This window comes from Dendropsophus ebraccatus, chromosome 12 (assembly GCF_027789765.1).
Source record: "Dendropsophus ebraccatus isolate aDenEbr1 chromosome 12, aDenEbr1.pat, whole genome shotgun sequence".
Taxonomy (NCBI): domain Eukaryota; kingdom Metazoa; phylum Chordata; class Amphibia; order Anura; family Hylidae; genus Dendropsophus; species Dendropsophus ebraccatus.
The window spans coordinates 35,582,493-35,654,581 of record NC_091465.1 but is presented as its reverse complement, the minus strand read 5'-3'; the positions used below and the strand labels follow the sequence as shown (position 1 = coordinate 35,654,581).

General features: G+C 42.7%; 2 protein-coding genes across 3 annotated transcripts in view; one reads left to right on the top strand and one right to left on the bottom strand.

Moving 5' to 3' along the window:
• The window catches only part of ZW10 (zw10 kinetochore protein), a 20,418-nt gene extending 13,954 nt beyond the window's left edge, over positions 1 to 6,464 (top strand). For both annotated transcript variants that reach the window (XM_069947786.1, XM_069947785.1), the window contains exons 11-16: positions 1,213 to 1,284; positions 2,390 to 2,559; positions 2,833 to 2,963; positions 4,062 to 4,193; positions 5,741 to 5,943; positions 6,258 to 6,464. In XM_069947786.1, coding sequence (XP_069803887.1) covers positions 1,213 to 1,284; positions 2,390 to 2,559; positions 2,833 to 2,963; positions 4,062 to 4,193; positions 5,741 to 5,943; positions 6,258 to 6,378 — 829 coding nt within the window. In that variant the 3' untranslated portion in view covers positions 6,379 to 6,464. The remainder of the gene's footprint in view (positions 1 to 1,212; positions 1,285 to 2,389; positions 2,560 to 2,832; positions 2,964 to 4,061; positions 4,194 to 5,740; positions 5,944 to 6,257) is intronic.
• A 28,546-nt stretch (positions 6,465 to 35,010) lies between these two features.
• TMPRSS5 (transmembrane serine protease 5) lies at positions 35,011 to 71,119 on the bottom strand. Its single transcript, XM_069947597.1, has 12 exons — positions 71,064 to 71,119; positions 66,392 to 66,490; positions 56,426 to 56,542; positions 54,560 to 54,695; positions 53,179 to 53,292; positions 52,478 to 52,521; positions 50,350 to 50,512; positions 46,906 to 47,087; positions 43,509 to 43,607; positions 37,307 to 37,449; positions 35,279 to 35,431; positions 35,011 to 35,180 (listed from the first exon to the last, which is right to left on the bottom strand). Exons 2-12 carry the CDS (start codon positions 66,453 to 66,455, stop codon positions 35,172 to 35,174), a joined length of 1,224 nt encoding a protein of 407 aa, XP_069803698.1. The 5' UTR covers positions 66,456 to 66,490; positions 71,064 to 71,119; the 3' UTR covers positions 35,011 to 35,171.
• Between the last annotated feature and the right edge of the window lie 970 nt (positions 71,120 to 72,089).

Sequence of the window (72,089 nt, the reverse complement as noted above, 5' to 3'; positions counted from 1 at the left end):
ATGTTACAGGATAGAAGGGTTGAGCATGCTGAATCCTTTGTTCTCAGTGTCGTACTCCTGCTTTATCATTCAGAGCCGCGTGTACATGTGTAAGGGGTTTTGTAGGATAACTATTATGTCACCAGACACCTGATCTGTCAGTGACATTTCAGAAGTTAGGATCAGTGCTAAAATCCCTGATGATTACTAAAACTAAAGGGCAGAGGAGCCCAGATGAGCGATGTATCTCTTAGTCTCTGCCCGCTGTCCAGAGCCAAGCAGATGTAAAGGGGTACAGCACTTGGCTCAGCTCTTCTGTCCTCTTATTTTAACAGATGACGGGGGTCTCCGCACCTGAACCCCCAACAATTTAAATGTTCTGACATGTCTCTATGACAAGTCGGAAGTTTGTCACCTGTAACGCAAAGCTTGTCGAGATATGTGTACAATACTCTATCAAACAGGAGATATTGGGCACATAATGTACCCAGTAAATGGCCCCTGAAGTGGCCATCTTGCTGGAAGAAGTGCTCCTTATTCTAATGCCTCCCATTCTAGCAGTCAGGGCTGTAGGAAAGTTAGAGACATCATCTTTCTCTTCTCTGAATAAAGGTAATGCAGTTAACCATGGCGCTGACAATCTACTGTAGCTGGCAGTCCCCTAGTGAGCATCCCCTATTTAGTGGATGGCCGCCATTTAATGGCAAATATTTGCTGTTATTTTAAAACAACGGCTGTTATATTGAAATAATGGCCGTTATTTACTGTTATATGGCGGCCATCCACTCAATTTCACCATTGTGTGAGAAGATCCTTTCTGTGCTTTTAATCCACTCCTGGTTTTGGTTGCAATATGAGGACCACAATACTGACTGAAATATACGTAGTGTGAACCCAGCCAGAAGCTGTATCCATGTTCCAGACACCCTAGGGCTGCATCCTACTACTTCAACCACCTGTATTCAGATGCCGAGACTTTCGGGTTCAGACAAAGTGGAGCATGCTCGAATTACACTTCTCTCTAACACCAGGTCGCTTCCACCAGATATTGTCTGACAGAATTCATGAGAGGGGTCCATTACAGCCCCATAAGGCTGGGGCTTCTTTAGTTGGTTTCGCTTTTCTGGGTTTATTATAGTTAAAATTCCTAGCTTTCTCCTTTTCTGTATGGTTTATTTTTTCTTTGTAGTTTTTTAATTTAATTTTTTTATCACTGCTTCCCCTTCTTTTCAGTGCCATCCAGCTGTTCTACACTGTCAGAAACATTTTCCATCTGTTCTATGATGTTGTCCCAACGTATCACAAGTGAGTGTTCTCGCATCCTCATAAAGCTCATGCATTCAGTTATTAGTGTAAAATCTGTACTATTCCTACGCCAGAAGCTGGAGATCATGCCGTTATCTGTAGATACTGTTATCCATTTATTACGGGGGCGTACCCTACCCCCTGTGCCAAATTCGTTATACTAGCTTAGATTATATCTTCCCATTGATTTCAGTTATTGGAGTCTGCACATTAGCTGTGGACGCTCCTGATCCATCGAGTACATGTACTAGTCATGTTTACCAGACACTTTGTATGAACCCTGACCACTCGGTGTATTACAGTCCCACCAGGAGTAGACAAAGCTTATTAGTTGTTTCCTGATGAGACGGCGGTGCGCTCAGTGCTGCTCCACCAGTAATAGGGCACTTATTTCTCCCCATTGGTTTTCATTATAAACCACTAATTATTACCCATGGTATATGGAGCAGCACCTCCACACGTTCTTCTGTCTGAACTCGGAAGTCAGTTTAGCTTAAAGGCAAGAGACTTAGAGATCCTATAATTTCTTTATTTGCTGTGTTATTTAGTAAGAGATTGACTATAGAATGTATTAGGTGACATTGTCCTCTCCTTGCTGCAGCCTCTGTGTGGACTCACAGCTACTGGATCCACAGCGGATTTTACGCTGCGGATTCGCAGCGGAATCTGCTGTGGATCCAGTGCCATTCATCCCTATGATAGCACATACTCACAGTGGGATTGACATCCTGCTGTGAGTATGTGAGTTAACCCCCCCCCCCCTGCTGCCGAGAGCATACATTACCTGCTCGGCGACGCGGCTGCATGTGAGGCTCCTATTTTCGGTCTCGCTTAGCCAATCAGTGCACGGCAGCGAGTATTGCGCTATCATATGGATGAATGGCACTGGATCCACAGCAGATTTCGGATCCGGTAGGTGTGAAGGCACCCTTACTCCTCTTGCTCGCTCTCCCCTTCTCTCACACTCCCCCTCGCTGCCTCCCTTCCTCACCTCTCACTCTCTCTTGATTTCTTCTCTCTCTGTCTCTCCCCATAACAATGCATTTAATTGTCCGCACAGGCAATTGGGTGCATATTTTGTAACACATTTGTTCTTTCTTTACAGAGAAAACCTACAGAAACTTCCTCAGCTCTCTGCCATCCACCACAACAACTGCATGTACATTGCGCACCACCTCCTAACACTCGGGCACCAGTTTCGGTATCATCTCCCTTCTCCGCTCAGTGACGGAGCGGCCACTTTTGTAGACATGGTTCCTGGATTTAGACGGCTAGGTAGGTTGAATAGTGTGATTTTTTTTTTTTTTTTTTATTTTGTTTTTTTGTGGATTTTAAGTGTTTTTTTGTCTGTAGTTTATTGTAATGTACCAACATTATGATTCTACATTCACCAAAAAATTCTTTAAAGGAAGCTTGAGATTGTCATAAACAATGCTTTTAGTCCTGCAACTAAAATGTCCAGATTGTACTTAGGGCACTCTATACATAACTTCTGAAGCGGATGTTTTACAGTTGCCTAAAATATCTTTTTCTTTGTTGTTTTAAAAGGCACAGAGACTTTTCTGGCACAAATGCGGCTGCAGAAAGGAGAACTTCTTGACAGGTTATCCAGTGCACGGTCCTTTATTAACATGGAGGATGAAGACAATTATACAGCTGGGCACAAAGCAATTCGGCAGGTATGCAAGCTGCAAAAATAAGTATGAAAACACTTACCATAAGGTTTGGTTATATGGGAAAAGCCTGTGTGGTTTTTGATGCAGTATTCACACTGGTTTCCACATCACTGCTCCACTTGACTTAAATGGGAGACTGGGAACTGTGCAAAAAAAAAAAAAAAAAACTACATTCTACACAATTACGGTTTGAAGCTTCTGTTGAACTGAATGGAAGCTTCAGGGCTGACCACAGCAGCAATGACGATTATAGAAACTAGGGAGACTATGGGATGTCTTGATGTTTTTCAGGCAACCATTGGGCTGCATCCAACTTCTTCAGCCACAGGTAGTCAAATGCTGTACACTCAGGTTCGGATTATTTCGAGTGAAACCTATGAACAGGGAAAATTTTTCCAGGGATGTTCTGTGACCTGTGTGGTTTGTCTCCTCAGTCTGACATCGCTGCTGCAGGCTGGGGGTCTGTGTAAGGAGAAGCTTACATTAACCCTTTACAAGCAGCTGTGTGCTAGTCTGGCAGATTAATCCCTCAAAAAATCAGCCCCCTCACAGCTAGAATCCCACCACATTTGGATCTGTCTCTGCCAAAAGGAACACTCTTGTCTGTGTGTTATGAATCTTTGTTGGGGCTGGGATTCGTGCTGATAAAAAAAAGGGTACCATGCAACTGCAGACAGTTGTGGATGCACATCCGTAGTCCTGTCTGTACTCGCGGTTATGGAGAGGGCTATGGGTGTGTAAATTGGCCCTTAGTTAGAGGGCCTTTTCCCCCATAGATATTGGAGGGTCTGCCATAAGAGTCTAATGAAAAATACTTCTAGAAGCCATGAATATCTTCTGATGGGATTCCCCATCTTCTGTCGAACCTGGTGTGGCAGTCACTGACTACTACTTCCAGACAAGGAATTAATGGAGAGCTAGTAGAACCTTGTTTCTTATTAATTTCTATATTTATTTCCATTTCATTTGGGACCCCTGTCCTGAAAATAGGTGCGTATCCCTGCTTTGCATCCCTCATCATCATAACAGGAATGTTTCAACGTGGTTTGTATTGCCAAATTAACTTACAGCCAAAACGAATGTCATATCTTTCTTTTGTAGGTTATTCATCAGCTGAGTCGTCTAGGTAAAGTGTGGCAGGACGTGCTTCCTGTAGGAATTTACTGCAAAGCCATGGGGACGTTACTAAACACGGCCATCACTGAGATGATCAACAAAATAACTGCACTGGAGGTAAGACTAGTATAGGTGTCCAGACACAGCGCCTTCCTAGCTCTACTCTACCTGCAAGTTTGGGGGACATAACACCTGCATCCCTAGATAATACCTGTGCTTCTACCAAAAGCTGCTGAAAACAATGTGATCTCACCCCTGTGAGGTGCACAGAGAGGGGAGAGGAGAACTCAGCTGCACACTTCACCCTATTGTAGCAAACTTTTGGGCCTGAAGACATGGACACTGATCGATCAAGACTTTTGACATTTTAAAGTGACAGGTATATTTTGAGGGATATTTCTGTTTAGAAAACTTTTATGGCATATCCACAAGCTATAGTTCAAATAAAAAAAAAACAGTAGGGGCACTCACTGATGAAGATGCTGGGGCAGATTTCTTTTATTTAATAATGCATGGATGTACACTGGGCGGACGCCAGGCAGGTGCAGGTTGCAAGCTTATTTCGCCCAACTGTGCTTCAACAGACCCCTCCCCCTGGTCCCACCCTAGCACCTGCAACTACATGACTCTCTAACACTCATATTGGCTGCTGGCCAGTGGTGGGAGCTGCATCTTTTAGACATTTATGGCATATCATGTCGATCTGCCGTAAATGATTCAGTAATAAAACACACCTTAAAGGTAGCTTCACACGCACCTTAATCGTTGCGGATCAGCAGTTTTGATCTAAATAACTGAAGACTGCATCAAATCTGCACCATCAAATCTGCTGCCGATCCTGTACATCTGAACGCACGCTAAGGGGGGAATACAACAAGTCTGGCATGCTAGTTTTTTTTTTTTTTTTTGCTGTAAATGTTGCATGTGTTTGCACAAGCCTTATTTTGCCTATTTGTGACTTTCTTACACCAGTTTTCAGATGTAGTCATTGTTACATTCTCCCAAGGTATTTTTAAGATCAGTGTTTGTCGTCAGTGACCAGAAAAGTCTTCAGATCCAGAGGTTTAAAACTTGTTCTGATCACTTCTTTCTGACGCAGGTGCCTGGCACAGAGAGCTTTGATAAACTTGACATGCAGTGCACCCATGTTGTAAGGAAAAATGGTTTATTTCACTGATGGCAAGCAATTTACTATTTGTATTTTATTTTACTGTTTTTATTGTGCATTGATTTGTCTTTGTACGTACATTCAGATCGGGGCTGTACATATACTGATTCTGTATACAGTAGAATGTATTCACATTGCAGCTCAAAAACTCTTGCAATTCCACATGCCAAAAAAATTGCTGGCCTCCAAATCTTCATGGTTTGTTACCCATAGGTTATAAATTAGATTTAGAAATCTGTCCCTCCCTTTGCTTTTAGGAGAGCAGCATCACTAGACTGACCACTTATCCCTCTCCTCCATGGCGATAAACGGACGTGCTTAGGGGTCCAAGCTTCCATGTTGTCCACTATCTAATGCATATGACAAAGTGCTAGTAAAATAAACTCTAAACAAAAGCAAAAGTCAAATTTTCTGAACATGAGAAATTTCAAAAGACAAAGGCTGAAATAGGAACCACACATTTTTATATTGTGACCATTCTTATTTTTTTTTGTAGGACATTTCCACAGAAGATGGAGAGCGGCTGTATACACTGTGCAGGACAATGATCGAAGAAGGACCCCTGGTCTTCACTCCCCTTCCAGAAGAAGGAAAAAACAAGAAGTTTCAGGAGGAGGTGCCCATCTATGTGCAGAAGTGGATGAAATTCAAAGAACTCATGATCATCCTGCAGGCAAATCTACAGGAGATAGTTGACAGGTGGGTCAGACTCTTCAACTCTCTTCATTTTTAATCTGATTTACCATTATAGTTTTTATCAAGGCTATAATGTAGATAGCAGGTATTTGGGATAGGACAGCGATATTGGGTTATTGCGGTCTGATGCCAAGAAATCTACAGCGCTCTGCCCGGTAAGTAATGAAGGGGTCGCTGTGGCCACCAAGTAGTTGCAGGTCCCATCTGTCAGATAAATACCAGAAAAGTTTCCGGAAGGGGATCCCAAACCCCCTTTGCTGTGATGCAGTTTTATTCTTCATAGCTGTTCTCTGGCTCATGTGTTTTTTTCCTTACAGGTGGGCAGATGGTAAAGGACCCCTGGCCACAGAGTTCTCCCCTAATGAAGTGAAGAGTTTGATCAGAGCTTTATTTCAAAACACAGAGAGAAGAGCAGCAGCTTTGGCCAAAATTAAATAACCCGCTTTACCTTGTATGCTGTCTGTAATATTCTGTACATATTTCTCTTTGAGAACACCAGTAAATACCTTCTTAAGAACTTTTAACTTTTTGAGACTTTTTCTTTTTTTTGCAAATCTGTTAATAGGGTGACGAGGACAAAGTTTTTAGAAAGTAGCAGTGAAACTTGAGTATCTATTTTATTTATCTTAAAATAAATTGCTGACCCCCTGTGCAACCTCGACCTTTACATTTCATAGGAGTACCAAAAAAAATGACATTATATCGTATTTACTTATGTAGCACCAACATATCCACTGTGCTAACACATATACAAGATATGCCGAACTCCACCATACAACAGACTACCTATACTGTTCTAATATATGGGGAATAAATATTGGAATGATAAAGAACTTGGGTTCTAGTTACAACTATACACCGATAAAAAGACAACTGAACCTCTAATGTATTACAACACATATAAATGTTATTGTTAAAAATATGACATAGTAGTAGTTCATGGTAATTAAATCAATAAGCAATGAACCAGGGCTGAATAGAATGTTAAAAACAGCAAACATACACGAGAGGACTGCTGCAGGTGGACACAGTGAATAAATAAATAGATAAATAAATTACATTAGTAAGGACACAGTAAAAGTATAAGAAAGATCATGCATCATAAAGGACTTAAAGTGCTATGTGATGAAAAAGATCATAGTATTACAAAACCAAGTCCATAATATACAGACCTAGAAATGTACAATAGTACTGAACAAAGTATAGTACATCAGTGATGTGAAGTCCAAGTGTCCACCGGCTGCCCCCACGCCGAAGCACGTTTCGGCGTAGTTTTCAAGGGGTCCATAGTGCTGCACAAATGGAAATTAGGGCATAAATTGACAGCTTAGTGTTGCAATTCCCCTTGTGTTTCTCCAGTTTGACATGGTCCACTCACTGTTGTGGGTGTCTGTCAGTGTTTTAAGCGACCCTGCTGTGACTTGGTAAAAACATTAGACATGTCCTAGAGACATGTCAAGTTTTGATCAGTTGGGGTCTCTGTGTTTAGACCCCCACAATTATTAGAAAGGATTGGGAGAATTGTGCATGCTGGGATCTTCGTCTTGCTGCACTAGATGGGCCTATCATAGCTATCCGGGCATGGAAGCATACAGTATATCCACAGGCTTCTCCCAGGTCTCTAACAATTAATGGGGGTCCGAACACCTACGGTACTCATGTCAGTTATTTTTTTTCTCTTAAATGAGTATTGCTTATCAAATGCAGAATCAATATTTCTTATAGACCACCAATATTTATCCAAAGGCATGTCAAGAGAGGTTTTATAGGGTTATCCAGCGTTAGAAAAACACGGACACTTTCTTCCAGAGACAGCACCACTCTTGTCTATAGTTCAGGTGTGGTTTGCATTTAAGCTCCATTTACTTCAATGGAACTGAGTTGCCAAACCTACACCCGAACTGGAGACAAGAGTCACGCTGTCTCTGGAAGAAAGTGGCCATGTTTTTCTAACACTGGATGACCCATTTAAGCAAGCCTTCTCCAAGCTTTATTAGTCCCATATAAGAATGTGCATAACCTTAAAAAGGATTGGAAACCCCAGGAAACAGACGTGAAGATTTTGCCCTGGAACCAGGGGCCCTCTAAAATAAGGAATAAGTATAGGCTTATGCATTATCACTAGTATTATTTTGGCAGATTCATTGTAATAGACCCAGCATATCAAGCTGCGTGAAAAGTATTTAAACAAATGCTGATAAATGAGATTGGTGCTCACAACCATCCTGCAGTTGACTTCTTTAAAAGGACCCTTTGTAGAAGGAATTCAAAGTCTCTTATATTGGAAGGCAAAAAGTGCAGTGCTAGTAATGGGCATTAGAGATGAGCGTTACTTGAGTCCAATCATTTGGCATTTGATCATTGGTGGCTGAAGGAGTTGGATGCAGCCCTAAGGAGTACTAGACATCATAGATACAACCCTTTGTACGGCTGCATCCAACATCTTTAGCCACTGGTATTTAAATGCATGCTCAGGTATGCTCAAGTAGCACTCATCTCTAATGGGCATGTATTAGGGAGTTATCCCTAATGCAATTTCTTTAAAGGGGACATCCAGCGGAAAAAAAAAATCTTTAAAAACAGCTGGTTTCAGAAAGTTATATAGATTTGTAATTTACTTTTTAAAAATCTCAAGGCTTCCCATACTTATCAGCTGCTGTATGTCCTGCAGGAAATGGTGTTTCCTTTCCAGTCAGACAGAGGTGGCAGCAGAGAGCACTGTGTCAGAGACAGGAACTGTCCAGAGCAGTGGTTTTCTGTTTTAATATATTTTATTGATTTTTTTTTTCAAATAGTATTTTGCAATCAAAAGCAATTTTTTTTGCAAACAAGAATACAACATATATAACACTTTGTATAGATAAGGTGTAAAGAAAAACAAATGAGATTAAACAAGAGGTTTTCTACTGCTACTGGATTTGCTACTGCTCTGGACAGTTCCTGTCTCGGCCAGAGATGTCAGCAGAGAGCAATGTGTCAGTCTGAAAAGAAAACATTTGCTGTAGGACATACAGCAGCTGATAGGTATGGGAAGACTTGAGATTTTAAAATAGAAGTAAATTACAATTCTATACAAGTTACTGAAACCAGTTGATTTGAAAAAAAAAAAAGATTTTCACTGGAGTACCCCTAAAGGCATATAACAAATATAATTATCGTAAGAAACCCAATGTCTGCCTCCATTCTTGTGTAGCAATGACAACAACTCGGCGGAGTTCAAACTATTTTCCACCGCTGGAAACTTTTTCTCATTCCTTTAATGCTTTATAGCTAGAGTTAATGGAGAATTAAAGAGTTTTTCACGTTGCACAGTCCACTAGCTTCTCCCTCTCTATTCGGATAGCTTGCTTGTCTAATAAAAGCAGAGTGATTATCATACCTGTGATTGCACCACTTCTTACAAGACGTTTTATGGCCGGATTCAATTATTCAGTTCTCACTTCAGGTAGCGGCAGGTCTGCTAGACGCTGCTCAGAATCGTATTTTACAAAGATAAAGCACGGAAAGTAATGAGAGGTTTCGGGAAATTTTTTTTTTTTTTTTTTTTTAAGGTGCTTGGTTCCTAAAATTAACTTGGTCATTTAGCGGAGAAGAAAGTCTGTGAGATGATATCCAGACCTGTTTATAGGAGTCTGTCTTTATAGCTTATTACTGGCCTGCAATGGCTGATGCAAGTCATTTCACACACCGAGACTTTGCATACTTGTAATTACAGCCAGGAGGGACTAGACATTGAAATCTTGGGAAGAATTATTTCTTCTCCAGATTAACCCTTAGTCCACAGGATAGGTGATGACTATCTGGTGATCATACAGCTGGTGGGACCCATGCCAGTCCTGAGAATGGGGGTCCTTGCCCAGACCCCCTCACTCAAATGAATGGAGCAGAAGTGTGTTTGTGTATTTATTGTGTGTGTGTATATGTATATACACACATAAACACACACTAACTAATAGAAGCATTGAATGGAGCAGTGGCCCATATATATATATATATATATATATATATATATATATATATATATATTATAATATGAGCCACTGCTCCATTCACTGCTTCCATTAGTTGGACTTCCAAATGTAGTTCTATACATCCCTTGGCTATCATCCTTTAGAGCAGGGATGGGGAACCTTCGGCCCTCCAACTGTTGCAAAACTTCAATTCCGATCGTGTTGACAGCCAAAGCAGAGTAAATGGAGCAGCGGCCAAGAAAGTGCATTGTTGCTCCATTCACCTCTCTCCTCGTTGATTGATGTCCCAGCGGTTGTATCCCCACCAATCAGCTGGTCAACATGTACCTGAATAACTCCTTCAAAACCTAACTGCACTAAGCTCTTGAGTGTACATGAGAAGTTGCAATATATATATATATATATTTTCTTTCCTCTCTAGGCTACATCTCTAATTTCCAGTTACCTCTAAGCTATTAGACAGAGTTTAGCCTCCATGATGTTTCATGTACACTGTACACACCCAAAGTACATGTTGTTCCACTATATTTTAATAATTCATCCAAAGAAACAAAAAGGAGCATGGAAAACATTATAGAGCAGTACTGAGCAGTGCAAGCTGAAAATCCAGCACTAGAGTAAGAAAGTTTACAGAGGGCTTGTTTTTGTGACCGTTTTAGAAATAAATTCATGTCCCTAACTGCTGTTAGGCCAAGGAGACACATGGTACCTTTCATGTATCCAGCTGTGCTTGCAGAACATTTTATATTTCAGTGCCAAGTGGTTTTGCACCTAGCAATATCATTTTATGATTCCTTTTTTAAGATTTTTTTTTTAGATTTTTTAGAGATGCCGGGGCTCAGCATCGCAATCTGTAGATCTGGTCTGCTGCAGACCAGTGTAATACAGCAATGATCTGATCGATCATTCCTGTATTAGGTATACTGCAGTGATCTCTATGGGAGATCACTGCAGTAATACTGAAAGTCCCCCAGGGGAACTAAAAGTTAAAGTGAACTGTGGGAAAAAAAAGTGTTTATATTTATAAAAAAAAATCCCCTCCCCTAATTAGTTTGAATCACCCCCCTTTTCCCATTTTATAAATAAAAATAAACAAACATTTGGTATCACCGCATGTGTAATCACTTGAACTATTAAATTATCACATCCCTGATCTCGCACGGTAAACGGCGTAAGTGCAAAAACCGTCCAAATTGCAAAATTGCGCATTTTTTGTCACATCAAATCCAGAATAATTGTAATAAAGTTGATCAAAAAGTCGCATATGCGCAATCAAGGTACCGATAGAAAGAACACAGCATGAAGCAAAAAATGACACCTGACACAGCCCCATAGACCAAAGGATAAAAGCGCTATAAGCCTGGGAATGGAGCGATTTTAAGGGACGTATATTTGTTAACAATGGTTTGAATTTTTTACAGGCCATCAGATACAATAAAGTTATACATGTTATATATTGTTGTAATCGCTACGACATAAGAAACATATATAACAAGTCGGTTTTTACCCCAGGGCGAACGGCGTAAAAACAAAAACTCTCCAAATAAAGTTTTTTCACCACATATTCATTTTTTTTTCTGGTTTCACAGTGTACTTTTAAGAACAAATTCAGCCTGTCATTGCAAAGTACAATTAGTGGCGCAAAAAAATGGGCTCATGTGGGTTTCTAGGTGACAAAATGCAAGTGTTATGGCCTTTTAAGCACAAGGAGGAAAAAACGAAAACACAAAAATGAAAATTAGCCCACTCCTGAAGGGGTTAAGTATATATGTACTAAAAAATGGACTTGGTCAGAAATGTCGGATTGCTTCAAAACTCAGCATGTAGTTATGTCTTAGGCCTTAGGTGGTGTGGTCTGTGTATTGCCACAAGAGGGCATAAGACTGCGTCGTCTTCACGTCATTGACTGCTAAACATCCATCTATAGTGAGATATTTTTCCCAGTTGACAGAATTTGTGTGTGGTGTCGAGTTGGACTTTAACGGAAGGGAATGTGGTGTCACAGTGCCCATTCCATGCCCTGCTATTGACAACCACCCACTGTTACCTTTTATTTGCAGTGATGACTTGAACGGCAAATCCAGGTTCTGTTTAGGATCTGGAGTCAGTTGGGGTGGAGTATGGAGGCTGCCTGGTGAGCGCTTCGGTTTTTCCTTTGTTGTGGAGCGTCACACTGGCCGAGCTGCTGGTGTAGTAATCTGGGGAGCCATTCCATAGGACAATAGGTCACCCCTAGTAGTTATATGAGAGACACTTCACGGGACGATTATCGTTTGGATAATCATTAACGATAAGCGATCTCAAATGGGTGCTATTGCGAACGACCTGAAATCTTTCACCAAATTACACGGAACGATGATCGTTACCCCTGATCGTTCTTGCGGTCGTCTTGTTCTTGCGGTCGTCTTGTCATTGCTATTGCGTTAGTCGCTACTGCGAATGACGTCTTATTCCATGTGAAAGATTTGCGACAAAGCAACGATAAAAATTGGTCCAGGTCTCATTAAGCGGTCAATGATTTCTCGTTCATCGTTTAATCGCTAACTGCTACTCAACCGAACGATTATCCCTTCGTTCCGAACAATTTAGGAATTATCTGAAGGTTAATCGTCCCGTGGAATAGGGCCCTAACAGCTCAGTGATATGTGCAAGACACCCTGCAGGCACTGTCTCCTATGGCCAGGCTTACAAGTGCTATCTGTCACCTGGATAATACTTACCCACACAGCAAGGCTTCACAGGAATGTCTCTTCTGAATTTTAACCGCACAATTTTAACCGCACAATTGCTGTTTTACTAAACAAACTTGTCCTTTCACTCTATGGCTATGTTCACACGCAGTATTTTTGCTCAGTATTTTGCAACCAAAACCAGAAGTAGATTGAGAACACAGAAAGGCTATGTTCACACACTCATGAAATTGAGTGGATGGCCGTCATTAAATGGCAAATAATTGCCTTTATTTCAAAACAACTTCCGTTATTTGCCATTAAAAGGCGGCCATCCACTCAATTTCAACCGTGTGTGAACAGAGCCTTTCTGTATTTTCAATCCACTCCTGGTTTTGGTTGCAAAAATACTGTGTGTGAACATAGCCTTATATTGTAATCACTATATCTTCATTACAGTCACACACTATGTTGTATATACTGAAGCTATAGCACAGTATTATATATACATAAGAGTGTGTTTCTGTATACTGCTTTATCAATATGAAGCTGGATTCATACAGTCAGATTTACTAAATGTATTTTTCGGCTTTTCTATTTCCATTTCTGACACCAAATACATCTCTACCAATGTAGCCTTAATGTATGTACATAAGAGACCACGTCTATGTTGTGCTTATTTTCATGTTCCAAATTCAATGTGTTTGTGCCATACTTTTTATTCAGTAATTTTTATAGTTGCTGTGTATAGGAGAATATGTAGCTGCTGTATATATATACATAGACTTGTAATTGCAGCAATGGTCACTAGAGGGAGCTGTTTGCTCAGGTAAGAAATTGTTACAAAACAAGGCAATGGGTGCACATTTTTTATACAATGTATTTTCACTCCAAATCTTTAATTCCTCTAGATTTACAAGTCGCTATTTAATTTTGTCAGTAAAATTTCTCTAGAATGGCAACTGAGGATAACCCAAGAGTAAAATCTATCACCCCTCCACTTATCCCCTACCTTCAGAAGTCCTTTAGCAGGTGAGAAGTCTATAGAGCAGAGGCTGAGCATGCACCATGCTTCTCCATTCACCTGGGGGACACTTGGGACACTGACCTCCAGTATAATAGAACTCTTAATGAGTGAAGGAACTAATAGTAAAGTCCCTGGTGGTCCAGGTCAGTTAAGGTTTACAGTATGTGCTCTGCTGTACCGCTGAGGGGCTTTCTGCTCATGCACAGCTAGACAGAAGACAGGTTTGCTTCCTGACAGCCTCCTGTTCATCAGTGGATTCTGGGCTATAGGCTGAAATAGAACAGCTGGCGTCTCCTGACAGGTCAGCATGAAACAATGGGGGAATTATACTAATGTATGGTAGAGCACCATATCTAAGTGATCCCCAACCTGTTGCAGACAAATCCCATCAGCTACAGACTGTTCAGGCATGATGAGAGTTGTAGTTCTGCAACAGCTGGAGTCTAAGGTTGAGGAATACTCCTATAGGTCATTATCTTTAGTGTTACACAGGATACACAAAAACTGAGAGATGTCTTCCTGGCTTCTCCATGCTTCCCGCAGTTACAGGTGCAACTTCAGAGCTGGTCTCTGAACTGACAGGCTGCTCAGCCAATCACTGGCTGGGACAGGACTGCCGCGGCCAGTGATTGGCTGAGCGGATTGTCACTTCAGAGACCGTCTCTCAAGTTTTACCAGAGACTGTAGGGAGCATGGAGAAGCCAGGAAGACACCGGCGAGCATGGAGAAGTAATGTATGAACTTTAATATTTTCTTTACACATCACTATTACACGAATCAATGCGCACTCGTTGGCTGATGATTTTAGGTCTGCACCTTAAAATATGATCAGCCAATGACCATTGTCATAAGCTGATTAGATGTCATGAGCGATGATCTGATTTTGTAGATTATCGCACCGAGTAATAGAGCCCTAAGATACAAGAGTCATAGACTGAGCCTGATAGTAATGAATGAATGTGCATACTATTTACCTTTGTTTTACTAGTCTTAGCTTCGCTGTCAAACCTGAGAGCTGTAAACTGTGTATGCAGCAGGACTCTAGAGCCTGAGAGCTGTGTATGCAGAGAGGACTCCAGAGCCTGAGAGATGAGTATGCAGGGAGGACTCCAGAGCCTGAGAGATGAGTATGCAGGCAGGACTCCAGAGCCTGAGAACTGTGTATGCAGCAGGACTCTAGAGCCTGAGAACTGTGTATGCAGCAGGACTCTAGAGCCTGAGAGCTGTGTATGCAGAGAGGACTCTAGAGCCTGAGAGATGAGTATGCAGGCAGGACTCTAGAGCCAGAGAGATGAGTATGCAGGCAGGACTCCAGAGCCTGAGAGCTGTGTATGCAGAGAGGACTCCAGAGCCTGAGAGATGAGTATGCAGGCAGGAATCCAGAGCCAGAAAACTGTGTATGCAGGCAGGACTCCAGAGCCTGAGAGCTATGTATGCAGGCAGGACTCCAGAGCCTGAGAACTGTGTATGCAGGCAGGACTCCAGAGCCTGAGAACTGTGTATGCAGCAGGACTCCAGAGCCTGAGAACTGTGTATGCAGGCAGGACTCCAGAGCCTGAGAACTGTGTATGCAGCAGGACTCCAGAGCCTGAGAACCGTGTATGCAGGCAGGACTCCAGAGCCTGAGAACTGTGTATGCAGGCAGAACTCCAGAGCCTGAGAACTGTGTATGCAGAAGGACTCCAGAGCCTGAGAACTGTGTATGCAGGCAGGACTCCAGAGCCTGAGAGCTATGTATGCAGGCAGGACTCCAGAGCCTGAGAACTGTGTATGCAGGCAGGACTCCAGAGCCTGAGAGCTATGTATGCAGGCAGGACTCCAGAGCCTGAGAACCGTGTATGCAGGCAGGACTCCAGAGCCTGAGAACTGTGTATGCAGGGAGGACTCCAGAGCCTGAGAACTGTGTATGCAGCAGGACCCCAGAGCCTAAGAATGGTATATGCAGGGAGGACTCCAGAGCCTGAGAGATGAGTATGCAGGCAGGAATCCAGAGTCAGAAAACTGTGTATGCAGGCAGGACTCCAGAGCCTGAGAGCTATGTATGCAGGCAGGAATCCAGAGCCAGAAAACTGTGTATGCAGGCAGGACTCCAGAGCCTGAGAGATGAGTATGCAGGCAGGAATCCAGAGTCAGAAAACTGTGTATGCAGGCAGGACTCCAGAGCCTGAGAGATGAGTATGCAGGCAGGAATCCAGAGCCAGAAAACTGTGTATGCAGGCAGGACTCCAGAGCCTGAGAGCTATGTATGCAGGCAGGACTCCAGAGCCTGAGAACTGTGTATGCAGGCAGGACTCCAGAGCCTGAGAGCTGTGTATGCAGGCAGGACTCTAGAGCCTGAGAACTGTGTATGCAGGCAGGACTCCAGAGCCTGAGAACTGTGTATGCAGCAGGACTCCAGAGCCTGAGAACTGTGTATGCAGAAGGACTCCAGAGCCTGAGAACTGTGTATGCAGCAGGACCCCAGAGCCTAAGAATGGTATATGCAGGGAGGACTCCAGAGCCTGAGAGATGAGTATGCAGGCAGGAATCCAGAGTCAGAAAACTGTGTATGCAGGCAGGACTCCAGAGCCTGAGAGCTATGTATGCAGGCAGGACTCCAGAGCCTGAGAGCTATGTATGCAGGCAGGACTCCAGAGCCTGAGAACTGTGTATGGAGGCAGGACTCCAGAGCCTGAGAACTGTGTATGCAGGGAGGACTAGAGAGCCTGAGAACTGTGTATGCAGGGAGGACTACAGAGCCTGAGAGATGAGTATGCAGGCAGGACTCCAGAGCCTGAGAACTGTGTATGCAGGCAGGACTCCAGAGCCTGAGAACTGTGTATGCAGGCAGGACTCCAGAGCCTGAGAACTGTGTATGCAGGCAGGACTCCAGAGCCTGAGAACTGTGTATGCAGGCAGGACTCCAGAGCCTGAGAACTGTGTATGCAGGCAGGACTCCAGAGCCAGAGAACTGTATGCAGGCAGGACTCCAGAGCCTGAGAATGGTGTATGCAGGCAGGACTCTGGAGCCTGAGAGCTGTGTATGCAGGGAGGACTCCAGAGCCTGAGAGCTGTGTATGCAGGGAGGACTCCAGAGCCTGAGAGCTGTGTATGCAGGGAGACTCCAGAGCCTGCGACCTGTGTATGCAGGGAGGACTCCAGAGCCTGAGAACTGTGTATGTAGGCAGGACTGCAGAGCCTGAGAACTGTGTATGCAGCAAGACTCCAGAACCTATGAACAGTGTGTGCAGGCAGAACTCCAGAGCCTGAGAACTGTGTATGCAGGCAGGACTCCAGAGCCTAAGAGTGGTATATGCAGGCAGGAATACAGAGCCTGAGAACTGTGTATGCAGGCAGGAATCCAGAGTCAGAGAACTGTGTATGCAGGCAGGACTCCAGAGCCAGAGAACTGTGTATGCAGGGAGGACTCCAGAGCCTGAGAATGGTGTATGCAGGCAGGACTCTGGAGCCTGAGAATGGTGCATGTGGGCAGGACTCCAGAGCCAGAGAACTGTATGCAGGCAGGACGCCAGAGCCAGAGAACTGTATGCAGGCAGGACGCCAGAGCCAGAGAACTGTGTATGCCGGCAGGACTCCAGAACCTATGAACAGTGTATGAAGGCAGGACTCCAGAGCCTAAGAATGGTATATGCAGGGAGGACGGCAGAGCCTGAGAATTGTGTATGCAGGCAGGACTCCAGAGCCAGAGAACTGTGTATGCAGGGAGGACTCCAGAGCCTGAGAATGGTGCATGTGTGCAGGACTCCAGAGCATCAGCTCAACAATTTACTGTAAGTAACAGGTTGCATTTCTACATGCTAACAACCCTCTTCTCCCACAGCAGTCGATTGGCAGAAAGATCTGCATTTTTACTAGGGATGAGCGAATTTATAGTGCTAGCGAAGCGCTTTGCTATGCTCGGCCGCTGGCTTGTTAATTTGTTGCTTCAGTCCGGGTGGGTATTATGGGGAAGAGCATGGGGGGGGGGGGGATTATTACTATGGGGGCAGCACAGAGGAAATTATTACTATGGGGACAGCACAGGGGGGATTATTACTAAGGGGCAGAGCACAGGGGGGATTACTACTATGGGAACAGAGCACAGGGGGGATTGCTACTATGGGGACAGAGCACAGGGGGGATTACCACTATGGGGACAGAGCACAGGGGGGATTATAACTATGCCGGATGCAGCGTTATTACTATATGGGGGCACAGCAGGGGACATTATTACTATATGGAGGACACAGCAGGAGACATTATTTCTATATGGAGGACACAACAGGGGGTATTATCACTATATGGGGTACAGCAAGGGGCATTTGTACTATATGGGGGTACAGCAGGTGAACCTACATACAGGGGACAACCCACATACCTACTGACTTTACTGCTCATGACACAAAAAAGTGGAAGTTGTAAAAGTGCGGAGCCTGAGATGTTTGCCTGGCAGGTTCAGAAGAGACAAATTGTTGTGCCAGAAGGAGAGGAAAAGGAAAGTGATGCCTCAGAACAAAAAAGACGTCACCTGTGAGCCACTGAATGACTTTTGTTTGCCCCAAGTTGAAAAGGATGGAATAACACTGCTCTATGTCATAATACACACACTGCTTCTCCTTAGTAACAACTGCCCCCCCCCCCCCCCCCCAAGATTAGCAAGATTCGCCCTGTAGTTCAAAATGCCTAGAAACGGCCCTGTGAAGCACTTCACTAGCACTGTAAATTGACTCATCCCTCATCTTTACTTTACAGTAAAGAATAGGCTGTGTTATCTGTGCTATTACTTATTATTGTGGAAGAAAATTAAAGTTACACTCACTGACAAAAAAAATATTGCACCCAAATAGAAATGTCGGATTGCTGCAGAACTGGCCATGCAGGTATGTCTCCAGCACTTATGAAGTGATAACAGGTGTGGTCTGATTAGACATTGGGTCTCACCACAAGAGGGCGAAAGAGTGCTGCCCCCACTGCCCTTTAAAAATACACTTCAAGGCTCCTATTGGAGGAGACTGTTGACAGATGCCTGTATGACACACTCAAAGACATTTTGCCCAGATGACAGACTTTAAAGGGACACTGTCACTTTTTTTTTTTATTAAAAACTGTAACTATAAAAAATAAGTGGTTTAACTTTTTTTTTTTTTTTTTTTTTTTTTACATTTGGCATCACAGTTTTAAAACACTGTGTTGCCTGCATAGGGGGCTGCAATGTTTGCTAGCCTCTGTGTGTAGTGTCCTCTCACGACACTTACACATTCACTATACGGCTGATACAGTGCATTGAACCCAACGTCTGGCTCACTTGCACTGTATCTCATGAGCTGTGTGCTACGCATGTACAGAGACATGCGCAGCACACAGCCTCCTGATACTGCGTCCCCATGTTTGTGAAGCCCGCACCTTTTTGAAAGTAAAGGGGAATTTTATACTCGCCGCAAATTCTCTTTCCTGTAGTCCGAAGCAGCAGCACATAATAGGGGAAGATTCTATCTTCCTGCAATAATAGGACAGATGGTAACAAGCAATAAAGAGTTAATTGCCCCGCCTATAAGGCCCTATGCTGACCCAGCCTCCTTGTGTACTTCTAACGATCTAGGAAAACATAACCCAAAACACTCAAGGTATGCTGCATAAACTTTTATAGGGAGGGTTAGTTTGTGCTGCTGCTTCGGACTACAGGAAAGAGAATTTATGGCGAGTATAAAATTCCCCTTTCCCTTACGTCCTAAGCAGCAGCACATAATGGGGATATAGCAAGATCACATAAAGGGTGGGAGAATCATACAGCAGCCATGAGAACCGGTTTCCCAAGATTGGTTGCCCAGAGGTTCTAATGTCCAAAAGTATAAGAAGACCACAATGCAGTTCTGCATAACTGATCAATGAGAATGCACATCTCCTCCACCCAGGATGTAGACATTGCCCTTGTGGTAAGGGCCTTAATGGATTCAGGTACTTGGACTCTCACCTCTTGGTAACACACAGAGTCTGCCGTATCCATCTGGATAAAGTGGCTTTTGAGGACTTCCAATCACTGTTCCTTCCTGAAAAAGATACAGATAAAATCTTCTGACTTCTCTGGTTCTCACTAAATAAACTCTCAAGGCTCCGCCCACAACCATAGAGCGCAGGCTCAAGGCTCCGCCCACATCCAGAGAGTGCAGTTGTAACGCTTCCTCATTGGAGGAATTTAGGCAAAAACAGGTAACTCAATCTGCTGAGTAATGTTGGATAAGGAAGGAACCTTAAGGGTAAAAGACAAAGTCCTGAAGGATAACAAGATATGGTTCAGTGGCTCCTAATGTCTGAACACACTCCTGCGTTTAGCAGATGTAATAGCTACTAGGAAGCATACCTTGAGGGTCGGGTATTTTAATTCAACTAAAGATAAGAACTCAAAACGGAGCCGTGCAAGGTGATGAAGGACGAGTCCCGGATCCCACCTGGGAGTTGGATCCATTACAGTTGCTTTAATCCTCTGCGTAGCTTTAATAAATCTCTGTATTAGGGATTTATGGGACAGTCAGCTGCCTGGAAGAGCATAAAGAGCAAAGACATGTACTTTGACGGTCGCAGCTTCAGCCCATTCTCAAACCCATCCTGGAGAAATCGAAGGATCGCCTTGATAGACAGTGATATGGGAGAAGTCCAATTCTTCACACCAGGATAGACAATGTCCTTAACCCTCAGGGACGTTCTCTTTGTGGGTTCTGCTCTTAATAGCAGAATCATGTTTACCACCAATTCTAATAGCCTCAGCTCATCAGGCCTGTCAATCTTCAGGCCGTTAATCATAGGTGGTCCAGACCCAAACACAATCTGCCCTTCTGTGACAGTAAGTGAGGATTCTAGGGAAGTCTCCAAAATGTCCTTTTGGACACCTGCATCTGGAGAGAACAACCATGCCTTCTTGAGCTATTAGGAGTAATGAGGCATGATTCTGTCTTGTCCTTGCAAGACTACTACGGGTTGTCGTCCCTAGCAGTTTTAGGGAGTAAAAACCACGTATTCTGGCGTTATCCAAAATGGCCATTAGGTCCACGTAAGGGTCGCCATAATATCTGGTGATTTGCCAGACATAATCCGTCCTCATGGGGCAGTAGGTGAGGAATCTGGGGAAATCTCCAAAATGTCTCTTTGGACATATTCATCAGGAGAGGACAACAATTACCACAATGACCTCTTGGGCCAATCTGTGGCTCTCAGGATTAATGAGACTGATCCTGTATTGTCTTTTTACCAGACTTCTACTTATTGTTGTCCACAGTAGTTTTTAGGGAGTTAAAACCACACATCCTGGTTTTACCCGAAATGGCCATGGGACCAATGGGTCGCTGTAATATCTGGCGACTCAGTAGAACATCTCCTGGTCCAGAGACCATTCTTCTGTCAGGGTAATATAATGGCTTTAGCCTTTTACATTAAGGTATTGTGACTTCCCTTGTTGCTGGATAGATCTCTTGGTCCATGCAAAAAACAGCTTCTGCTTTTAACAGTAATGCTACTGATCACATGCAGCTCTTAAGGGGGGAACCTGCTAACTCCACTCCCTCCCTTAGCTAAAACGCTGCTGCAGGGAGTTTGTGCGGCCGCTCTGCATCTGCCGTTAGCTGCTTACAGGTCCCGTGATCAGCAGCCCGATGCAGACCGTCCCCGAAGTCTCATAGCTCCAGCCCCGCGGCACCTGCATCTCTCTCATCTACTGCTCAGTGGCCGGCAGTAACGGATGACGTCACACGTCCGCCGACGAGCAGTAGATGAGAGAGGTGCAGGCGCCGCGGGGCTGGAGCTGTGAGACTTCGGGGCCGGTCTGCATCGGGCTGCTGATGACGGGACCTGTAAGCAGCTAACGGCAGCGGACCAGAGAGGAACAGAGAGGACCTGCTGGATTCGAGGGGAGTATACTTTTGTTTTTTTACATGAATGGGGCCTATAACATGTGGCTACGGTTACAGAGGGGGTTCAATACAATGTGGGGGCTGTACAGGGGGAAAACGTCATGTGGAGGCTACAGAGGGACACATTTACTATGTGAGGGACAATGGGGGGGGGGATAATATGTTGGGGCTATACTATGTGGGGGGTGACTACACAGGGACCTATACTATGTGGGGGGCTACTTGGGGAAGTGGGGGATAATAAGGCTATACTATGTGGGGGCTGACTACACAGGGACCTATACTATGTGGGGGGCTACATCAGGGCGGGAATAATGTGTTGCCGCCATACTATGTGGGGGCTCACTACACCAGGACCTATACTATGTGCGGGGGCTACACGGGGGGGAAGGGGGTAATATGTTGCAGCTATACTATGTGAGGGCTGGCTACACAGGGACCTATACTATGTGGGGGTCTACATGGGGGGTAATATGTTGGGGTTATACTATGTGGGGGCTTGCTACACAGGGACCTATACTATGTGGGGGGCTACATGGGGGGGTAATATGTTGGGGCTATACTATGTGGGGGCTGGGTACACAGGGACCTATACTATGTGGGGGCTACAAAGGTAGGATATACTTTGCAGGGTACAAAGGGGAAAGGGCTATACTATGTGGGGGGGGGGCTATATTATGTAGGACTGCACAGGGCATCTATATTATGTGTGGGGGGCTATATTATTTAGGGGCTGCACATGGGGACCTGTGCTCAGTGGGACCTATGGTATATGGGGACTGCTGCTCAGGGGAGCTTACTATAGGGGAGCATTGAAGTTGCCTATATAATGACATAGCACAGAGGGTCTAATACTATATAGGCACACAGAGCTGCCTGACTACTATTTGGAGGCGCATATTGGCCTGACTGCTTATGCAGAAGCACAGAGGGGGCACTGTTACTGTGTAAAGCAATGGGGAATATAAGGTTATGATGAGGTATGAGGTTAGGATGATGCTGGAGCGTGGAGCCTAAAGTGTTTGTCTCGCAGATTCTGGGGAGACAAGTCATGGCTGAAAAAATCTTCATGATGGGCTGAGCCAGATGGAAAGAAAAGGAAAAAACACAACTTTATGACTACCAAAAAGGTCACTTATGATTCATGTAGGAAGACGCCTCCTGTAAGTCACTGGAAGTAACTGCACTATAATCACTTTTTGGGTGCATTTACACGTACAGGATCTGCAGCAGATTTGATGCTGGGTTCAGTCATTGAGTAACAATGATATCTGCAGCACGAAATCTGCTGCAGATCCTGTATGTGTGAACGTACTCTTAAGGTCTGTAGATCCTTTGTATAGCTGGATCTCTACCTCTAGGTGGTAACTGCTAGAGATGAGAGACCTTACAGTAAGTTTAGGTTCACATGAACCCAAATGCTCTGAACTTCATCTCTAGTCAATGCTGAGGTAGAATATTGCATTCTATATATTGATGGTATAAAGGGAATATTATTAATAGACAGTACAGCAGTATTATCCAGTCACTGTATGGTGATGGTATTATTTGTCCTGTGTATACTCATTTTATTGGTAATACTTGTGTTCGTGTAGTGGATTTTATTCAGTGACAGTATAGTGGTATTAGTCATGTTGTGATGATGGTAGTGGTCACAGTGTTGAGGTATTATCTGTTACTTGTTTACTGTAATAATGGTAGTATCAGTCTCTTTATAATACATTGGTCAGTAACAGTATGGCGGTAATATGTATAATGATGATATTCGCTTCCTGTATACTGGTGTTAGTTGGTAACTATAATAGCTATTTAGAGATATACAGTATTCTCATGCATAGAAAATTGTCTTACCAGTGCTAACATTATACAGGAAATGTGTAATATTATTTTTCATATCCTAAAAATTTCCCTATACTTACACCTCTTATCGCTGCTGTAGTCTGTTGTTGCATAATAGATAGGAGATATGGTATGTGGGCTTGAGGGGTGTGAGTGCCAGGGCTGATTTTTAGTCCCAGTCCGGCCCTGTGCAAGGGGATACATATGCCAACCTGCTTATTCAGTTCGTTGCTTGCAGACGTCATGAGACCTGACATACTCATCATTGGGTGAAGAGACACCAATTGGGGAGTTCTAGGAATCCTGACCCAGGAATGGTTACGGGTAGGTGAAAATATAGTACTGTAAGTTTTTGACAATTAACAATCACTCGTGCAGGAAGGAGACAATGGTGATCTTGGATTCTCTCCAGATGGTGACTACAGCCGACATAACATAGAGGAGTGTCCCATCTACTTACCTTCTTATCTTAGGATAGATATATGTCATCCCAGGCCCGGCAGGTAACCTTAGTGAATGTAAAGGGAGCTGAGGTGATTTCAGAAAGATGCAAAGGAATATGCAGTCTTCTCTGTAGCCAGGTATATGCAGGTGTATACAGTCTTCTCTGTAGCCAGGTATATGCAGGTGTATACAGTCTTCTCTGTAGCCAGGTACATGTAGATATGTGTCTCTCACAACTAGCATGGTTAGTCTCCTTTAGGAGGGGGAGCACAGAGCGTATGTTCTCCATATGGAACCTTCTTTGCTTAGAACTGTAGATCTATGGACGTTCACCAACAACTTACCTTCTTTGGATCGGAAACTGTCGAGAATATGGCATCATAAGGTAAACCCACGGTTGCTGCCAGAGAAGCTTTGTCACAAGCTTCTTTGTCCCCATCCACAAGACCTCTGAGATGGATAATCCCTTTTAGTGACGGATCCATAATTTCTTCCAGTACCTTCCATGCTGGAAACTTCTATAGAATGGGGAACAAGGGAGGATTTCCTTCTCCTTTTCAGACTGGGCAGAGATTGTACCTTTCTGTAAGGAATAGTCCTTCCTCAGAGTGTCCCCAATCCATTCAGGTGGATTCTCATGGTACATAGAGTATTATTAGAAAGAACATCCATCTCTGGCAAAGTCTAATGCTCCTCTCCAACCGTGGAGTGACACGCATACTCAGAAGTAAGCACTATAGCATCTTCTGTAATGGTTTACAATGAAGATACAATCTACAAACAAAAATTCCACTGCCATCTGGATGTGGAATCTTGCAGGATACACATACATAAGTGACTGAGCTTTCCCAAAGGTTTCCTCACCCTGGAACCTTGGACATTAGATTCCTGCATTAAGTGAGATAAAATGATAATAAAACTGCGCCAGGTAAAGAGGCAACAGACTGCTGTGTAGTGCAAGAAAACCAGATACCTCAGAGCAGCTGATACACAACTAGCAATTCTAAGGCTGTGTTCACACAATGTTCAATCATTGTTTCAATAGCAGAACTAATGTAAGACAGCTACCAGGTATACTCGGTACACAACTAGAAACTCTAAAGTTGTGATCATACCCTGCAATAGCTTCGTTTTACATTTTTAAAAATAGCAGTACTATACATGTAGCAACTCTAGGCGTGTGTACACACAATGCTGTTTCATAGCTTCAATGCAACATTAAATATCAGTAATCGTGCTAGAAAACCCCCCAGATGCACTCAATACACAACCAGGAGCTTTAGGGTTGTGTTCATACAATGCAGTCTCATAACTTCACTGCATCATACAAAAGCAGAGCTATAGATAACATGTAAGGTGCAATCTATACACCACTAGCAATCCTAGGGTTGTGTTCACACAACGAAGTTTCATAACTTTACTGCCTCATTCAATAGCAGTACTGAATGAAACATCTGGTGTAATAAAAAATAGCAACTCTAGGCTTGTGTTCACACAATGCATCTTTCCACAGCAGAGCTAGAGCAAGGAATCAGAGGTCAGGTGCAATAAATAGCAACTCTAGGCTTGTGTTCACACAATGCATCCTTCCACAGCAGAACTGGAGCAAGGAATCAATATTCACCTAGCAACTCTGGGCTTGTGTTCACACACTGCAGTCTCACAGCTTCACTGCATCCTTCAATCGCAGAACTAGAGCCAGGAATCACACTCAGGTGTAATGAATCACGCATCAGGTGTCACCAATACACACCTAGCAAATCTAGGTTTGTGTACACACAATGCAGTTTCATAGCTTCAATGCAACAAGAAAAAGCAGTGCCAGTGTAATGGTCCTTTTACACGGGACGATTATCGTTCGTTTTTGCACGATAACTGTCGAATTGGAACGATAATCGTACGTGTAAACGCTGCAAACGACGAGTGAGAAATCGTTCATTTTGATCTTTCAACATGTTCTTAAATCATCGTTGATCGTTCGCAAAAAATTCGCTGATCGTTCAGTGTAAACAGTCCTTCAACGATTTCCTCTAAGTGTGAGGACCCATACCGCATGATCACATAGCGGAACTGTCTCACAGAGCTCGCACAGGCAAAAAAATAAAAATAAATAAAACTATTATAAATCTCATGAAATTTATATCCATTTGCCTGCACACAGGCCTCCTGCAATACAGGTCAGGCTTCCAGGCAGAGAGCCTGCACAGGCACCATACAGCTCCTCACAAAAAAGGCAGTATGACTATGACTTACCTCCCTGAAGAGTGAGGACAGACACCAGGTGAGCGGCGTCCTGTCTGAGCAGCGCCATGGTTAGCAGCCACGTGCAGCCCGGCAGCGGATGGCGCCATAATACTTACTGACCAGATAAGAAAAATAAAATCTTTGCTCTGTACACAACAGAGCAGGATAGAAAACAAAATACATATACAAAAAAACTCTCCCTCTCCACACGACCATGTGGAAAAGAAGAATTATTGGAAGGAGAGCAGAGAAACACACATAGCCCTGCTCCCCGCTCTCCTCCTACCACCTGTCCCACAGAAGGACAGAAAAAAACACAAGGAGGCTGGGTCAGCATAGGGCCTTATAGGCGGGGCAATTAACTCTTTATTGCTTGTTACCATCTGTCCTATCATTGCAGGAAGATAGAATCTTCCCCTATTATGTGCTGCTGCTTAGGACGTAAGGGAAAGTGTGTTGCAGGCTCACAAACAATGTAACCAAACACCAGCTCCCCCTCACCCCCCCTGCGCCGCGGACGACGACCACCTCACCCATGACAGCAGGGAGAGCATCCAGCAGTGAAGATCCCCCTCTCCACCCCCTGCAGCAGCCGAGTCCGGAGCAGGAAGATCGGCGGGAGGAGAATGAGGAGAGGCAGAGAGTGACACAGAGCTCCATGGAGAGACTGTAAGGACCTGACAGCTCCCCGCCCCTCCCCCACCCTGCCTGACAATCTCACTGCTCCAAACCCCACTACTACAGCCTACAACAACTACCCCCAGCCCCACTGCTACAGCCTACTACTACCCCCAGCCTCCCAGCCCCACTGCTACAGCCTATAACTACTACCCCCAGCCCCATTGCTACAGCCCACAACAACTACCCCCAGCCCCACTGCTACAGCACACAACAACTACCCCCAGCCCCACTGCTACAGCCTATAACTACTACCCCCAGCCTCCCATCCCCACTGCTACAGCCTATAACTACTACCCCCAGCCTCCCAGCCCCACTGATACAGCCTATAACTACTACCCCCAGCCTCCCAGCCCCACTGCTACAGCCTACAACTACTTCCCCCAGCCTCCCAGCCCTACTGCTACAGCTGCTACAACTACTACCCCCAGCGTCCCAGCTCTACTTCTACAGCCTACAACTACTACTCCCAGCTCTACTGCTACAACTACTATACCCAGCCTCCCAGCCCTACTGCTGCTTCCACTACTACTACACCCAGCGCAACTACTACTGCTACCACTACACCCAGTCTACTGCTGCTAACACTACTACACCCAGCCTCCCACTACTACACCCAGCCTGCCACTATAACCAGACTGTGAACACCAGAGAGCAATAGCCTGTACTCTCCTGTATGTATGTATGTATGTATATATATATATATATATATATATATATATATACCTCCTACCTGTGTAATGTATATACACTGCTGACACCAGAGAGCAATAGCCTGTCCTAAATTGGAGGGGGGGGGCTAAAAGCAAATTTCGCACAGGGCGCCATCTACTCTAAGGCTGGTCTGAGGACCATGGGGCAGCGGCGGCTCTTGTACATATGATTTGGCTATTGCTGAAGCACTTTCCATGGCCCATACACCAAGAGAACAGAGATGAGACCTGAGGGTAGCAGAGGAGCGCCGGGAACAGCGGTCAGGAGACTAGAGAGTTCAGACATTTCCTGGTCAATGACAAGCTAAGAGTGTGCCTGTATGAAAGTGCATGTATGAGCTGCCTGTATGAGAGTGCATGTACGAGTGAGTGTGCATGTACGAGCTGCCTGTATGAGAGTGCATGTACAAGTGAGTGTGCATGTACGAGCTGCCTGTATGAGAGTGCATGTATGAGTGAGAGTGCATGTACGAGCTGCCTGTATGAGAGTGCATGTACGAGTGAGTGTGCATGTACGAGTTGCTTGTATGAGAGTGCATGTACGAGTGAGTGTGCATGTACGAGCTGCTTGTATGAGAGTTCAGGTACGAGCTGCCTGTATGAGTGTGCATGTACGAGCTGCTTGTATGAGAGTGCAGGTACGAGCTGCCTTTATGAGAGTGCATGTATGAGTGAGTATGCATGTACAAGCTGCCTGTATGAGAGTGCATGTACGAACTGCCTGTATGAGAGTGCATGTATGAGCTGCTTGTATGAGAGTGCATGTACGAGTGAGTATGCATGTACAAGCTACCTGTATGAGAGTGCATGTACGAGTGTGTGTGCATGTGCGAGCTGCCTGTATGAGAGTGCATGTACGAGTGAGTGTGCATGTACGAGCTGCTTGTATGAGAGTGCAGGTACAAGCTGCCTGTATGAGAGTGCATGCATGAGTGAGTGTGCATGTACGAGCTGCCTGTATGAGAGTGCATGTACGAATGAGTGTGCATGTACGAGCTGCTTGTATGAGAGTGCATGTACGAGCTGCCTGTATGAGAGTGCATGTATGAGTGAGTGTGCATGTACGAGCTGCCTGTATGAGAGTGCATGTACGAGTGAGTGTGCATGTATGAGCTGCTTGTATGAGAGTGCATGTACGAGCTGGCTGTATGAGAGTGCATGTATGAGTGAGAGTGCATGTACGAGCTGCCTGTATGAGAGTGCATGTACGAGCTGCCTGTAAGAGAGTGCATGTATGAGTGAGTATGCATGTACGAGCTGCCTTTATGAGAGTGCATGTACGAGTGGGTGTGCATGTACGAGCTACCTGTATGAGAGTGCATGTACGAGCTGCCTGTATGAGAGTGCATGCATGATTGAGTGTGCATGTATGAGCTGCCTGTATGAGAGTGCATGTATGAGTGAGTGTGCATGTACGAGCTGCTTGTATGAGAGTGCATGTACGAGCTGCCTGTATGAGAGTGCATGTACGAGTGAGTGTGCATGTACAAGCTGCTTGTATGAGAGTGCATGTACGAGCTGCCTGTATGAGAGTGCATGTATGAGCTGCCTGTATGAGAGTGCATGTACGTGCTGCCTGTATGAGAGTACATGTACGAGCTGCCTGTATGAGAGTGCATGTACGAGCTGCCTGTATGAGAGTGCATGTACGAGCTGCCTGTGGGAGAGTGCATGTACGAGCTGCCTGTGGGAGAGTGCATGTACGAGCTGCCTGTATGAGTGTACATTAAGGATGAGCAAATGTACAGTAGTAGCAAAATGCTTTGCTGTGCTCGGCCATCAGCCGGCTGCATTTGAGCTCCACTTCGGGTGTTAGGAAAAGCTGTATACAGTCCTGGGACAAGCTCCCCAGAGCTGTAACCAGATTTTCCAGACACTTGGAGCTGAGCTCAAATGCAGCCGACTGATGGCCGAGCATAGCAAAGCGTTTTGCTACTACTGTACATTTGCTCATCCCAAGTGGACAGGTATGAGCTGTCTGTATGAGTGTAACAACAATACTATGTGTATGTGGGGGATGGGCGGTGAGAAGTGCGGGAGGTATGTGTGGGCAGACGACCTGTATGTGGTTCTGCAGCAGGTTGAGGTGTATTAGGAGGTTCTGCAGCAGCGGAGGTATATTATGAAAGGCTAGGGACATGCTTGTTGTATCTTTACTGCTGTGCAGACAACAACAAAATGGCGCTGCCCAACAGTACACATAATAGCACCTTTCCCCTCTTTGTTTCCCTGTGAAAAGAGGAGGGAGGTGATGATGTCACAGAAGTTGAGCAGAGACTGCCCCTTTTTTTCAGCAGCCGGTTTCCAGGCTGCTTTTACCAGCATTTTCCTGCTGGAGCTCCCCCTGGTGGCTATCACTGGGAAATATGAAAAATTAGATTGTAAATTTTTCATATTTCCTTACATGTAAAAAAAAATGAAAAACACATATAAATTAACAAAAAAAAATAACAAATTCAGTTTTAACACTTTCAATTTTTTTTTTACTTTGCGACACATTCCCTTTAAGGCAGGATGCATCAATCATGCTAAGACTAAGAGAAGCAGACTGGTTGCTTCAATGAACTGCCAGCCATATAGGCCATTCTGACGGAGCTGTAGTGGTTACATGGGGCAATGCACATACAATGAACAGGCTCCAAACAGCCCAGACAGACCACCAGTACAGAGGACCAGCTGACAAGTATGGGCACCTCAATTGGAGGAATATTAAAGGAGTAGTTCATCCAAAAAAATTTTCTTTCAAATCAACTGGTGCCCGAAAGTGCCAAAATTTTGTAATTTACTTTTATTAAAAAATCTCAAGTCTTCCAGTACATATTAGCTGCTGTATGTTCTGCAGAAAGTGGTGTATTCTTTCCAGTCTGGGGAGCAAATGGAAATTTCCTACTGCTCTGGACAGTTCTTGACATGGACAGAGGTGGCAGCAGATAGCACTGTGTCAGACTGGAAAAAGTACAACACGTCTTACAGGACATACAGCAGCAGTTAAGTACTGGAAAACTTTAGATTTTTTAATAGAAGTAAATTACAAGTCTTTAGCACTTGCTGGGACCAGTTGATCTGACCATTTGACTAGTGAACAACCCCTTTAGCCAGTGATATCCGGAGGGGTGCACCACTATAGCGCTGTATAGTTGTCTAGTAAGACAGTGGTACAACTTGATGTTATATATATATTTAGTTCTAGTTGAGATTCCCTGATTTTACAGATATTTACTTATAATGTTAATGGAAAGTGTGCACCTAAGTACGTCATCTGTTATATGCTGATATATGTGCAAGTACAAGACTTGATAGTTATTTTTGTTTTTCCAGTTTTTTTCTCATGAACTATGAAGAACAAGGTCACTATAGTCCTGTCAGTGATGTCCATATAATTCCATATAACAGGTAGGTTACAAGGACACAAGGACAGGTGTGTAATGGCCTCATTCATCACTGACAGGTTGTAATCTCTGATAACAGGTCCCTGTCACAATGCTATACTTGGTATTAAATGTATCTTCCGTCCTGCAGACTACGATTTGAGTTAAAGTCTTGTGATGAATGATTTTTGTAAGATGGTATCCACACTATGAAGAATTTTGATACAGCCCTAGAGAGTCCAGGAAAAAAAATGGATAAAAATAGCTGTTTTTATGTTTTCCCAGACTCCCTAGGTGGCCATCCAGCTTTTGCAGCCACCAGTATTCAAATGCTAAATGATCGCTCTTGCGCATGCTTAACCACCTCCCGCTGCTGCAATGTAAATTAACGTCGCTGCAGCCTATGCTGGAGACTGCAGCAACGCTAATTTACGATACAGAATGACACAGGCACAGGAGCTGTGCCTGTGTCATCCGCAGAGGGTTCTGACTGTCATTGATAGCAGAGGACCCTCCGCAACTGTCAGCACTGGAGCCGCCGTCTGGTGCTGACAATTAACCCTATAGATACGCAGTCAGTATGACCACAGCTTCTATAGGGCTTCAGACAGAGAATTCTCCCTCTATAAAGGGAGAATTTTCTGTCCAGTTACCATGGGGCTCTGCAATGTGATTGCAGAGCCCCGATGGTAGCTATGGAAACTGGAAGCCTTAGGCTTCCGGTTTCCTGGCTACAGAGGATGGCAGGGAGTGGAGAAAGTTAAAGTGTCACTGTCGTAATTTTTTTTTTTGCAGAAATCAGGCCATTTTAAGAAATGTTGTATTTTGCAAATATGCCATTATCTGCATTCAAAAAGACTTTCCCCAGGTCTCCCCCTTTCTCCTCTCTTTCATTCACTGCTCATTATCAGGAAATCTTGACTCTCTTACATCATTCGGGCCCTGTGTAGGAGAGGGGATGGGGGAGGAGGGAGATTAGTCACCAGCAGAGAGCAGAGAACAAAAGATTTCACAGTGGGAGCTGTGTGAAAGCGGTATTCAGAGATCAGAGAGGTCGGTGCTGAATTCAGAGGAGATAGCCCGTTGATGTAGCTGTAAATTAAATCTTTGTTTTCCTGTTTTGGTGCCTCATCTCCCTCAACCCCTCCCCCTATTAACAGAACCATGAAGACGGGGGGGAGCTTCAAACTGCTTTTTCATTATAAAAATGCTTTTTTTGGCTAATAAACCCAATTACAAAGTTTCTAAAAATCACCTGTACTATTGATTTCTGCAAAATAAATGTAAACGACAGTGACACTTTAACCCCTAGACGACCCTGGAAGTAGGGTTACGTCATGGAAGTCTGTCCCCAGACGACCCTGGACGTAACCCTACGTCCTGGGTGTTTCTCCGGCTATGAAGCGCGCTCCGGAGCGGAGAGCGCTTCATAGCAGGTGGGGGCCGGCTGCAGTTAGCAGCCGGGACCTCACCGGTAATGACACGCTGCAGCGATCGCGCTGCCGCGTGTCCTTAACCCCTTAAACGCCGCGACCGTGGCGTTTAAGTGCAAGTGACAGGGGGAGTCCCCTGTCACTTACCGATCGGGACCCCCGCAGTGTGACTGCGGGGGTCCCGATTGTTGAAACGGACCGCCGGAGGTCTCTTACCTGCCTCCGTGCGGTCCGATCGGCGATCTGCTACACTGAGCCTGCACAGGCAGGCTCAATGAGCAGATCGCCGATAACACTGATCAATGCTGTGCCTATGGCATAGCATTCATCAGTGTAAAAATCCAAGTAGTGAATGTAGAAGTCCCCCAAAGGGACTTCAAATGTGTAAAAAAAACAAAAAAAAAACACTAACACACTACCCCAAAACCCCTCCCCCAATAAAAGTTGAAATCACCCCCTTTCCCATAATATAAATAAAACATATAAAAATAAATAAATAGATAAACATATAATATACCGTAGCGTGCGTAATTGTCCAATCTATTAAAATGTAACAAGCGTCATTGCGAACGGCGTACACGAAAAGAGGGGAAAAAGTGCGCAGATTACCGATTTTATGTTACATTATATATTAAAAGAAATCAATAAAAAGTGATGAAAACGTCCGATCTTCACAAATATGGTATTAATAAAAACTAGAGATCATGGCGGAAAAAATGACACCCCATACAGCCCCGTAGGTGAAAAAATAAAACCGTTATAAGCGTCACAATAGGCCCATTTTATTAATATTTAATTGCCAAAAAAAAGGATTTCATAAAAAAATATATATATAACATTAGAGAATCTGTGTAACCTGCACATGGTTGTGTTCGGACTGACCTATAGAATAATAGTGTCATGTCGCTGTTACCATATAGTGCATTACGTAGACACAGGAACCCCCCAAAAGTTACCATATTGCATTCTTTTTTACGATTTCACCTATTTATATCTTCATAAATAATATATTTGGGGTTCCGTCATACAAGTTATGGTAAAATGAATGACGCCATTACAAAGTCCAACTATTCCTGTAAAAAACAAGCACTTACATGGCCTGTAGATAGAAAACTGAGAGTGCTAGAGCTCTTAGAAGGGGAGGAGGGAAAAAACGAAAACACTAAGTTCAAAATTTGCGCGGTCCACTGGGTCATTTTGGGCCTGGTCCTCAAAGGGTTAAGGCCAACACACGGCCATGAGCTGTGCCCTCTCTCCCCTGCCGCTGTTACAAGCTTCTAGCAGCGGCAGGCGACAAAGGGGAGGGGGTTGAGATAGGGACTTTAGCTTCATTATGATCCCATAAGCTGAAGTCTTAAAAGGACCTGGGCATTGAGGCATCAATGGCCCATGGTCTTGAAAGGGTTAAATTGCACTCATCTCTAACAGCCATACTTTCTGTAATGGTGGGTCATGGTATTGCCATGTTGGTCTACTCAAGTGAATGGGGCAAAGCTGTAATACCTTGCACTGCTGCATACAAAAAGTATGGTGCAAGTACGAAACCGAGGTAAACATCGAAAAGGCCGCCTGACCCTCGAAAAAGCCCTCTAAATGTTTATTCTGTAGAATAGCCACAATACCCACCTGAGGAAAAATAAGCATCAAAAAGTGAGAAGGGAATGCAACTAAATGCCAGGACATGAAAACAAAATGGAGATGCACAAATGTTGCGGTGTCCTCTGTATGAAGCCAGATCACACATGTATTTCAGCTTCAGAGCCTCTGTTTGTTCTCAGCAGCTGTAAAACATTGTTCTTTAATAGAAAAAAAAGAGAAGTCTCCAGCGAGGATACAGCTGTCAAAACGACTTAAATAAGATTTATTATATCACTTCAATAAGACAGAGCAAAAAAACAGCAACTCATGACTGAGAGTAATTACAGGAGCAATCAATTATACTAATTACACAAAATCCACCACACCAATCATCCTAGAAATGAATGGGGAATTGGCTTTATCTCTGGATGTCGTTTCTAGAACGTCGGCAGAAACTCGACTATGATAGCAGAGCGTACTGTCCTCTTTAGATGTAGGGATCTTCCACCTCCGAGGTAACCGCTTCCTGACATTCCCCCATAATAGCGGACAGTGTGATGTAGCTGCTCATTAACCTGTAATTACAGACATCCTGCACCATATAGCACAGAAAACAATGGCGGCCGTCTATAAAACCTGTGTAGTATACGCTGTAGGCTTTAAAGGGCTTGTTCACCAATTATTTTTTTTTTCAAATCAACTGGTGTTAGAAAGTGCCAGATATTTGTTATTTACTTATTTAAAAAAGAAAATCTCCAGTCTTCCAGTACTCATCAGCTGCTGTGTGTCCTGCAGGAAATGGTGTATTTTTTTCCAGTCTGGAAAGAAAGAGATGTTTTCTTTAGAGATTTGCTACTGCTATGACCAGTTCTTGTCATGGACAAAGGTGGCAGCAGAGAGCACTGTGCCAGACAGGAAAGAATACACCACTTCCTGCAAGACATACAGCAGCTGATAAGTACTGGAAGACTGGATTTTTTTTTTATTGGAGGTAAATTACAAATCTCTGAGACTTTCTGTCACCAGTTGATTTGAAAGAAATTAAAAAAATGGCGAACTGCCCCTTTAAGGCTTAGTGTTCAGCAGTAATTTCAATGGCTAGTCTGACACTTTTGTTATATGACAAGCATAACATACTTTGGCATGGAGTCCTGTACTGGCACCAACCGTGAAAATAAGTGAACGGATTGGTACAATATCCACCTAGATTGTTGATGAGGAGAAATATGTGGATTTCATAGTAAGACGTATATAAGATGTCCTTTATACGGCTGCTTCCCAGTCACTGCCATGAGCTGGATAGATCGGCCATCATTGGTATATCATTGTGAAGGTGGATGGAAATGGGTTGCAATACCATCACATCTGTTGTCCACCAGTTCTGTCTCTAGTCTTCCTGAAAAAAAAAAAAAATTATAATCCTCCAGTATTTTTTTTTAGTTTTTGGAAGCCGAACACACTAAAAATGTGGAGGACTTTCCAAAAGACTATTACCTCAATAATCTTATGTATCCAGTCTAAAAAGGATCCAATCTTTGTATAAACGCCCGGACGGTTGGGCTCAGCACATCCCATTCCCCAGCTCACCACTCCAACGAGGCGCCAGGTATAGTCAGTCTGACAAACCAAGGGCCCTCCGCTGTCACCCTAGAGAGACAAAAACAAAACATTACCTCCACATTAAACAATGAGGGTCCATTTGTACCAACTAAAGTTTTGTAAAGTCTTCCAGCCTGTACAGTTACCACATATTGATTAAAGAGGAACTCCGGTTGAGGAAGATTTAAGCCACCCATAAACTAAGCTTGTTTGTAATAGGTTTATAAATCCTCACTATATAAATCATCTTTGTCATCTCTGTCTCGACTCCTCTTTTCTCCCCCGTTCTTCTGAGACAAGTCACATGATCTCAGTCTCTTCTGTTGCCAGGCAAGCTGTAACACCTCATCTCTTAGCCTGCCCACCACTGACATCACACAGTGATCTCCTGGCCAAGGGCGGGGAAACAACAGAATCTCCTGAGTAGTATAGGGTAAAGGACACACTGTTGTTTCATCCCTCTCTCTCTAATCTATCTATGTGGATGAATAGTAAACAAAGCAACGTAGCGGCACTTGCTTAGATGAAATCCAAATTGTGCATTTATTTCCAAAGGTGGCAAAAAATACAGTGGTACCTTGATTTAAAAATAACTTGGACTGAGAACGTTTTTGCAAGAAGAGCTCACAGTTTTCCAAAACTGTAACTTGGTTTAAGAGCATTGTTTTGGTGTAAGACCTCCCTATACTGGGTGAGAGGGGAGTGGGGAAGGGGCATGGTCTTCATAGCGGGATCTACAGCCCTGTACTCTGACCCAGGAAGTCTCCCTCACCTTCCAAATCATAGCAGATCCACTTCAGGCTGGGGCTTACATCAGAGGACAGGACTGTGGAGGTAATCTCTTTATAGCTGTAACCCCTCTCTCCCCGGAAAGAGAGTGCTTCTATAATGTGCCCACATCTGCCCTGCTCATTCCTTCAGTGTCTGTCCGCCCTTGTGTTTCTCATCCTCTCCATTACCGTACAGTAACTTATAATATCACATATTCAGCTGTTTCTGAATGTTTGTTTCATTTGTTTTACATGTTATTCAGAATAATAAATCATTATTTTTGGGGTGTAGAACCAATTGTCTGCATTTCAATTATATCTTAAGAGAATATTTGCTTTGGTATAAGAGCGGATTTGGATTACAAGCACGGTCCCGGAACGAATTATGCTCGTAATCCAAGGCACCACGTTACAATGTTTGAACCCTATCACAGCACCTTTTTAAGGGTTAAAACTTATTTTTTGTCACTTTTGGAAATGAACGCACCATTTGAATTTCATCTGAGGGAGTGCTGATACATTTCTTTGTTTGCTGTAAGATGGTGGGGACCATGATCGACTTCCTGGTTGCTGGCACCCCGGGTATATAATCTTACAATGCTGCTTTATTGTGGATTCCTATGTAGATGGATAGATAGGTATGGGTACCTGGCGAGTGGTTCTAAGGTACAATGCATACTGGGAGATGTAGTTTTCTGCAAAATGGATTATTTGTAAAAGTTTGAATCAGGGCCTAGGAGCAGCATAGACAAGTGGGAAAAATGTCAAACAATTGCTTTGTTAACACAGCCACAGTGAAGTAAGTCATATGGCATTATTCCCTGCTACTACTGATATTGGTCGTTTTGTTACTGTATAACAAACAATTGGTGGAGGATTGGTGAGTGCACCTATATGCTTTTTGTGCATTTTATTTATTTTTCTTTTATAGGGATTACCTAAGTTCCCCTTTAAATAGAGTGTTTATGGGAGGAGGTAAGACCGTAGCATAAATGTACAGTTGACCAGAACGTCTAGGGAACGTTTATTGGATTCTGGGTTTCTTGTAGGGTCAGTGGAGGAGTTTATTACTAATGTAAGTTTTATAATAACTTATGAAGTTAATAGATGTTGATGTATAAGCCGGTCACTACCATCAGTAACTATTCCATACCTGACATGCATCAACTTTCCCATCGAGGTAGCCAGCACAAAGCATTCTTGAAGTAATGTCGCCATTGTATATGCAGGAGCTATTGCATTTCTTAGTGCTAATGAGGGGCACCATGGCTTCCTTCAGACTTTGAGGCATGTGTGCTAAAGAGATGAAATATGCATGAATCTGATCCATAGTTGGCAGAATAACATCACAGCACCACAAATTGCTAGGGCTTAAGGCTGCATCTAACTTCTGCAGCCAATGCTAGTCATATGCCGCATGGTCAGGATTGGACAGACCCAAGTATGCTCGAGTTGTGCTCATTCCTATTCATATCTAAATGAGCCTGGTAAAAAGTAACTTAAGCTGTGATTAGTGGCTGTGGCCGAATTACACCCGCTGATAGACGAATCTAACCTGCTGATAGCTCCCTAGTGGGCACAGGGTGCTGAGGATAAAGGATTATCTCCTACCTTCATCCTTGGCCTGTTCCTGTGCTGTTAGTTGTGCCTGGTAATCCGCTAGGAGCACTAGGGGCATGGCTACTGCCCCTCCAAGCACCGATCCGGTCCCCCCATGATTATCAATGGAGAGGGCTGGCACTACGCCCCGGGGGCCACTAGGCTCCTAGCGGATTACCAGGCACAACTAACAGTATGGGAAGGGTGCCGAGGATGAAGGTAAGAGACACACCTTCATCCTTAGCGCCCCGTGTCCACTATGGAGCTATCAACAGGTTAGGTTTGTCTAACTTGCTGATAGTTCCCCTTTAATACATCTGAGCCATACTATAAATTTGTGGTTGTACTACTGTATATTCTCCGTCATGTTCAATAGGCAGCATAGCAGGTCAGTGACTACCACAGCAATACAAGCATAGAGTGGATATGGATTCATCCACACACTTCCGACAATAAGTAATGACAATACCAACACAGCACACTGTGGAATATGTAGGTGCTACAATATATATATATATATATATATATATATATATATATATATAATTCTAGGAACATTTCTAAAAGAGAGCCCTATCATCAGAGCGATTCTGAGAAAAATCATATGAATGACAGTAGGTGAAAGTATAAGACCACACTCAAACACATAATTTGAAAGCCAATAATGTTTGGTAGTATTACAGGAAGCAGCTTTTACTGTTATTCTAGCTAAGTGAATCACAATCTGGTTATTTTCGTCTTCTCTGGAAAGGTACCAATTGGGAGGGGATTTCATTTAGTAAGGGGTTAATTTGTTAGACTAGGATATAGTGGTTTGTCTAGTCTATGCCATCTGGTATGGGAACAAATAGATGCTGGTAAGGGTTTAAAGTGTACCTGTTGCAATTTTTTTTTTTAAATAAATTAACAGGGGTTGTGATTGCAAGAAGTTTTAAAGTTTTCTATGTTTAATTCAGTGTTATACATATGGCCAAACTGAGCTCCATGCTCCTTTTCGGCCGATATTTGGTCTTTTCTCTGTTCAAAAATAAAGAGACCACACACAGGAAGTCCCAGTCCTTTTCAGGCTCATGCAAGAAAAGATACCTGTTCATCATGCAGGCTGTATATCAACTGAGAGCAATTAACTTAAACTAATTATATTATTAACTTTTGCTAATTATATTACCAGCTATTCATATTACCAGGGGATAATTAGTATAATGTCACTGACAGGAGAGCTGACCATACAATGTGAGCACCGCCAGGATTCTCTGCTACTACTGAATGTGCATGCACACTAGCTGTACACATGCACAGTAAAGGGAGACACCTAGGTGGCCATATGTATAGGGCTGATTTAAACATAGAAAATGTTAAAGAAAATAGAGTATATTGTAAAACTGCTTGCAATCTTCTCGATCAAAAATAATTTTTTATGAGAATTTTGAGTCTTGAGAAGGGGGATCCCAGTCTCCTAGTAGAATGTTTTCAGCAGCTCCCTCAGAGAATGAATGGAGTGACAGAAATAATGTATGACCATTCTAATGGTAGACTGGGGTCCCCATTCTCAAAATCATAGGGGTCCCGCTACTGTGGCTGGTTAATGATTTTGCCTAATGGTAAACCTCCATTAATTTAAACCTGTGAGCACTGTAAGGCTATGTTCACACACCGCACTTTTTATGAAAAGAACGGCCGTTTCAATTAAAACAATGGCTTTTCTTTTTATGATGCAATGATTTGTATTGAAGTCAAGGCAAACAATGGCCATTGTTTCACGCAATGTATTGTACAACAGCTATTGTTTGGCTCTGGCGGTCGAAATAATGTACATGCCATTTATTTCTGGCCATTGTCCATAGACTTTAAAGGGAAACTATCAGCAGGTTAGACAAATCTAACCTGCTGATATGTCCTTATTGCACAGGAGGCGCTGAGGAGGAAGCTATGTATCTTACCTTCCTCCTCTGCGCTATTTTGGTGCAGTCAGTAGTTTTCTTCACGGTTCAGTAAGACCGCGGTTTAGTAAGACCGTTTTTATACATAGCCTAAAACTGCGACACATAGCCTAAAACTGTGACACATAGCCTAAAACTGCGACACATAGCCTAAAACTGCGACATATACTAAAAGTATTTTCATGCTTCATTTGGATTTCAGCAGTGGAGTGACTTTCTGCCGCACCCCTGCAGTCAATCCTAAACTTTAAGCCTCTTAGTAGAGTAAGGCTTTAATAGACCTGGCTGCATTTAGTATTCTGGATCTGTTCTCCATCTGTAAACATGAGGATACCTTTGTACATTATAAAGGCAAACAGCAAATAACAAAATGACAACTCTTGTTTAATTGGGCATTAAAGACTACAGGAAAGACTCCATGCTGCGTCCTGCAAAATCCTCCTGCTGATCTGTAACCTGGAAATTAGCGCTAGATTGTGTTTTGGATTGGAAAAACAGACTGTAATTAAAATAAACTCTATATTACATAACCCTCTTACAAATGGAATAATTGTTAGTTTAGGATAGAATAATATGAGTTTCTCTTAAAGGAACCTGCCTATTTTAAGTGAATGTACCACTTCAATCTGTAAATAAATATTTTATATGACCTGATGGGCGATGCTGTGCAGATTCTGATGGTGTCGTCCATTTTTCAAAAGGCTGCATGGTTCCCACAACCTGCCATGTTTTCTATCTATGCAAATGAGTTTGCTTGGTGCACTGGAGGAGGGCTTAGCGCCCCCCCACCCCAGTGCACCGATATCTCCTCCCCTCAAGTCTGGCCACAGCCTGGCTCTGCCTCAGCGTGTCACCCGAGGAGATATCGGTGCACTGGGGCCATGTCATCACTTTAAAGCTGCTTGAACCACACTGGGGAGGTTCTTAGTGTAATGACTGGAGTCGTGGATCCACTGGACCGTCACTAGCGATGGCGTAAGCGGCACCAGGGAGCGGAGTCAGGATGGACTTGCTGCGGCAGGCGACCCCCAGGTCGCTACCCCTGGCTTGGCTTGCTAGTGACGGCGGACGAGCTGTAGCAGGAACAGTAGGTAAGCAGGCAGGCAGGCAGGTAGATGGACACACAGATAACAGTCACAAGCGGAACAGCAGGTGGCAGAACAACGGACAGGAACAACAGACAGGAACAATGGCAAGAACAACAGGTAGCTGGGACTGAACACACTAGGAAACATGTAGAGGCTCCAACACCTGTGGTGGGACAGGGCTGCAATTTATAAGAGAGCCTCAGAGCAGCAGCCAATTAAAGGCACACAGACCCTTTAAATTAAAGCAGAGCCAGCGCACGTGCTGCCTAGGAGACGGGACGTGCCCGTCGAGCTGACACAGAGCTGGAGGAGGAGGAGCCCCGGCACAGAGCAGGAGATGGGGCAGCAGCGGCGCGACGAGAGGTATGTGCCACGGCCACGGATGTGACACTGTCTGCTCCTTTTGCCTTGATTGGTAGATTTCTCCCTCTACCCAGTGAATTGTGTATCAGGCAGCATGAAAATGATGACAGGTTCTTTTTAAAGGGGTCGTCCAGACTTTTAAAAAAAACATGGGCGCTTTCTTCCAGAAACAATACCACTCTTGTCCTCACTTTGGGTATAAGGTTTGATAGGGTCCATTTACACAGAAAGATTATTTGCCAAAGACCTGATCTCTGTTTATAGTTTGTTTCTGGCTTTGGCTTCAAATCTTTGGCAGATAATCTGTCAGACAATCTTTCTGTGTAAATGGACCCTAAAGCCCCTATTATACGGGATGACTGGCTGAATAGGTGACAAGGCTGGAAGGGTTTGATGCATCATTTCAGGGCATCTATATAGGGTCAGTCTGGAGACAGTAAGTAGCAACGTGGTAGAAAAGACCCAGCACTCACCAAGTAGATCTGCTAATTTATTGTGCAATTTGCATCAGATACAATAAGGATGCGTTTAGGCCAAGCATGGCCTTCATCAACTTAGGTAGTACTACCTAAGCTGATGAAGGCCATGCTTGGCTGAAACGCATCCTACGTTCTTTGATACCAATCGCCTTGAGCGCCACCTCAGTCGGAAGCACCGCCCCCTCCACAACCATGGAAACAGTAAGCAGGCAGGTTTATTTTAGGGGGAAATATGGGAGATATTATGAGGCAGGGGCTGTTAGTAGAAATAGAATAAAATGGAGACTAGAGATCAGCGTAACTCGAGCATGCTTGAGTTTGTCCGAAACCAGAAGTCTCAGCATTTGATTACTGGTGGCTAAAGAAATTGGGTGCCTCCCTAGGGACTCCTGGAGGACATGGATACAGCCTAAGGCCTATGGCTGTTTTCATGTTTTCCAGGACCCACTGGGGCTACACCCAGCTTCTTCAGTCACCAGTAATCCGGGTTCGGATGAACTTAAGGGTCCTATTCCACAGGCCGAGCAGGGCCCGATCAACGGTGTAAACAAGCGCCGATCTGTAAGCGACCCGATGATCGTTGAGTGAGGGCTGCAGGGACACCGTTACTGATGTCCTTGCAGCCCCTGCACCATACATTACCTGGCAGGACCTCTTCTCGGCTCCGTCTTCCTCCCAGGGTCCCGCGGCGCAGCATCAACCTGGCCTGTGATTGGCTGAGCGGTCTGACAGATCAGTCAGGCCGCTCCGGAGCTGCTGAAGCTGTGTCGCGGGACCCAGGGAGGAAGACGGAGCAGAGAAGTCCTGCCAGGAAATGTATGGTGCTTCTCAAATCGTCGGTCGCCCGCCGCGCACCGCTATTCCACCGTAGCGATGCTCGGTGGGGGACTGATGATTTTAGGTTTGGCCCGAAATAAACAATCAGCCAATGACATGATCATCGGCTGATCGTTTTCTCTATTCCACCGAGCGATAATCGGCAAATTCGGCTCCCATGGAATAGGCCCCTAAGCATGCTAAAGGAGACACAAAATATCAGGGACTCTTTGACTGGAGGATGCAGGGGGAGACAAGACGGCATAGACCCTATGAGAGGAATGGGCAGACACGCTATGGCGGGAGCTGTGAAGGGAAAATGCTCTGTGTACAACATGCACTATGTTGTGATACCTTTGTGTGTATAATGCTGGCAGCTCATTTTATCATTTTGTAAGCTGCTAAGAGCCTGCACAAGGTTAGTCACAATGACTGTACATTACTCATTTACAGTTCCCGTATCCATAAGACAGCTACAACATTTCTTCGTTCTCAGTTGTCACTGAAGTTACTGGCCGCTTTTTCATCTCTAGAGTCTCCCCCCTGTATGGGTTGGAGGATGTCATAGAGCTTGACCTTTAAATCTTTCAACATGTATTCAACTGAGAAAGCACTTTAATTATCACACATAGCGGGGAAGGACGCATTTCATTCATGAAATCAATACAGGTCATGGACAATCCGTCTGGGCTACTGTGTCTTCTGACAATGAATAGAGCATCATTACTGTTGTCAATGAGCACTCAGTGCTGGAAAAAAAGGATCTGTGTCCTTCCAGATGTCTCCTACTATTTATTACACTGAATAATTTCTAATCTTATAAAAAGCATCTAAAAAAATAATAAATTGTAGAGTAGCAAATAGATGTGATTTGTGCAATCTTTTTTTCCCACTGAAATCTGCAATTTATGTTGTTGTTTAGTAGTGAATATTCCCATTGAAGTCAATGGGCAAGGAAAAATCCACAGCAAATCCGCAGTACATGGATTTTCATACAGATTTGTTGCAGCAAATTAATCTAGTGTGCATATAAAGGTAAGGACCAGAGGTTTTATATGGGCAAGACTCACTGTTGTCAGGATCAGTATGTCCCCAGCCTGATACCCAGCATTCAGAGCCCGCAGGGAGGTCTTGTTCATATTGGGGTAGACAAACAGGACGAATGCTATCTGAGGAAAATAAGGTTAATCAAATTAAAAGAGTCATACACAAAAGAGGGAGAAATATAAGCCATAATAACACTAAAAATGTTATATAGCACACATATTCCAGAATAACATTGTAAACAATAGAAAAATAAAAAATATTGTTTAGTGCTTTCCCATAGGAAATAATGTAAATGTGTCTAATTGGTTTCAGCACCCACCACTACTCATTTATAGCATTGAAAAGCACTCCAGCAATCTTATACAATACAGTATTTGGCTATGTTCACACTGCGTATGAATCCGTCCGTAGATCGTACGCCGCCGTACATGTGCGGCTGAAACTACGGGCGTGGGAAAAATATGCGTCCGGATGCGTACGAACCGCGAACATACGCCCGTAGTACAGTTATGCTTCCCTAGCTTGTTTCGAAGCGATCTGAGGCAGGTCATTTACTTGGAAATCTTCGCCCAGCCCAGTAAACCACACAGAACCTTTTGGATCGAAAAATCAAGTTCAATTTGGCTAAAATAAGTACTTCGTACGGGACCGCATGGGAATCCACGGCCGTGAGTTTCAACATTTCCGTTCTCTAACAATGGTCGTGTTCATTTTTCACGGCGCCGTATACGATCCGGCCGTAAGCTCATACGTAGTGTGCATTGTGCGGGCAGATATCGTATACTTTCAAGCGAACGCATCAACCTCAAAACTACGTGCGTATATTCGCAGTTCGCACTACGGACGGATTCATACGCAGTGTAAACATAGCCTTTTACTGTACTGTATGTAAGGGCTGTATTACACGGCACAATATTGAGGACTGCTGCTACTACTGGGAATGGAGGTATGTGAGTACCCAGCAGCTAAGCTTCGGACATGTCATAGCATCAGTGGGACATATAGTATATGAGACTCCACTGATCACTAGAATGAAGGGAAGAAAGTGCTTGGCTAAGTACCTAAATACCTTTGTTTCTGCTTGGCTTAACTTATGTAGTGTTCACACTACATAAATCCCATAGTAGTCACGACCGTTGTAACAACGTCCGTGATTACTATGGAACTTACGTAGTGCTGCCTTCTAAGGAATCCTGGCCTGAGTGCATACACATAGTACACACTCCAGCTGGGAGCTTTGCGGCGCCGCAAGAAACTGACATGTCAGTTTTCTGCTGCCGCTAGTCAATGAATAGCAGCCACGGAAAACCCTGTCAGTTCACTCCATTGTGAGCAGGGGGGAAATTCGGATGCGGGTGCACACGGATGCGCATCCGAATTCAGCGGCAGTAAATATCATCTGGCCAGTACTACAGTACCGGCTGGGATGATCTTTTCTGACACCGGACGTTCCGTGACCCGGCCGCGTCATGGAACGGCCAGTGTCTTACAAAGTGGCAACATAGCCTGAACATGAAAGCCATGATAGCCTCATAGAGGTGCATGGAGACTGTCATGGCCAATGTACTCGGCTCTGAAAGCGCCTCTGTCTGCCCCTTTGTTCTAGCTAATGGTGTGGGTCTCATTAGCTGGATCTCTACTGACATCTTACTATGACATGAGCTGAAATACCAGACACAGACTATAGACTTGGATTGCATAGTTTGCGGAATAAAAGTAGATCAATTGCTCTATTGCTATTTAGAGCAGTCTAAATATGCTATCAGATAGATGTTCGGGAAATAATTCCTGTTTCTTCCCGGACAGCCCTGTCAGCAGCCTATAGATTTTTCCTTACACCATTCTATATCATGAGCCCAATTTACTATGATGGTAGAAAACAGTCAAATAAAACAAACCAAACTATCATCTTACTCCATCATAGCTACATAGGTACCAATAGTGTTAGCTCAAACACTGGCCAGTACACAGGTCAAGCCACATATATCCTATATAAAGAAAACTAGAGATAGGGGCGCCTTATGGGGTAGTATATAAGCAGGAACAATCAAGATGTGTGAATAATACCATTCAGGAGTTGTGCTACATCTAGGCACAAGCTCAATTCCATTGTGCGCTTATAGTAACATAAACCACCACAGCTCATGGTGTGGTGTATCGAAATGTAGATGATACCTGAAACAGGATTCTATGGACCAATGATCCCCTTCAAATGGACCAGTGCAGATGAACTCCAGTATATATATATATATATATATATATATATATATATATATATATATTTATTTATTTATTTTATATACCTTACATGTACATAAACCAGAAATCGGCAATAAAACTATGATTCTTTAATTTGCCAACGCGTTTCGTCCAATCAAATACAAATAAAGGCCTTTCTTAAGCAACTTGAGAAAGGCCTATATTTGTATTTGATAGGCCGAAACGTGTTGAGCTATAAAAGAAACATGGTTTTATTGCCAATTCCTGGTTTATGGACATGGAAGGTATTAATATATACTAGCATAGTGGAGTCCATCTGCGCTGGTCCATTTGAAGGGGACCATCGGTCCATAGAATCCTGTTCCAGGTATCATATCTACATATACATCCCATATGGGCACATCCAGTTGCATATTACTGTATGGGATTCTTTTTAACATGGTTTCTAGGGCAAGCACCGGTAATAAATTTATCTAGCTAATCTGCAGTGGAAGTAATCTAATCCAAAAGGGGAAACCCCAACTATAATAGGAAATGAGATTAAAAAGCCAAAAAAAGCCAAAGAAAAACCTACTCTCCATGTCAAGATAATCACAGGCTTACTAAGAAATAGGCTATGTTCACACAACTTTTGTTATTTTCTGTTTTTCAAAAGACAAAATGACGTACATTTTGCTGTTTGGCCGCCTGTTAATATGACGACGGCTGCTGGTACATTATTCTAGTTTGAAGTTACTAATTGGCTTTTGTTTGTGTCTTTAATTGACTTTAATTGTCTTTAAGAAGTCCATTGAATTTAATAGTAAAAACTGTGAAAAGACTGTGAAGAAAAACTATGTGTGAGGAACTAAAAAATAACGTCCATTGTTTGCAAAAGACGTCCGAAATTAATTGTCATGACCATTATTTTGACATCCATGCAGAAAATGTCCGTCATTTTACGCACTGTGTGCAATGGGCGTCTGTCATTCCATTGGCTTCAATGCATTGAATTGAAGTCAACCATATTGTGGCAATAACGGACGTAGTTTTGAATAGAAAAGATGTTTGTCTTTTCTCTTTTTTTTTGCCATTGTGGCAACATATCCATAAACAGGAGGCCACCTTGTATGCCAACCGCCATCTAGACACCTTGCTGCAATCGATTGGTGATTGATAGATATGTGCTGCATAAGTCATATAATAAAACAAAAAATGCACCTGAATAGTTTAAGGGCTTCTCCAGTTTCATCAATGCGATGTCATAATCATGGCTCCTGTCATCGTAGTTCTGGTGATAAATGATTTTCTCCACTCCTGATGAAGAGGCTTGTTGTCTTTTAGGGGGGTGACTGACAATCCCTGAAAGGACAGACCAGCTGGACAGCTGAGGAGACCTGTAACTTAATAGGATCACTTATAAGTGACACATAAGCCATGTTTAAATTCATTCATTCTTTTTATAATCATATAAACCATTAAATATAAATGTTATTCTTTTTGTAATCTACATACATATTTTTTTCCAGCATATATATATATATATATATATATATATTTTTTTTTTAATTATTATTATTATTTTTTATTTTCTTTTATTTTCTAGTTCTGTTGCTAGATTTTAGGACTTGCTGGTCCCACCACAAGCTCTGGGAGCAGGACCTTCCCGCTCAGCCAATAGCCGGCCGAGATGTGGCACTGCTGTGACCAGTGATTGGCTGAACTGGAATGTCCTGCCCTGAGTGGCCATCTTGGATTCAGGTTGAAGAAAAGAATGGTAGAAGACCAGAAGAAGATGCACAATCAGACCTGCGGCAAGACGAGAGGGGGACTAGGGTAGGCAAGTATATTTTTTTATCCTGTATTTTACCAAGGCCTTGGAACTTTATTATATTTTTATACAACACCAGAATACCCCCTATTTGTAACCAAGTAACAGGAGCTGAGTACAAATAGGTTGATCTATGAATAAAAGGTACACATGTTGTATGTGCATTTACATTTAGTTGTAATTATATCTATCAATACTCTATGTCTGTGTTTCAGTGAACTTGATGTCTTTTGGCAATATATTGTAGTTTACTTCTGTGCAGGTATGGCTGATGTATGGCTGAAGTTATGAAGTACTGTAAGATAGTTGAGCAGATGCACAGCTTCCTCCTTACTATTGATGAGCGAACATGTTTGTAAATGTTCATACGAACATAGCGCTAATTGTTTGTGTTCGACGATCACATGTCCGATGATTGCAATGTACGCAACCGCGCAATTCACGCTTTACACTTGATAATCTGTACGCATGTGGGTAACTCTAGACTGAAACGTATGCAACTGCGTAATTTATGCTGTAAACCTGTAATAATCTGTACACATGTGCGTAGACCGAAATGTACGCTTCTACTGTATGTTCGTTATTTGTCCGTAAATGTTTGGTGAGCATGAACGATCAAAGTAACTTTTTTTTATATTCGTGTTTGAGGTTCGAACATTGGGGATTTTCGCTCATCAATACTCCTTACTAAGGGCTCTATTAGACCAACAGATTACCTGACAGATTTTTTTGAGCCAAAGCCAGGAATGGACTATAAACATAGAACAGGTAATAAAGGAAAGACTGAGAGTTCTCCTCTTTTCAAATCCATTTCTGGCTTTGGCTTAAAAAAAATTAGTCAGATAATCTGTTGGTGTAATCGGGCCCTAAGGCTCATTCACCTCAGTTTATGAATTGTTTGGGGTATGTACGTATATTTGTTAATATAGAAATCAGTTCTCCGTGCACAGAACTCCTGGGGAGCTTGCGTGTGCCTTATTGTTATGCACAGCAGCCAATTTGAACATTGCACAGACGTGGTGGAAGACATGTATAGAGGCCGCAGGGGAATAGTGAGAAATTCTAAGGGTAACAACATGGAGAATTTTCTTATTCTGTTATCTTGTTTTTTTTTTTTATAACTAAAAACCCGCCTGCCTTAACTATTATGCTATAAATATACTTCCAGACCATGATTGCGATGTGTGCTGCTCTATTGCTGGCATTTCCCTGGAATGTCATTATGATTAATCATGTTATCTCCCCCTACCACTACTGTCTTCAAAATGTAAAATAAGATGCAAGAAATTAGGTCAGATAGGATCAAAGTACAGTTGTAGAATAACCCTTCCTATGATTAGTATAAGCTTCATAATTTTTTCCCATAATCTGCATTCGTTCTTCCTATAGGCTAATAAGAAGGGGGTTCTAGGGATAAAAGAAATTGTGGCTGGGGTGCTGTAAAAAACAAAACAAAAAAAAAACAATACTCACCTGACTCCAGGCAGCTGCTGCATCGGTGTTCCCAGTCACCAGTTATCACCGCTACTTCCTGAAAATGCATCATTCCCACAGGAACTGTTATGCTCAACCAATCACTGGCTTTAGTGGTGTAACACCTTAGTTAGTAATAGGTCATGGAGACACTTTCTGTGAGCATGGCAATTAAGAAACAAGAGAGTAGCAGTGATGTGTACAGACTAGGAGCGACGGTAGGACAGCTCGGTAGCTGTGGAGGATTGGTGTAGGTGAGTATAACTTTTTTTTTTTTAATACCCTCTTTAGCCACATATAACACTTTTTTTTTATTGCTGTACAGCTTTAAAATAATCCTTCTATTATACAATAAAATACATTGGGAAATTTACTAAGACCGACTATAAAGAGTACACCTTCTGCCCATAAGCAACAAGCTAACATTCACAACAACTATGAGCCTACATAGATGTCCACTAAAACTTCCACTAATTTCTGTTTGGCCATTTCCAAAACTTTCCTGCCCACCTCTCCCATCGCCATTAAAAAATAATGAGAAAGGCACCAAATTGGTAAAACGTGACAATTCTTTACGCCAATTGCAAATTTAGAATGCCAAAAACTTGCCAATTCTGATGGGTGAAAATGAGCTGTTTTCATACATGGACCAATTCTTCACCAATTGATGATTTAATTTATCTAATAGGGTCACCTGTGGTCAGCCTAAAACTAGTCATACAGTAGAGACTTCAGACAGGTTTTTTTCTGGATGACTTGTTGTTCATGGATGACCTGGGAAAGTTGTGGTCTTGAATGTTAATCACTCTTTCACTAATTCACTTTAGGTGAAATGCCTACTATCATAATTCTGCTACAACAAGACAAATCACCAGTTAAAGGGGTTATCCAGCGCTACAAAAACATGGCCACTTTCTTCTAGAGATAGCCCCACTCTTGTCTCCAGCTTGGGCGGGGTTTTGCTGCTCAGTTCCATTGAAGGGAATGGCGCTTATTTGCCAACCGCACCTGAACTGGAGACAAGAGTCTTGTTGTCTCTAAAATAAAGTGGACATGTTTTTGTAGCACTGGATAACCCCTTTAACCTCTTCCATGATCCGTGGCCTTGCATTGACTTTCATTGATGGAATTCAGATCTGGTTTTTGCCAATAACAAATTTTCAATTACAGCAGTTCTAATGTGGCAAATGAACTTTTTGACAGATGTTTGTCATAGTTTGGGATGTAGCATTCTTAATCGTGTCATGAAAAAGTGTGATTATTGGCAAAGATGGTCGAAATCAGTTTTTTTTGGCTATCCAAAATCTATTGTATGGTCACCTTAACCGATATTCTGGAAACTGTGCTTTATCAAGACCTACTTGTGTACACAGTGGGCTGCAGTTATGATCCATTGTTGCGCTATGATGGAGCCACCACAGACATGCTTGTTGTGTAGAAATAGACTAACTTGCCATGGCCAACGACCCAAGGCCACATCACGTCCTCCAATAATTCTAGAAGTTTTGGAACGGGATCCACATTCTGTAAAGGTAAGATTAAACGTTAGGTGAGCAAAGTAACTTTATAAGATTGTATAGGATTAGAAACTTAAGTATGACTTAGTGTCAAAGGGTAGCAAAATTATAACACAAAGCATGTATTTCTGCGCCAAATTATTGTGACATTTTGACAAATACACCAGACATAAGGGTTATGACTCCTTCCCTAAGTCTTCCCAGCCTAGAAAAACATGGCTGCTTTCTTCTAAAAACAGCAGCATACTTGTTGGGTGTGGGTTTTGCATCTCAGTTCCTTTTGAAGTTAAATGAAGCTGAATTGCAATACCACACACAACCTCGGGCCAGGGGTGGTGATGTTTTTGCAAAAATGTAGCTGTGTTTTTTTCTATCGCTGGATAATTTCTTTGGGGTGAGAGCTGTTCTTTGTAGCCCCTTTCTGTCAAAATGGGAAACTAGGGGCGGGGCTTTATTTAAGACTGGCGTACTTGCACATCAGTCTTTATAAATGTCCACCAAAGTTATTTGTCTTTTTAGGTGTCATAGTATTGATAAATTTATTGTTGAGTTTGCGGTGTAGTCTGGGATACCACCGCTCTCCTGTCAATGATCGGCAGCATTCTTTCTATGCACAGTATTGTAGAGAGTGCTGTTATTAGTGGGTGGGTAATCTGGATTGGCAACTATCATGGATCACCGGGTACACCTACTCTGGAGTACTAGCTAATAAAAAAATAGCTTTTACCAAAATTATGGCAAGTAAAAAGAAAATGAAAATTTCTAGGTTTATGTTGCCCATAAATCTGGTAACGGAGTCCTTTTAAATCCCCTAAGATAATAATGTTTAAAGGGACTCTGTCACCTCCAAAACACCCTCTAAACTTAAGTTATCAGTAGATTATACATCAGTAGAGTATACAACTCTGATTCTATATCTGCAATGTATATCTTTCTATGCTCTTTAATTCCTTTGCTATAAGCCACAAATGAAGGAGTCTAAGCAGTCCTCTCCATTATATTCTTGAGCTGAGTAGTCCTCTCTATGCAGCAACATGGCCAGTGTGTAGTCTTACATTGGTAAAAATACAAAGGAGAAGAAAGCTACAAATTACAGATTTGGAATCCTTTATCCTACTTAAAGTGGTTATTCTGAGAAAAATTTACTTTTCCCCTATCCAACCCAGGGCTCTAGTCATAACAGAGCCGCGGGGGTCCGACCCCTGAACCTCCCAGGGATCTCCGTTTTGGACCCCGCCGGCTCTGTTATGACTAGAGCCCCGGGTTGGATAGGGGAAAAGCCCCCTGTGGATAGGGGAAAAGTTAATTTTTCTTAGCGATCTGCTACTTTCCCTCTATCCTGTGGATAGGGGAAAAGTAAATTTTTCCGAGAATACCCCTTTAAGTCCCTATTACACGGGGCAATCAGCAGGAGCAAACAAGCACCAACCTGTCAGGTCAGCACTCGCTTGCTCCTTGTTCCCCTGCCTGCTGCCGGTGCTATTACAGATGCCGACAGCAAACAGGTAAGAGCGCGCGGGGGGTGGGTGAGGGGAGCTGTAGGAGGGGCTGCCCAGGTGATTGTTCAATCGACCCGTTAGCCCATAAAAGATAGCGGCGGTCTGTTGTCGCTACTCCGGTTACATTGTTGGTCTTTCAACATGTTGCAAGATCTTAAAAGACAACGATCAGCTGACATTGTGTCCTTTATTACACAAAGCGATAATTGGCCAAATACGTCCGATAATTGCTTTGTGTAATAGGGCCTTTACAGATGACTTCACTTTAGCGTTTTGAGGAGGGTGGGTTGGAGGTGAGTTCCTTTAAAAATTTATTTTTTTTAAACCAGAACATGTTCTTATTTTAGAGGTTAAAAATCAATGTTTTTCTCCACTGAACTCTAATTCAAGAGGAGTAGTCTGCTCCCCAGATATCCAGCAGCAAATACAACACACCAACATAGGTCTAATACATTTTTACATTTACTACTCACCTGAGCATTTCAGTGTAACAACACGTCCCGAAAGACATCCTCGTCTGCAAAGTAAAATGTGGAAATAGAAGGCTAGCACAAAAAGTACCACCATTGGGATAAATAGAAACTCATAAAGAAGTGAGTCATTAAAAAAATGTTTAAGATCAAAAAGAAGCAGTAAGGGCCCTATTACACGGAATGATTATCGTACAGAAAATCGTTATATTGTTTGAATTTAAAAGATAATCATTGTGTGTAATTGCAGGAAACGATCAAAAAATTGTGTCGTTAATTGTTGATTTAGATCTGACTTTAAAATCATTGTTTATCATTTGCTAATCGTTCTCTGTAATTCTGCATTCATTCACTAATCGTTCAGTGTAATTCCAAATCGTTCCTTCTTTTGCTGGGATCAGATGGAGTAAACGATCGTTGTAATGATCATTGTAATGATCGCAACTAACGACTATATGGTGAACGATTTCAGATTAATGATAAACAATCTTGTTTCTAATCGTTTAATGTTGATCGTTAAAAAATTGCTTTGTCTAATAGGACCCCAAGTGAAGACATCCATTAAAAAATATATGTGGTTACTATGATTGGCAAGACATGTCCTGCAAAACTAACAATAATACAATATTATTTCTTGTTATGTGTATTATTGTGTTTACTTCACAATATACATTGTCATCTATGATCTTTGTTTGTCTACCAACCTGGTTTGCCACGTATGCTCAGATGAAGTGGTTTGACCAACTGGGACCTGGACATATTCTTGACTGTGATTTAACTTGGTAGATGTCAAATTCACAGCCTTGTGATGCATTAGCCTGCAAACAACAGTTTAGTGAGGTTATAACTGGGTAATAAAATCTCAAAATCAAAAGCATGTCTTATGAGCCAAGATCATTGGGATATGAAATCTACATCCGACTTAAAGTACTGTATCCCTTATCCACAGGATAAGTGATATGTGTGCGATCAGAGGGGGTGGGTCTGCTGGGCTTGGGACTGCTTGGGTCCCTACTCTTCAGAACAGGGACCCAACTTTCACCAATCACCAATGTATTCATTGTCTATAGAGCTGGTAAAGATAGTACAGTAAAATGCTTGACCACTTTTTATTACAGGCACAGGCAATGGCTATTTTTTACCAAAATCTAAATCATCTGCCAAAAGCACATGGGAAAACTGTGTTATGGTTTAATGAGACCAATTGCTCCAGGCGGGCCGAGGGCTACATATGAATAGCGAGCGGCACAGGAGGGGGCAGCACAGGGGGGAGACGGACTGGTGGGCCACGCTGGTGCTCAGTGCTTAGGGTGACACCCCAAATCCTCCTAAACCACTCATTAGCATAGGGGGAATTAGGGGCTATCATACGAATGTGGGGCAGAAGAGAAGATTTAGTACCAGCTCTGCTCTTATCAGTTAATGATTATCTACTGAGACATATCAGCAGGTTTATTGGACTGAACCTGCTGATAGTGCCGCTTTAAAGTGTACCTGTCTTTATACAGTAACTTTCAAAATCTAAATCAACAGTAGATGTAATATAAAGCAAGTTTGCAATTTACATTCATTATAATTTTTGTTATTAAAGAAAACATGGCACTTCCTGTTTTGTGACTCTTTTTTTCTGAAAGAGTCAGAAAACAGGAAGTCCTGTGTGTCCCATGTCATCAGAGCGCTCATGTGATTGATGGACACATTGACCCGTGACTCTCTGTACTGGCTGGAATCACTGTGTTTAGTCTGTTTTTGTTTCAACCAGCAGAAAAGTCAGAAAATCTGCCTTCAGGAGACTGGACCTGGACTTCTGTTAGTTCAGCTTTGTTTTACAGCATGATAGCAACAACAAAAATAATGAATGTATATAGCAAACTTGCTTTATATCACATCTACTGAAAGTTATAACAACAGGTACACTTAAAGGCCTTATTGAACCAAACAATTATCGGCCTTACTTGGCTGATTATTGATAGATAACAGATGACTATTCTTTTTTATAACCTAGCCTGCCAAAAAAGAACCGTAAACTATCTAACCCATATTAAGAGTAGGTAAAGTATCGGTTAAAAACATGAAGCTTTCTACCTGATGAATCCCAAGTGTCTGCATATATGGGTTCCCCAATTTGCATTCCACCTCTCATGACAAGTGAGGAGCCATTCTTGTCTGGATTCCACCTGCACTTCCAACAAGAAGTTTTCTGTATTTATTCTGAAAGATACTGAAACCGTTTTTATGAAAGTAGGATTTCTTATGACAAATGATTTTCACCAATGAACTGACACCCAGAAGCTGCTATTAATAATCGCAGTAAAAACTATGCTGAAATCAGTGATATCCAACTGATCTACAACCTACATAGCTTCCTTACATATACAATACAATATTACCTGTTCACGTTATGACTATAAATATAAGCAAAGTCAAAGAAGAATTTTACTTTGAGTGTCTATGGCCATGTTCACATGGCGTAAGAGACCGGACGTTCTGATGCGGGCGCATCCGTGCACGCCTGCATCACAACTCCCCAGCGCACACTATGAAGCTTGCGGCCGGAGCCGCTCGCTTCATAGTGTGCACTGACATGGTTTTCTACGGCCTCTATTCACTGAATAGCGGCAGCAGAAAACTGACATGTCAGTTGTTTGCAGCGCCGCGAGGGATCCCGGACAGAGCGTATACTATGTGTATACGCTCCGGCCGGGATCCCATAGAAGGCTGGGCAACGTATCTATTGGTAAAAAGTACGACCGTTGCAACAACAGCTGTACTTTTACAAAAAAGATACGTTGTGTGAACATAGCCTATAACTTCATTCAATGTTTAGTATCCACACTCCCAGAAGATATCATATAAAAGCAATGTATTATGTATTTATTTCTAATGTCATTAAGAAAAATTTAATCTGTAGATTAGAATTAAAGGGAACCTGTCACCACTTTAATGCTGACTGGACAATGAGCCATTGAGGTGGACCCCACTGGCTTTTGCCTACCCCACCAGCCTTGATTGGTAGATTGTTTAAAATATGTATTTTATTTATTTATAGACACACTCCCATGTAGGTATATATCAGCCTTATGACAGCTGTAATGTTATTATTACACAGTAAAATTATTGAAATGAAAAAAAAAAACAATTCTATTCAAACATAACTTTTTATATTTTGCTGCCAATGGGGACACTAACAATTCCTTTCATGCTTGTTATTATTTGTTCAGTCTCCTTCCTCAAGTTCTGAGCTGCTTCTTTCTGCTGAGTATTAGAAGTTCATTGTGTCTCCCCCTTCTTCCCCCTCCCTTCTGAGACAGGGGATGTAAACAAGTCTCTGGGTGTCTGTATTTGAAACTTTGTAGCTTCTTTGTAATGCTGGGAGGGTTAATCTAAGGTCAAGTTGCTGATGAACTCACTGTGATTAATCCTTCCAGCAATACAAAGTTGCAGATAGGGACTTGTTTACACAAGCTGTGTCAGAAGGGAGGGGGGAGGAGGGAGAGATGGAGAGAAAAGCTCACACTTTTTTTTGTCTTTAGCAAAAAGCAGCAGTTCAGAAGTGGGGAAAGGAGACTGAATAGATAATAACAAGTCTCACTATGGACAGCAACAAATACCCCTTTAAGTTATACAGGGTTCAGGAAGAAGAGAATCTGTAAGGAGCAATGAAGCTGAAGATAGAACCTTATCTTTGTCCTTATTGTAAAAAGTTTGTCCCTAACTTCTGTAGACCTCAAATAGTACAATTGAGCTGTCACCTCTAATAATAATGAGATGACTTTGACGATTCTTTCCCAGGTCATACAGAAAAGCTAAAAATTTAGCGGCACATATTGTCAGCCAGTTTTCACAAAAAAAAAAAAATTAAATAGAATAGAATGCCATTTTTTTGATGATATATTCACATGAAATCATTTAGTATCACATCATGAAAATATAAAAAAAAATATTCCAAACCTTTTCTACGAGGCACAGTAGTAACTTCGTTGTCTGTGTCATTACATCGCGAGGTCACCTCAGCATCTTGTAGCGGTACAGAGCCTTGATAAACAAGAGGCTTCATGAAGTACTGCACTGGAAACAGCAAAAACCAGAATGATGAAAATACTTTTTCTGCATGGAATCATGCTAATATATAATAGGATGTCCATCCTTAAAATATCTCTTGTCATGTCACTAATAACTGCAACCTTTACAATATTTTTTTTTTGCTGCTCCTTCTTTTTTTTTTTTTTTGTTGCACTTGTAAAAAAGTTGGTACTTGTAATCAATTCCCCCCCCCCTGCCGGCTGCCGGATCTTATAATCTGCCAGACTTCTCCTTTAACATACTTTGGCATCTGTCCTTGCAATATAAAAGGTCCATTGAATTTTGTTGCGAAGACAGCCAAAAAAAAAAGTGTGTGAATAAATTAAAAGGGCTGTTGTTCCCTAAATAACGGCCACCAATAAATGTCCTGAACATTAATTCATTAGTTTGCCTCTGTGAACAACAACAGTTATTCTATGCATTGGGTGAACTAACGGCCGTTGTTTCCATAGACTTCAATGGAAATCATTGAAGACTGAAAATAACGGCCGTTATTTTGAGTATCAAACAAATCATATACTAAGAAAGACAGTGTGTGAACATGGCCTTACTTGGTGTCATTCAATGAAGGAACCTTCATTGTTTTTCTAGTGGATAGAAATCTTTTCAGAATTGAAATTGGAGATAACTTTATAACATCTTGCCATTTTGCAAAAAGTGTCTGTAGTAAAATGTATCCTAGTTATCGTCAAACAAATTATTTTTTCTTTCCATTAACTTTCAACCATAAAATATGATTTATTTAGTATTTTCTAACTTAATGTAATAAAAGGAGAGTTTCTGGAGCCAGCTAATGCTATCATTAGGGTGTTGCAACAAGTAGAATGTCACAGAGGTCTTAACTAATGGGAACATAAATAAAATATATGGGAGGTGATGAACTCACTCAAAAATTCCCAATGAAAGTAAATATTTTTAAAAGGGTTGAAAGCACACAGATGTAGAAGATTCATTAGTCCAGTCAACAAACACCATGATGGTCTTTTCTGTTGTTTGTGCACAGTAGTATGAATTTGTTGCAATACAGCTACAAATGACATAATATGAGATATAGTTCTAGATGTCTTTGCCATGAAAATAGTGGATTACGAACCAGACTTAGCACAAAAAAAATGATTTGGGTGCATTGAAAAATGGCGCACATTATTTTGGAAAGAAGAATCACATGAGCTTAGACAGCAGCTTGGTGGGCTTCCCTATAGTTCCCTATAGTGACTATGAGGCTCATAACTCCTAACTCCTAAGATACAGTAAGGGCCCTACTACATGGAGCGATAATTGACCAATTTAGCCGATTATCACTCAGTGTAATAGAGACAACGATCAGACGATGACAATGATCATCGGTTGATCGTGTCTTTTAGGTTCGGACCAAAAATCATCGGCTGTCCGGCACGCATCGCTACTTGTAATAGCCGATGGCTAAGTACTGAATAAACTCCTTCGAGCCGTGTAATAGGTTTGACGTGTTGGGTCACAGTTTGCAGACAGCAGCAGCATGATCGGCACTGAAAGCCTGGGCTGAGGTGGATGGTAAAGCTCAGCCCAGCCTCCCAGCGCTGATCACACTGCTGCTATGTGCAAACAGTGACAATGAGCAGCATACTTTCCTGGGCTCCTGATCGGCTGTCAGCTGAGCGGCGATGGAGGGGGCGGGCGGAGGGGGTCGCTCAGGGCCGCCCACTATGCATAAACATAGTGAGAGGCAAGGGGGGGGGCGGAGGGCGGGACAACTTCCCTGCTTCCCTGTGGCGTCGTCGTACAGCATAGTGGGCGGGACGTGGCGGAGCTTGCCAGCAACGCCCAAAATGCTTTTAAGCAAGGAATTTGCATAAGGGCAATTAGGAATTTACTAAACAGTGCAGGGGAGCAGAGGAACCTTACTAACAGCAATCTGCTCCTGGGGGACCCAGCTACTGCGGCATATCAGCAGGTTCTCTGGGAAGGGCCGCTTTAAATATGAAATAGTGAGTAATGGAGGAGTTTGGGCACAAATTTTGTCCCTCAGCTATTCCATTACACTAGTCACATTCATGGCCAGTTAAACACATTTTATAGTACTAGTAGAATACTCTAATAATGCAAATTCTATAGTTCTGTTTGTGTACAGATACACTTCAGGTATATAAGTTATACATCAAATCATTTCATCTGAACATGTGTGTAAACCTAATGAAGGAAATCTTGCAGCCATTAAAGTGCTGTACTTGGAAATGATACCTAATATCGGTCATAAATCATTCACTAAAGTGCTAATTAGATATACACTCATTATCCGGAAGGCAGAACACTGTGGAGAGCACAAAGTATAGGACTGTGGAATCCTTGCAGGGTGGATTTCTAAACTGGCTGTCTAGGAACTGGAACTGAATAATGAATTTAGCATCTTGGCCATCTTTATTAACATAGGGGAATAACCCTAAGCTGGGGACCAGGAATGAGAGAGGAGCCATGCTGGGGGCCAGAACTTAAAGGGAAGTTATGCTGATGATCAGAAATGGAAAAAGCAGTAATGTTGGGGACTAGAAATGAGATGAGAACCATGTTGTAGAGTAGGAATGGGGTGGGCAGCATGAACGAGAGGGGAAACCATGTTGGGAACTAGGAATTAGAGGGACAGCCATGGTGTGGACTGGTTATGAGATGGCAGTCAGAATGGGGACCAGAAATGAGACTAAAAGGGGGAAAACATTCTGTGGTTAAGGAATGAAAGAGGAACCACACTGGGGCTTCTAATGGCTTTTTTTTCCACTTCCCGTATTCTATGGGCGCTATGGACTAGGAAGCCATGTAGTTGAGTCTTTTCCTGTCCCGCATGATGTATCCCCATATCCCCATGCGGCTGCTTTATTACAGTGCCAAGAAGATTCTAACACTTTGTATTGATGTATTCATGTATTGATACATTATGCCAGTTGGGGAAAGACTCCACTTTAGGGCTACAGTACAGTAGCGTCCGCAGAATACGGGACATGGGAATAAGTCCTAACCATGTAAACTTACCAGATTTATTCCTTACACTGGTATTTTGCCCTTTAATGCTGGATGTATTCTACACATGAAATAGTATTCAAGGCAGCAGTATACAGCATATTTACTAAGTATTTAAAACATGACTGTGTCAGGCTGTCTGTATTTTTTTTTTTATTGAGAGTAATTTGGGGACCAGATTAGTCGTGATGGTGACCAGGAATGACAAAAACAAAAGGCATGATTAAGACCAGGAGGGTAGCCACATTGGAGGGTAGACAAGAACAGGAGGGTAGCCACATTGGAGGGTAGACAAGAACAGGAGGGTAGCCACATTGGAGGGTAGACAAGAACAGGAGGGTAGCCACATTGGAGACTAGAAATAAAAGGAGAGCAATGTTAAGGACCATGAATGAGGTGAGGTTTGGGATGAGGTAGGGAGCCATGCTGGGCACTAGCAGTGAGAGGAGATATATGCCGACACCAGGAATTACATGGGATCCATGCTGGAAACTAGGCATAAAAATGTGATGAGAAGACACACTGTGTACTAGAAAAAGGATAGAGAGCCATGCTGGGGGTTGGGATTAATAAGGAGAGCCATTCTGGGGTTTGTGAATGAGATAGAGAGCCATGCTGGGGCCTAGGAATGAAATAGGAGCTATGCAGGGAGTTAGAAATAAGAGGGGAACTATGCTGGGGCTAGAAATGAGATGAGGGGCTTAGGATGAGGTGGGGACCACTAATGAGGTAGAGAGTCACTATTAGGACTAGCAATGACATGAGAGGCCATGCTGGGGGCTAGTAATGCTATGCTTAGGGCCAGACATGACCTGGGGGCCATGCTGAGGACCAGTATTAATGTGGAAGCTATAAAATGGACTAATACTGGGGACTGGGATGTATGCTGGAGACCATGATCAAATGGGGAGCCATGTAGAAGAGCAGAAATGAAAGAAATGTCATGCAGAATAATTTATAGAGAACACAGAAATACAGCGTCATGAATAGAAAGTTGCTGCAGAGGATTTTACAGTAGATAAACCTATTTCTCTTTTTATGTAATATCATCTGGGCTGATTAGTTTCTTCATTTCCCTTTGTAGCAGTAAAAGCTTTTGTTTTCATCACAGTATGTAATTATCACCTAAGCCTCCTCTAGTGGGGGCTGCAGGCCGCCCGCATCTTATCATTTCAATTTATAGTTTTGCAGATTTACAGAGACATATTGGAAACTTAGGGTGCAAACACACATGACGTATATGCAGCGAGTTTCACGCTGCGTAAACACAGTGAAACTCGCTACATATCCTGTCCCTGTGTAGTCAATGGCAGGTTTGTCTGCAGCCCGCCCTTTTAACCCCCCGGCCGCCGGAGCGTATACTTTACCTGATCCCGGTTCATCCCTGCTGCAATTTTGCCTGCCATTGACTACACAGGGACAGGATATGCAGCGAGTTTCACTGCGTTTACGCAGCGAGAAACTCGCTGCATATACGTCCTGTGTGTTTGCACCCTTAGGTTTACAAAATTGGTTGTGTGTGTGTATGGGGGAGGTTCCCACATGTATTCACTTTGTTTTAGTATCAGTATTGTGACCCTATTTAATCATGCCATTCTTATCTATATTGTGAGGCTTCTTGATCATGTTATTCTTATCCACACGATGATGAGCTGTCTTATCTATTAACTTTTCTATTGACTTTTAACACTACCTATTACACCAAGCGATTATCGTCCAATAATTGCTTGGTGTAATGGGGCCTTAAGGGCCAATAGTACCTGAAGCGTATTGACATTAGTCTGTCTGTGCTGGTTTTATTAACTTTTCGGCACTGGCACAGGTCCCAGTGGTGCGGTCCTTTTTTCAAAACACTGACTTGTTCCCATGTCCGGCATCATTCTCTTCTTGTACACAGGCCCGCAGGGGCGGAACTTTGTGCACAGGGTGGCATCTTAAAAAAAATAACTGTGTCAATAGGATTCCCCCTGCTGGCGCCCAGAAGGTAATGGGGAAAAAAAAAATCACTATTTATAATGGTACATTTGTTTTAAAAACAAAAATACTGTACAATGAATAATTCTTTAGACTGGAAAAAAAAATATGTATAAAATGTATGTATGCTTCCTAGACAACCAACTACTTCAGTCCCAGTATAAACACCATTAATATGAAAAAAGTGACTCTAGAGCTTCATACATCCAGTGTTTGAGCCAATTTATGCCAGAAATCTAATCTACTACATCAATATATCTGCCCATCTGTATGAGCGGTAAATTAACATTTCTCCATTCACTTATAAAATTCATAAAATCTGAATGCTGTGTTTTCTCACCTGGAGAAATGCAATAAAAAAAGCCTTTGCTTTTCCTAAAGCTTTTTATTATTCTCCTTTGTTCTAGGAGCCAAATAAATTAGCAGATCCTGTTAATCAAATTCTCATTTTTCAATATACAGGGCATGTAGTCATAGCACATAGATTGTCAAACCAGAGCTATAACAATCTATGTGCTGTGACAACATCCTCTGTATATTGAAAAATGAGAATTTGGTCAGGGGCATCTGCTCATTTATTTGGCTTCAAGAATAAAAGAGAATAATAAAAAGCCTGAAGAATAGTAAAGGCCAATCAATACTGTATTTATGAAATCAACAGCTAAATACTGCTGATCTTGTACAAAAGTGATATATATATATATATATATATATATATATATATATATATATATTTATACAAAATTTACAAAATCTACAGTGGAGCAGTTGCCCATTGACTAATCAGATCTCTTAATTTATTTCCTGACCAATGATAGCAGTAATTTGTTCCTTTGGAGAACTGTTTAATGGGAATATGTAACTAGGTTTATGTCGTCTTAAATAAAGGCAGCATAAACTAGTGACAGTAATGCAGATCAGAGTATTACTTATTCTAAGAGATCCGCGTGCCAACCTGTGCCAGCCAGGCCGTCCCATGACTAGGGGGAGGAGAATCCTAACCCAAAACAGGCGGAAAGGACCTAAACAAGGATCAAAGTGAGAAGAAGACACAAGATAAGGGGATCTGAGGAATTTGGGGGTTCTGGCTTCCCGTAGGTTTCAACACACTGCACATGCACTCTTTCTGGAGCTAACTAGGTTAAGGTTTTAGGGCTCGTTCACACAGAGCAAAAGCAGCTGAATTTTTGCGCTGAAATTTCAGCCGTTAAAATAGGTGCAGAGCTAATTTCCATTGTGTTGAATGGAAATTCTGCTCTGCAGTTCACACGGTGGAATTTCCGCACTGAACTAATCCGCTTTCCGCCAGAAGAATGAACATGTTCATTCTTCCGCTAGCGGAAGCCTATACAAACCAATGGGGCTCTGATTTTCTGTTTAAGCGCGGAATACAAGCGGAAATTACACGCTGAATCAGCGTGGAAATGGGGAAAAAAGGGGGAGGAGGATTCTAGTATATATTCTGGTATAGTCTAGTTTACTCGCCAAATACTCGCTAAATTTCAGTGCTGAATGCATGCGGATTCAGCGCGGATTCCTTGAATATTTAGTGCTGAATTTGTCAAGAGCTGATTACGAGCTGAACACTTTCCTAGCGGAATACGCAGGGATTCTGCTTACATTCTGCTTATATTCTGCTCGGAACTCAGCTTCAGTTGATTTCAGGCGGAAATATTTCCTCGCGTAATCCGCCCCTTTTGCTCTGTGTGAACGTAGCCTTAGGGTACAAGACAAACCATCAAACTTTTAGGTTTAATGCATTAAAATGGACAGTACTTGGTTACAAAAACATGGTTAACAAAAGACATACAGACACGGCAAACAATGAAAACAAAAGGGATAAAATAAGAAACTTTAAATACTTAGCACATGGTGCGTTGTTTAGGTTCTTCCTTCCCAGGAGATTTGGGCTTAGAAAGTGGTGCACAAACCAATTCGATTGGATTCCCAACTTTGTGACACTTACATGTTCCCTAGGTCTCACTTTTATGTAAGACCTGAAAGGGTTGGCCTGAGGGGCGTCACCTGACATCTCTAACTCAGCCCCTCTGGGCAGAGCTTCAGCCACCCCCTTCAGCCATCAAAGGAACACACCTGGGAATATCATAAAGATACTTTCCAAGGTGCCGTAACGATGGTATGGGCCTCAGCCATATCTCACTGTTCTGATTTCTGGCATACCAAACATGATATGCCCCGGACCTTCAGAAGGTGAGATCCCCCTTATGTAATGATGAGGACAGGTAGACAGGCCATGTTCGGACTCCCTGCGATGTCCTCATCATAACCAACACTAGGAAATTAGTTCTGTGGCTCTATGTTTTATTTTGACAAAGTTATGAAAGATTTCACGTTCCTATTCTTAGAGAGCATCCACCCCCTGCTGGCATGGAGTCAGCGAGCAGACGGCCTGACTCCAAGCTAATCAATAAGTCCATATGATTAACTTGGATCAGCTATGGGCCTGCACTAAACTGCCAATACCCTCAATCTATAAAATATCAATTACTATTTATAAAATATCCACTACCCCAATACATAAAACACTACACATAAAATCACTTTACATATTCATGAATAGGGAGAGGGCTGTCCATATTCCTCACACTTGTCTAACTCTGTTCAGCCGTTCTCATAATATGCGGGAGAAAAGCATTCTTGCCACACCCCTCCCCCACCCTCCAGCTGCTGATGCCGGCCGCCCTCTGCCGCGTCATCAGCTACTTAGCCGCGATTGGCTGAGCATAACTGTGCACAGCCAATCGCGGCTGAGCAGCTGATGACGCGGCAGAGGGCGGCCAGTACTAGGGACGGTCGGAGTGGTTCAGCCGTCCGTCCGAAGATGACATCATGGCACAAGATGGCGGACGGGGGTCGGCTAGCAGCAGGTATGTATAGAACACTACACTTCCGGGTCTGGTGTGGGTGGTGGGAAACCTTGCGACCGCTGCGACCCTGGTAGCTATGTTACTGGGAGCAGTGTTGACAGCCAGCAAAAGCTAAGCAAAAAGAATGGGTACAGCACTCAACTGAGTGCCTCTCCTTTTTTATTTTAGCCATCAGTGGAAGTTTCGGCGCCTGTACCCCCATCAATCCAAACCCATTATGACATGTCAGAAGTTTAATAAAGTAGCAGTTATCCTGTAAGATCTGCACAATCTTAGTATAACTGTTGAGGACATTCATTATTAATATATGATAACTCTATCTACAAGGACTGGCAACTACCGTATGATAAAGGCATAATTCTGCAAGAGAAAGGAACAAGAGGAAAAAGAGACTAAAGAAGAAGTAGAAATTGTAGGATAAGTCCTTATCAGATCACACATGTACTGCTTAGAACCAGAGACTATTATTACCAGATTAGCACTGATCCTCCCATGAATAGACAAGGGCCCTTGATACTTTCAAACATCAAGAAGTAACTTCACCGCTTTTCAAGTTCTTATGTGTTTGGCGTCTATTCATGCTTCTTATCCGACTTCTCCTTTATCCATTTTTAAAAAGCAGTTTTAGCAGAGTTGCACTTTGAGTCATTTGGTTGACATCAAGTGGTCAACTGGGGACTGTTAGGAGTCTGTTCATGTCTTTAAAATATATAGGTATTGGCAGAAGTAGGTGATTCGGGATAATTAGCTGTCATGAGACCCAGTGTGGATAGAGAGGGAATTTTGGTTTCAAGTCGTTCTGGTGAATTTTTAATCCTCCGTTTAATTGCACATATTTCATTACATGTTCATACACTGCAAAGGGGGAGGTTATAAGTAAAACGGTCCTTCTTGGTTTTTTTCATATTAGCTGTTGGGCCCTTAGTTTGAATCATCATGTATGTAGTTAGGTCTTTAATACCTCCCTTCTGCATTCTCACACTGGGCTGAAATGGACAATCTAGGAATCCAGACAATGCACACTGATACAGCAGACCATAGGTTACATCAACAACAGATATGATGGGGACATGTTGTATCTATGTAACTGTTAACTGCTAATTATTCACATTACTGAGCAAGAACAGGTCCATTGGAGATTTAATTGCTTTCTGTCCTCTTCTAACAGTTTGTCCATGAGTATCCTGGCCTCAGTTGGAGCTGTTTAAATTTGTATGCGTTCAGCTCCCTCTAGTGGTGGCTGTAGAATATAGAATTTTATCATTCAACCTCCCTGGTGCCACAGTACAGGGTTAACTCCTTCCTTTCTAAAAGCCTTTTAGGGGCTTTGTCATTACCAATAAATAATGTTAAATCAGCAGGGGAGATGATATACTAAATTTACTTTATTGTTTCTTTCTTTCTTTTTTTTTTTTTTTTTTAATATGAAATACAATGCTATAAATTTGACCACTAGGTCTCCCACAAATCTGTATCTGAGGCTTTGGTCAAGCGAGAGGAGAAGCTGTAACCATTTTCAGCACGTGCAACTGGAATCATTTGGGTCCCTTTATATATTTCTTAGTATTTTTCAAGTTTATTCTGAATCCATTGTACTCTGCTTTACCAATATCAATCATATAGAACCTATATTATATCTGAAACTTGTAAATGTATTATGCATTGGCTGGATTCAATATTTCTTTCTTTATTCATCTGTCCCAGAAGTATTATAGTACAGAGGAATCATAGTGGGCAGATTGAAGTTGTAACTACAGTATGAAAGGAAGCTTCTCAATGTTGGGAAAGGCTAAGGGCAATGTTCTTCTATGGGACTAAGAAATCTATATCTTTGTCTGCTGCTACTTTATGACACATGTCTACAGTTCTGAAGACCCCCTGGAACATTTATGTACATGAGTGCATCTACATCTGCATCTAAGAGTTAGCATTCCTTGTGACATTAGCCAAGCCAAACTATATAGAAATCTTTGCACAATACCTAAGATGTAGACGCCCACTGCTGTCCCGATGAGAAATCCCAGAACAATAAGAAGGAGAAACATCTTCTGGACACTGCATCTGTCGTCTTTGAACTTTACTAGAAATGGCATGGAAAATAATCAATATACACTGTTACAATGAATCATTATATACATGCTAAGGCTATGTTCACACAAAGCACAAACAACAGCCATTGTTTGGCATTCAAAATAACGGCCGGTGTATTGAGTACCAAACAACAGTAGTTGTTTTCACAAAAAATAGCATTGAAATCAATGCCCAACGGTCGAAAATAATTGACATTCTCATTATTTCATATTGAACAACATCTTCCTAGTACTTATCAGCTGCTGTATGTCCTGCAGGAAGTAGTGTATTCTTTTCAGTCTGACACAGTGTTCTCTGCTGCCACCTCTGTCAGAGACAGGAACTGTCCAGAGTTTTCTTTGGGGATTTGCTCCTGCTCTGGACAGTTTCTGACACGGACGGAGATGTCAGCAGAGACCACTGTGTCAGGCTGGAAAGAATACACCACTTTCTGCAGAACATACAGCAGCTGATAAGTACTGGGAAGACTTGAGATTTTTAAGTAGAAGTAAATTTCAAATCTATATAACTTTCTAAAACCAGTTGATTTGAAAGAAAAATATTTTGGCAGGAGTACCCCTTTAAACCCTATTTTATTTGGTGCGTTGGATTGGAGCACTGAGGGTGGTAGTCCTGCCCCCAGTGCACAAAATACCTCATAAGTATAATAAATAAACTGGTAATATCCTGAAAACAATCCCAAAGATAAAGTTAAGAAACTTACTTTCATCCCCAGCGACCTAAGGGACATAACAGCAAGTTAGATTCCCCTAACCTGCTGATAGTTTCCCTTTAAGGGTAAATTAAAAAAAAAAATAAATAATAATAATTACAATTTTAAGTGACTCTATCAGCTGCAATAAATGACACTTTTAGATAGCTGTTAGGATTAGGAGACACATGGTACCTGTAACGCCTCCTCGCTCTATCTCCCATCCCTGTTCCTGCTTCATTGTCAGTCAGCTTCTAGCACCAAACCTTTGTTCCTTTGCTTTGCATACAAATTGCGCACAGAACAGCAACAAAAAGTTCAGTTCTTTCTGAACTTTTGCTAAACGGAAGAAAAGTCTATATATAAAGCTATAGAGCTCTTTCTATTTACATAGTTATTATTATTTTTTTTTTAGATATGTACAGTGTTTCCCTGAAAATAAGACACCCTCCTAAAATAAGACACCCCAACTACCCTACCATCTATTCTAAAGTAAGGAACCCACAAAAAAATAAGGCACCCCCCCTACCCTATACTAGGGCACCCCCTGAAAGTAAGGGTGGTATTACACGGGCCGAGCAGGGCTCGATAACACCTGTAAACGAGCAGCAATCTGCTAGATCGGCGCTCGTTTACTGGACCTATTACACGGCCCGATAATCGTTAAACAAGGGCTGCAGGGACATCGTTACCGATGTCCTTGCAGCCCTTGCTTAACTATATACATTACCTATCCACGTTCCAGGGCCAGGGAGAAGAAGAATGCTGCAGCAGCAGCAGCCCTGGAACGTGGATGGGTAATGTATATTGTCAGTCGCCGGCTGCGCACCTCTATTGCACGTAGCGGTGTGGGGTCGGCGCCTGACGAAAATAGGTCCAAACCTATATCAACGATCAGCCGATGATTGTTGTCATCGGCTGATCGTTGTACTTATTACATGGACCGATTCGGCCGATTATCGTTCCGTGTAATAGTACCCTAAGGCGCCTCCCAAAAGTAAGGTGCCTCCCGAAAGTAAGGCCGTCCGGCACCACCTAATTAGGACTTACCTAATCCCATTGTAGAACGTCACTGCCGGTGTTGCGAACAGCTTGGTCCATCGCCCCCACGTCCTCTGCACGTCCCACCGCACACCCCGCATGTTTCGACGCACAACGCTGCCTGCTGCCACCCATCCCACTGGAACATCCCATTTAATGCCGCCACCCATTCTGCAAAGCTGTGAGTATTCCGGGGAGGTCCAGAGGGGATGTCTTATTTCTCTCCTGCCCGGCTGGTGGGAGAGAAATAAGACATACCCCGAAAATAGGACATAGTGCCTGTTTTTGAGTAAAAATTAATATAAGGCACTGTCTTATTTTCGGGAATACACGGTACTAAAACACACTATTGTGGAGAAATGCCAAAAAACTGCATCAAAATAATGAACGATGCACAAAACAAAACAAAAAAAAACAGCAGTTCCCTCAATAAAAAAGGGTCTGTAATAGGCCTAAGGCAACTCCAAAGTTTATAATGTTCTACTAATTGTAGGCGACCTGCTATCATAAGTGCAATGTAAGACCCATTGAGTAAATGTTTCTTCTTATTTTTGCAGTCAGTCTCTATCATTACTAGCCATTCATTTCACACACAAAAAAAGATAAAAAGGCTATTAAAGAAATAATATGCTAAGCCCTCAGCAATAAACCTCTTCAGTCTTTGCTCTTTAAAAACCCATTCGGAATTTTATCACTTTACTTTGTTCATTTTGCTACGGCTTTTTTTAATATCCTTCCACAAAGGGATCCCGCGTAAGTGTCCATTATTAATTTTCTCTTTCATCGAACATTGTTACTTTTAATAAGTATGGTGGAGATGAGATTGGATCAGTAGCACCAACCCCTCTCAAGTCTCGCTAATGTATTCTTTCATGTTAGTGTATTGAGAAGGTGATATAAAAGCCTCGACGTAATGCATCTCTTACTGCTGAGGGCAATCCTCTGAAAGGAAGACAGTATTATACTTGGTGTTCTATACTTGATGACATTTTCTTTGTGCTTTTAATGTAAGCTACAGTTTATTGATGGGAATATTGACATAAACGTTGTTAGAGTGATTTTTTAAATTTTTCATAGACTCTTCTGTAATTCCCTCTATGTGCTATTCAGATTATAGAAATATGGGACTTCATACCAAACTATTGGATTGAGCTCAAATCATTGACTACCATCTGCAGAAGGTTAGCCCGGGAAGTGGAAAAGCTATTATAGTGACACATTTTACCTTCACGTAGTCTCCTGAATGTTAATATCCCTCCATGGTCTCATAATACTCTGTATTCATTTTCCCATTGCCCATGCCTTGTATCTGCTGGCAATTAATCTATCTTGCTTCTTCTTTCTCCAGTGGCAGTCCATTTAGTTGACCCTTACTATGTCTCATTCATATGCCATGTAAGCTGTTGTGTGCTGTCCTTCAGGAGAGGAGAGCTGCCAATTCTATTAGCAGTTACTGCTTCTTCTACCCTAGAAGTTCTGACCTTTGATGTTAGTCTACACAACATGAAGGTGGATGGTGGGGGAGATCTGAATAAGGATGACTATACACAGCAGATTACTGTTAATCCAAAGCATTGATATTGACAGGGTTCGCTCATTATGGGAAAAATCTTATAGTCAAGTCAAGCAAAGAATAGTGATGAGCGAATAGTATTCGATCGAATAGCTATTTGATCGAATACTGTAGCTATTCGATCGAATACTACGCTATTCAAGCTATTTGTTTTATTCGAATATTCGAATGAAAACGCAGTAAAAACTTAGCTCCCAACTGTCCCAGATCCAGTGGGACAGTCCCGTTTTCAGGGTGCTGTCCCGCCGTCCCGGAACGGCACCCAGTGTCCCGTATTATATTGGGTGTAAAAGAAAACAACAAACCAGTAACTTACCTGACCGCTGGTCCCCAGCAGCTCCTCTCCCAGCAGAGCGTGCACTCCCATCATCCTCCGGCGCGGGCAGCGGGGTATAGAGACACTGCCTGTGCCGGATTGTCCTGCAGCTACTTTCATGATTTATAGATGCCGCAGGGACACTCGGCACAGTCTGTGTCTCTATACCCCGTTGCCCACGCCGGAGGATGATGGGAGTGGGCACGCTCTGCCGGTAGAGGAGCTGCTGGGACAGGTGGACAGGCGAGTTACTGTTTTGTTGTTTTTCTGGTGGGGCCACACTATATGGGGGGATTGGATACTATGTTGGGCAGTATATTAGGTGGATTGGATACTATGTGGGGCACTATATGGGGGGTTGGATACTATGTGGGGCACTATATGGGGGATTGCATACTATTTGGGGCAATATATGGGGGGATTTGATACTATGTGGGGCACTATATTAGGGGGATTGGATACTATGTGGGGCACTATATAGGGGATTAGATACTGTGTGGGAAACTATATAGGGGAATTGGATACTATGTGGGGCACTATATGAGGGGAATGGATACTATATAGGGCACTATTGGGGGGATTGGATACTGTATAGGGCACTATATGGGGGATTGGATACTATGTGGGTACTTTTCAGTCAGCAGCATGTGGTGACTGTAGGGGAGTGGCTATGGAGGGTTGCTATGGGGGCATGGCTATGGAGGGTTGCTATGGGAGCGTGGCTATGGAGGGTTGCTATGGGGGGTTATTGGGACCTCTACTATATTTTCAGATTCCTGTATTTCTTACGGAAGACATATCTAAGTTCAGTACTGCTTGTTCAGTGTAAAGGGGGTGTCACAGAGTGTGTACAGGTGCAGCAACCAACAGATTGTATCCCACAGCTGTTGCACAGAATTAGGCAAAAAGGTGCCATTAGGTAGCCTCAGAGGAATGCATACATGCTGCTAGGGATGGTCCGAACCCTCCGAGGTTCGGGTTCGTATGAACCCGAACGCTCGGCATCAGATTCCTGCTGTCTGCCCGCTCCGTGGAGTGGGTGGATACAGCGGGAGGACCGCCTGGAAAACTGGGATACAGCCTATGGCTATGGCTGTATCCCAGTTTTCCAGGCGGTCCTCCCGCTGGATCCGCCCGCTGCACGGAGCGGGCAGACAGCGGGAATCATTACCGAGAGTTCAGATTCGTATGAACCCGAACCGAACTCGGTTCGGACCATCCCTACATGCTGCCCCTGCTGTTTCCTGTCCATTTCCGTGGTGTTTCCATCATTTTCTGAGGTTGACAGGTTTTTACACGACCTTCCCTCTACCGAACTTGGGTCTCCTGCAAAAATGCTCGAGTTTCCCATTGACTTCAATGGGGTTCGTTACTCGAAACGAGCACTCGAATATCGGGAGATATTCGTCTCGAGTAACAAGCACCCGAGCATTTTAGTACTCGCTCATCACTAGATCATTAAGATGTGATGGGTCTACAGATTTGCAATTTACTGGCCACCAATAAATCTAAACAGTTTATTGAAAATGGTGTTGATTTGTTTTACATCTCACTGACAATATATTGGAGAATTTTTGGTGAATATTACATAAACTGTAAAAAAAAAAAAAACTGGGGGAAAAAAAACCTGAAAAAACAAACAAAAAACTGAAAATATTCTGAACATCACAAAACAAAGTTCCCCTAAATAATTTACTTCTACAATTAGTACTCCTTATTACAATGAATGGTAATCTATTAGCAAAATGAACCTGCATTTTTTTTTGTTTTTTATTGAGCACCCAGTATAACAGTTACTGAATGTTTTATGTATTTTTTTTTTAATATTTAACAAGGAAAGGGTTCTAAATTATTTATTTGGTTATGACTATCCCCTACTAAATTTGTTATTTTCTGAATCGATATCATTAGGTCAACTGGAATGCTAATCTATTCCCTAAGTATATACAATTTCTGTATAAATAGCT

Bases quoted from the DNA above. Each gene is read 5' to 3' on its own strand.
- TMPRSS5 (XM_069947597.1), bottom strand. From the start codon at position 66,455: ATGTTTCTCCTTCTTATTGTTCTGGGATTTCTCATCGGGACAGCAGTG. The intron at 50,513-52,477 runs GTGAGTAGTAAA...TTACCTTTACAG, and splicing joins TGTTACACTGAAATGCTCAG to AATGTGGATCCCGTTCCAAA. The intron at 35,432-37,306 runs GTATGGAATAGT...TTGTCTCTCTAG, and splicing joins GGAAAGTTGATGCATGTCAG to GGTGACAGCGGAGGGCCCTT.